The sequence below is a fragment of the Convolutriloba macropyga genome, chromosome 3 (assembly GCF_964194025.1).
Source record: "Convolutriloba macropyga chromosome 3, txConMacr16.3, whole genome shotgun sequence".
In the NCBI taxonomy this organism is placed as follows: domain Eukaryota; kingdom Metazoa; phylum Xenacoelomorpha; order Acoela; family Convolutidae; genus Convolutriloba; species Convolutriloba macropyga.
The window spans coordinates 64,889,243-64,961,331 of NC_134470.1; the positions used below are offsets into that span (position 1 = coordinate 64,889,243).

A 72,089-nucleotide genomic window follows, 5' to 3' on the forward strand; every position below is an offset into this window, starting at 1 on the left:
AGGACTATTTGTTTTCTACAGGCTTTTACGACTGACTCGAAGAGGTGTATGGAGATTCTGCCGGTTTTTGTTACTCGAAGAGGAGTATTGAGATTCTACAGGTTTTTACGACTCGAAGAGGACTATTGGTATTCTACAGGCTTTTACGGCTGACTCGAAGAGGAGTATGCAGATTCTACAGGTTTTTATTACTCGAAGATGAGTATTGAGATTCTACAGGTTTTTACGACTCGAAGAGGACTATTGGTTTTCTACAGGCTTTTGCGACTGACTCGAAGAGGAGTGTGGAGATTCTACAGGTTTTTATTACTCGAAGAGGAGTATTGAGATTATACAGGTTTTTATGACTCGAAGAGGACTATTGGTATTCTAAAGGCTTTTATGACTGACTCGAAGAGGAGTATGGAGATTCTACAGGTTTTTATAAATCAAAGATGAGTATTGAGATTCTGCAGGTTTTTATCGCTCGAAGAGGAGTATTGGTATTCTACAGGTTTTTACGATTCGAAGAGGACTATTGGTACTCTACAGGCTCTTACGACTGACTCCAAGAGGAGTATGGAGATTCTACAGGTTTTTACGACTCGAAGAGGACTATTGGCATTCTACAGGTTTTTACGACTGACTCGAAGAGGAGTATGGAGATTCTGCAGGTTTTTATTACTCGAAGAGGAGTATTGGTATTCTACAGGTTTTTACGACTCGAAGAGGACTATTGGTATTCTACAGGTTTTTACTACTCGAAGAGGAGTTTTGAGATTCTACAGGTTTTTATGACTCGAAGAGGACTATTGGTATTCTAAAAGCTTTTATGACTGACTCGAAGAGGAGTATGGAGATTCTACAGGTTTTTATAAATCGAAGATGAGTATTGAGATTCTGCAGGTTTTTATCGCTCGAAGAGGATTATTGGTATTCTACAGGTTTTTACGACCGACTCGAAGAGGAGTATGGAGATTCTACAGGTTTTTACGACTCGAAGAGGACTATTGGCATTCTACAGGTTTTTACGACTGACTCGAAGAGGAGTATGCAGATTCTGCAGGTTTTTGTTACTCGAAGAGGAGTATTGAGATTTTACAGGTTTTTACGACTCGAAGAGGACTATTGGTATTCTACAGGCTTTTACGACCGACTCGAAGAGGAGTATGGAGATTCTACAGGTTTTTACGACTCGAAGAGGACTATTGGCATTCTACAGGTTTTTACGACTGACTCGAAGAGGAGTATGCAGATTCTGCAGGTTTTTGTTACTCGAAGAGGAGTATTGAGATTTTACAGGTTTTTACAACTCGAAGAGGACTATTGGTATTCTACAGGCTTTTACGACCGACTCGAAGAGGAGTATGGAGATTCTACAGGTTTTTACGACTCGAAGAGGACTATTGGTATTCTACAGGTTTTTACTACTCGAAGAGGAGTTTTGAGATTCTACAGGTTTTTATGACTCGAAGATTACTATTGGTATTCTAAAGGCTTTTATGACTGACTCGAAGAGGAGTATGGAGATTCTACAGGTTTTTATAAATCGAAAATGAGTATTGAGATTCTGCAGGTTTTTATCGCTCGAAGAGGAGTATTGGTATTCTACAGGTTTTTACGATTCGAAGAGGACTATTGGTACTCTACAGGCTCTTACGACTGACTCGAAGAGGAGTATGGAGATTCTACAGGTTTTTACGACTCGAAGAGGACTATTGGTATTCTAAAAGCTTTTATGACTGACTCGAAGAGGAGTATGGAGATTCTACAGGTTTTTATAAATCGAAGATGAGTATTGAGATTCTGCAGGTTTTTATCGCTCGAAGAGGAGTATTGGTATTCTACAGGTTTTTACGATTCGAAGAGGACTATTGGTACTCTACAGGCTCTTACGACTGACTCGAAGAGGAGTATGGAGATTCTGCAGGTTTTTACGACTCGAAGAGGACTATTGGCATTCTACAGGTTTTTACGACTGACTCGAAGAGGAGTATGCAGATTCTGCAGGTTTTTGTTACTCGAAGAGGAGTATTGAGATTTTACAGGTTTTTACGACTCGAAGAGGACTATTGGTATTCTACAGGCTTTTACGACCGACTCGAAGAGGAGTATGGAGATTCTACAGGTTTTTACGACTCGAAGAGGACTATTGGCATTCTACAGGTTTTTACGACTGACTCGAAGAGGAGTATGCAGATTCTGCAGGTTTTTGTTACTCGAAGAGGAGTATTGAGATTTTACAGGTTTTTACGACTCGAAGAGGACTATTGGTATTCTACAGGCTTTTACGACCGACTCGAAGAGGAGTATGGAGATTCTACAGGTTTTTACGACTCGAAGAGGACTATTGGTATTCTACAGGTTTTTACTACTCGAAGAGGAGTTTTGAGATTCTACAGGTTTTTATGACTCGAAGAGGACTATTGGTATTCTAAAGGCTTTTATGACTGACTCGAAGAGGAGTATGGAGATTCTACAGGTTTTTATCAATCGAAAATGAGTATTGAGATTCTGCAGGTTTTTATGGCTCGAAGAGGAGTATTGGTATTCTACAGGTTTTTACGATTCGAAGAGGACTATTGGTACTCTACAGGCTCTTACGACTGACTCGAAGAGGAGTATGGAGATTCTACAGGTTATTACGACTCGAAGAGGACTATTGGCATTCTACAGGTTTTTACGACTGACTCGAAGAGGAGTATGCAGATTCTGCAGGTTTTTGTTACTCGAAGAGGAGTATTGAGATTTTACAGGTTTTTACGACTCGAAGAGGACTATTGGTATTCTACAGGCTTTTACGACCGACTCGAAGAGGAGTATGGAGATTCTACAGGTTTTTACGACTCGAAGAGGACTATTGGCATTCTACAGGTTTTTACGACTGACTCGAAGAGGAGTATGGAGATTCTACAGGTTTTTATTACTCGAAGATGAGTATTGGTATTCTACAGGTTTTTACGATTCGAAGAGGACTATTGGTACTCTACAGGCTCTTACGACTGACTCGAAGAGGAGTATGGAGATTCTACAGGTTTTTACGACTCGAAGAGGACTATTGGCATTCTACAGGTTTTTACGACTGACTCGAAGAGGAGTATGGAGATTCTACAGGTTTTTATTACTCGAAGATGAGTATTGAGATTCTACAGGTTTTTACGACTCGAAGAGGACTATTGGTATTCTACAGGCTTTTGCGACCGACTCGAAGAGGATTATGGAGATTCTACAGGTTTTTATTACTCGAAGAGGAGTATTGAGATTTTACAGGTTTTTATGAATCGAAGAGGACTATTGGTATTCTACAGGCTTTTACGACTGACTCGAAGAGGAGTATGGAGATTCTACAGGTTTTTATAAATCGAAGATGAGTATTGAGATTCTGCAGGTTTTTATCACTCGAAGAGGAGTATTGGTATTCTACAGGTTTTTACGATTCGAAGAGGACTATTGGTATTCTACAGGCTTTTACGACTGACTCGAAGAGGAGTATAGAGATTCTACAGGTTTTTACGACTCGAAGAGGACTATTGGTATTCTACAGGCTTTTACGACTGACTCGAAGAGGAGTATGGAGATTCTACTGCTTTTTATTACTCTAAGAGGAGTATTGGTATCCTACAGGTTTTTACGACTCGAAGAGGACGGACTATTGGTGTTCTACAGGTTTTTACGACTGACTCGAAGAGGAGTATTGAGATTCTACAGGTTTTTACGACTCGAAGAGGAGTATTGAGATTCTACAGGTTTTTATCACTCGAAGAGGAGTATTGGTATTCTACAGGTTTCTACGACTCGAAGAGGACTATTGGTGTTCTACAGGTTTTTACGACTGACTGGAAGATTATGGAGATTCTACACGTTTTTATTACTCGGAGAGGAGTTTTGGTATTCTACAGGTTTTTACTACTCCAAGAGGACTATTGGTATTCTGCAGGTTTATACGAATCGAAGAGGAGTATTGAGATTCTACAGGTTTTATTACTCGAAGAGGAGTATTGGTATTCTACAGGTTTTTACAACTCAAAGAGGAGTATTGAGATTCTACTGGTTTTTTATACTCGAAGAGGAGTCTTGTTATTCTACAGGTTTTTACGACTCAAAGACGAGTATTGATATTGTACTGGTTTTTCTTACTCGAAGAGTATTGGTATTCTACAGGTTTTTACGATTCGAAGAGGACTATTGGTATTCTACAGGCTTTTACGACTGACTTGAAGAGGAGTATGGAGATTCTACAGGGTTTACGACTCGAAGAGGAGTATTGGTATTCTACAGGCTTTTACGACTGACTCGAAGAGGAGTATGGAGATTCTACAGGTTTTTATTACTCGGAGAGGAGTTTTGGTATTCTACAGATTTTTACTACTCCAAGAGGACTATTGGTATTCTGCAGGTTTTTACGAATCGAAGAGGAGTATTGAGATTCTACAGGTTTTATTACTCGAAGAGGAGTATTGGTATTCTACAGGTTTTGACAACTCAAAGAGGAGTATTGAGATTCTACTGGTTTTTTATACTCGAAGAGGAGTCTTGTTATTCTACAGGTTTTTACGACTCAAAGACGAGTATTGATATTGTACTGGTTTTTCTTACTCGAAGAGTATTGGTATTCTACAGGTTTTTACGATTCGAAGAGGACTATTGGTATTCTACAGGCTTTTACGACTGACTTGAAGAGGAGTATGGAGATTCTACAGGGTTTACGACTCGAAGAGGAGTATTGGTATTCTACAGGCTTTTACGACTGACTCGAAGAGGAGTATGGAGATTCTACAGGTTTTTATTACTCGAAGAGGAGTATTGGTCATCTACAGGTTTTTACGACTCCAAGAGAACTAATGGTATTCTACAGGCTTTTACGACTGACTCGAAGAGGAGTATGGAGATTCTACAGGTTTTTATTACTCGAAGAGGAGTATTGAGATTTTACAGGTTTTTATGACTAGAAGAGGACTATTGGTATTCTACAGGCTTTTACGACTGACTCGAAGAGGAGTATGGAGATTCTACAGGTTTTTGTAAATCCAAGATGAGTATTGAGATTCTGCAGGTTTTTATCACTCGAAGAGGAGTATTGGTATTCTACAGGTTTTTACGATTCGAAGAGGACTATTGGTATTCTACAGGCTTTTACGACTGACTCGAAGAGGAGTATGGAGATTCTACAAGTTTTTACGACTCGAAGAGGACTATTGGTATTCTACAGGCTTCTACGACTGACTCGAAGAGGAGTATGGAGATTCTACTGCTTTTTATTACTCTAAGAGGAGTATTTGTATTCTACAGGTTTTTACGACTCGAAGAGGACGGACTATTGGTATTCTACAGGTTTTTGCAACTGACTCGAAGAGGAGTATTGAGATTCTACAGGTTTTTACGACTCGAAGAGGAGTATTGAGATTCTACAGGTTTTTATCACTCGAAGAGGAGTATTGGTATTCTACAGGTTTCTACGACTCGAAGAGGACTATTGGTATTCTACAGGTTTTTACGACTGACTGGAAGAGTATGGAGATTCTACACGTTTTTATTACTCGGAGAGGAGTATTGAGATTTTTTTCAGGTTTTTATGACTCAAAGAGGACTATTGGTTTTCTACAGGCTTTTACGACTAACTCGAAGAGGAGTATGGAGATTCTACAGGTTTTTATTACTCGAAGAGGAGTATTGAGATTTTACAGGTTTATATGACTCGATGAGGACTATTGGTATTCTACAGGCTTCTACGACTGACTCGAAGAGGAGTATGGAGATTCTACTGCTTTTTATTACTCTAAGAGGAGTATTTGTATTCTACAGGTTTTTACGACTCGAAGAGGACGGACTATTGGGTTCTACAGGTTTTTACGACAGACTCGAAGAGGAGTATTGAGATTCTACAGGTTTTTACGACTCGAAGAGGAGTATTGAGATTCTACAGGTTTTTATCACTCGAAGAGGAGTATTGGTATTCTACAGGTTTTTACGACTCCAAGAGGACTATTGGTATTCTGCAGGTTTTTACGACTTGAAGAGGAGTATTGAGATTCTACAGGTTTTATTACTCGAAGAGGAGTATTGGTATTCTACAGGTTTTTACAACTCAAAGAGGAGTATTGAGATTCTACTGGTTTTTTATGCTCGAAGAGGAGTCTTGGTATTCTACAGGTTTTTACGACTCAAAGACGAGTATTGATATTCTACTCTGTTTTTCTTACTCGAAGAGTATTGGTATTCTACATGTTTTTACGATTTGAAGAGGACTATTGGTATTCTACAGGCTTTTCCGACTGACTTGAAGAGGAGTATGGAGATTCTACAGGGTTTAAGACTCGAAGAGGACTATTGGTATTCTACAGGCTTTTACGGCTGACTCGAAAAGGAGTATGGAGATTCTACAGGTTTTTATTACTCGAAGAGGAGTATTGGTATTCTACAGGTTTTTACGACTCGAAGAGGACTATTGGTATTCTACAGGCTTTTACGACTGACTCGAAGAGGGGTATGGAGTTTCTACAGGTTTTCATTACTCGAAGAGGAGTATTGGTATTCTACAGGTTTTTACGACTTGAAGAGGACTATTGGTATTCTACAGGCTTGTACGACTGACTCGAAGAGGAGTATGGAGATTCTCCAGGTTTTTATAAATCGAAGATGAGTTTTGATATTCTGCAGGTTTTTATCACTCGAAGAGGAGTATTGATATTCTACAGGTTTTTAAGATTCGAAGAGGACTATTGGTATTCTACAGGCTTTTACGACTGACTTGAAGAGGAGTATGGAGATTCTACAGGGTTTACGACTCGAAGAGGACTATTGGTATTCTACAGGCTTTTACGACTGACTCGAAGAGGAGTATGGAGATTCTACAGGTTTTTATTACTCGAAGAGGATCATTGGTATTCTACAGGTTTTTACGACTCGAAGAGGACTATTGGTATTCTACAGGCTTTTACGACTGACTGGAAGAGGGGTATGGAGATTCTACAGGTTTTCATTACTCGAAGAGGAGTATTGGTATTCTACAGGTTTTTACGACTCGAAGAGAACTATTGGTGTTCTACAGGCTTTTACGACTGACTCGAAGAGGAGTATGGAGATTCTACCGGTTTTTATTACTCGAAGAGGAGTATTGGTCTTCTACAGGTTTTTACAACTTGAAGAGGACTATTGGTATTCTACAGGCTTTTACGACTGACTCGAAGAGGAGTATGGAGATTCTACAGGTTTTTATTACTCGAAGAGGAGTATTGGTCTTCTACAGGTTTTTACGACTTGAAGAGGACTATTGGTATTCTACAGGCTTTTACGACTGACTCGAAGAGGAGTATGGAGATACTACAGGTTTTTATTACTCGAAGAGGAGTATTGAGATTTTACAGGTTTTTATGACTCGATGAGGACTATTGGTATTCTACAGGCTTCTACGACTGACTCGAAGTGGAGTATGGAGATTCTACTGCTTTTTATTACTCTAAGAGGAGTATTTGTATTCTACAGGTTTATACGACTCGAAGAGGACGGACTATTGGGTTCTACAGGTTTTTACGACAGACTCGAAGAGGAGTATTGAGATTCTACCGGTTTTTACGACTCGAAGAGGAGTATTGAGATTCTACAGGTTTTTATCACTCGAAGAGGAGTATTGGTATTCTACAGGTTTTTACGACTCCAAGAGGACTATTGGTATTCTGCAGGTTTTTACGACTTGAAGAGGAGTATTGAGATTCTACAGGTTTTATTACTCGAAGAGGAGTATTGGTATTCTACAGGTTTTTACAACTCAAAGAGGAGTATTGAGATTCTACTGGTTTTTTATGCTCGAAGAGGAGTCTTGGTATTCTACAGGTTTTTACGACTCAAAGACGAGTATTGATATTCTACTCTGTTTTTCTTACTCGAAGAGTATTGGTATTTTACATGTTTTTACGATTCGAAGAGGACTATTGGTATTCTACAGGCTTTTCCGACTGACTTGAAGAGGAGTATGGAGATTCTACAGGGTTTACGACTCGAAGAGGACTATTGGTATTCTACAGGCTTTTACGGCTGACTCGAAAAGGAGTATGGAGATTCTACAGGTTTTTATTACTCGAAGAGGAGTATTGGTATTCTACAGGTTTTTACGACTCGAAGAGGACTATTGGTATTCTACAGGCTTTTACGACTGACTCGAAGAGGGGTATGGAGATTCTACAGGTTTTCATTACTCGAAGAGGAGTATTGGTATTCTACAGGTTTTTACGACTTGAAGAGGACTATTGGTATTCTACAGGCTTGTACGACTGACTCGAAGAGGAGTATGGAGATTCTCCAGGTTTTTATAAATCGAAGATGAGTTTTGATATTCTGCAGGTTTTTATCACTCGAAGAGGAGTATTGGTATTCTACAGGTTTTTAAGATTCGAAGAGGACTATTGGTATTCTACAGGCTTTTACGACTGACTTGAAGAGGAGTATGGAGATTCTACAGGGTTTACGACTCGAAGAGGACTATTGGTATTCTACAGGCTTTTACGACTGACTCGAAGAGGAGTATGGAGATTCTACAGGTTTTTATTACTCGAAGAGGATCATTGGTATTCTACAGGTTTTTACGACTCGAAGAGGACTATTGGTATTCTACAGGCTTTTACGACTGACTGGAAGAGGGGTATGGAGATTCTACAGGTTTTCATTACCCGAAGAGGGGTATTGGTATTCTTCAGGTTTTTACGACTCGAAGAGAACTATTGGTATTCTACAGGCTTTTACGACTGACTCGAAGAGGAGTATGGAGATTCTACAGGTTTTTATTACTCGAAGAGGAGTATTGGTCTTCTACAGGTTTTTACGACTTGAAGAGGACTATTGGTATTCTACAGGCTTTTACGACTGACTCGAAGAGGAGTATTGAGATTCTACAGGTTTCTATCACTCGAAGAGGAGTATTGGTATTCTACAGGTTTTTACGACTCCAAGAGGACTATTGGTATTCTGCAGGTTTTTACGACTTGAAGAGGAGTATTGAGATTCTACTGGTTTTTTATGCTCGAAGAGGAGTCTTGGTATTCTACAGGTTTTATTACTCGAAGAGGAGTATTGGTATTCTACAGGTTTTTACAACTCAAAGAGGAGTATTGAGATTCTACTGGTTTTTTATGCTCGAAGAGGAGTCTTGGTATTCTACAGGTTTTTACGACTCAAAGACGAGTATTGATATTCTACTCTGTTTTTCTTACTCGAAGAGTATTGGTATTCTACATGTTTTTACGATTCGAAGAGGACTATTGGTATTCTACAGGCTTTTCCGACTGACTTGAAGAGGAGTATGGAGATTCTACAGGGTTTACGACTCGAAGAGGACTATTGGTATTCTACAGGCTTTTACGGCTGACTCGAAAAGGAGTATGGAGATTCTACAGGTTTTTATTACTCGAAGAGGAGTATTGGTATTCTACAGGTTTTTACGACTTGAAGAGGACTATTGGTATTCTACAGGCTTGTACGACTGACTCGAAGAGGAGTATGGAGATTCTCCAGGTTTTTATAAATCGAAGATGAGTTTTGATATTCTGCAGGTTTTTATCACTCGAAGAGGAGTATTGGTATTCTACAGGTTTTTAAGATTCGAAGAGGACTATTGGTATTCTACAGGCTTTTACGACTGACTTGAAGAGGAGTATGGAGATTCTACAGGGTTTACGACTCGAAGAGGACTATTGGTATTCTACAGGCTTTTACGACTGACTCGAAGAGGAGTATGGAGATTCTACAGGTTTTTATTACTCGAAGAGGATCATTGGTATTCTACAGGTTTTTACGACTCGAAGAGGACTATTGGTATTCTACAGGCTTTTACGACTGACTGGAAGAGGGGTATGGAGATTCTACAGGTTTTCATTACTCGAAGAGGGGTATTGGTATTCTACAGGTTTTTACGACTCGAAGAGAACTATTGGTATTCTACAGGCTTTTACGACTGACTCGAAGAGGAGTATGGAGATTCTACAGGTTTTTATTACTCGAAGAGGAGTATTGGTCTTCTACAGGTTTTTACGACTTGAAGAGGACTATTGGTATTCTACAGGCTTTTACGACTCACTCGAAGAGGAGTATTGAGATTCTACAGGTTTCTATCACTCGAAGAGGAGTATTGGTATTCTACAGGTTTTTACGACTCCAAGAGGACTATTGGTATTCTGCAGGTTTTTACGACTTGAAGAGGAGTATTGAGATTCTACTGGTTTTTTATGCTCGAAGAGGAGTCTTGGTATTCTACAGGTTTTATTACTCGAAGAGGAGTATTGGTATTCTACAGGTTTTTACAACTCAAAGAGGAGTATTGAGATTCTACTGGTTTTTTATGCTCGAAGAGGAGTCTTGGTATTCTACAGGTTTTTACGACTCAAAGACGAGTATTGATATTCTACTCTGTTTTTCTTACTCGAAGAGTATTGGTATTCTACATGTTTTTACGATTCGAAGAGGACTATTGGTATTCTACAGGCTTTTCCGACTGACTTGAAGAGGAGTATGGAGATTCTACAGGGTTTACGACTCGAAGAGGACTATTGGTATTCTACAGGCTTTTACGGCTGACTCGAAAAGGAGTATGGAGATTCTACAGGTTTTTATTACTCGAAGAGGAGTATTGGTATTCTACAGGTTTTTACGACTCGAAGAGGACTATTGGTATTCTACAGGCTTTTACGACTGACTCGAAGAGGGGTATGGAGATTCTACAGGTTTTCATTACTCGAAGAGGAGTATTGGTATTCTACAGGTTTTTACGACTTGAAGAGGACTATTGGTATTCTACAGGCTTGTACGACTGACTCGAAGAGGAGTATGGAGATTCTCCAGGTTTTTATAAATCGAAGATGAGTTTTGATATTCTGCAGGTTTTTATCACTCGAAGAGGAGTATTGGTATTCTACAGGTTTTTAAGATTCGAAGAGGACTATTGGTATTCTACAGGCTTTTACGACTGACTTGAAGAGGAGTATGGAGATTCTAAAGGGTTTACGACTCGAAGAGGACTATTGGTATTCTACAGGCTTTTACGACTGACTGGAAGAGGGGTGTGGAGATTCTACAGGTTTTCATTACTCGAAGAGGAGTATTGGTATTCTACAGGTTTTTACGACTCGAAGAGAACTATTGGTATTCTACAGGCTTTTACGACTGACTCGAAGAGGAGTATGGAGATTCTACAGGTTTTTATTACTCGAAGAGGAGTATTAGTCTTCTACAGGTTTTTACGACTTGAAGAGGACTATTGGTATTCTACAGGCTTTTACGACTGACTCGAAGAGGAGTATTGAGATTCTACAGGTTTTTATCACTCGAAGAGGAGTATTGGTATTCTACAGGTTTTTACGACTCTAAGAGGACTATTGGTATTCTGCAGGTTTTTACGACTTGAAGAGGAGTATTGAGATTCTACAGGTTTTATTACTCGAAGAGGAGTATTGGTATTCTACAGGTTTTTACAACTCAAAGAGGAGTATTGAGATTCTACTGGTTTTTTATGCTCGAAGAGGAGTCTTGGTATTCTACAGGTTTTTACGACTCAAAGACGAGTATTGATATTCTACTCTGTTTTTCTTACTCGAAGAGCATTGGTATTCTACATGTTTTTACGATTCGAAGAGGACTATTGGTATTCTACAGGCTTTTCCGACTGACTTGAAGAGGAGTATGGAGATTCTACAGGGTTTACGACTCGAAGAGGACTATTGGTATTCTACAGGTTTTTACGGCTGACTCGAAAAGGAGTATGGATATTCTACAGGTTTTTATTACTCGAAGAGGAGTATTGGCATTCTACAGGTTTTTACGACTCGAAGAGGACTATTGGTATTCTACAGGCTTTTACGACTGACTTGAAGAGGAGTATGGAGTTTCTACAGGGTTTACGACTCGAAGAGGACTATTGGTATTCTACAGGCTTTTACGACTGACTCGAAGAGGAGTATGGAGATTCTACAGGTTTTTATTACTCGAAGAGGATCATTGGTATTCTACAGGTTTTTACGACTCGAAGAGGACTATTGGTATTCTACAGGCTTTTACGACTGACTTGAAGAGGAGTATGGAGTTTCTACAGGGTTTACGACTCGAAGAGGACTATTGGTATTCTACAGGCTTTTACGACTGACTCGAAGAGGAGTATGGAGATTCTACAGGTTTTTATTACTCGAAGAGGATCATTGGTATTCTACAGGTTTTTACGACTCGAAGAGGACTATTGGTATTCTACAGGCTTTTACGACTGACTGGAAGAAGGGTATGGAGATTCTACAGGTTTTCATTACTCGAAGAGGAGTATTGGTATTCTACAGGTTTTTACGACTCGAAGAGAACTATTGGTATTCCACAGGCTTTTACGACTGACTCGAAGAGGAGTATGGAGATTCTACCGGTTTTTATTACTCGAAGAGGAGTATTGGTCTTCTATAGGTTTTTACAACTTGAAGAGGACTATTGGTATTCTACAGGCTTTTACGACTGACTCGAAGAGGAGTATGGAGATTCTACAGGTTTTTATTACTCGAAGAGGAGTATTGGTCTTCTACAGGTTTTTACGACTTGAAGAGGACTATTGGTATTCTACAGGCTTTTACGACTGACTCGAAGAGGAGTATAGAGATTCTACAGGTTTTTATTACTCGAAGAGGAGTATTGGTCTTCTATAGGTTTTTAATACTTGAAGAGGACTATTGGTATTCTTCAGGCTTTTACGACTGACTCGAAGAGGAGTATGGAGATTCTACAGGTTTTTATTACTCGAAGAGGAGTATTGAGATTCTACAGGTTTTGGCGACTCGAAGAGGACTATTGAGATTCCACAGGTTTTTATCACTCGAAGAGGAGTTTTGGTTTTCTACAGGTTTTTAATACTGACTCGAAGAGGAGTATTGAGATTCTACAGGTTTTTATTACTCGAATAGGAGTATGGAGATTCTACAGGTTTTTATAAATCGAAGATGAGTTTTGATATTCTGCAGGTTTTTATCACTCGAAGAGGAGTATTGGTATTCTACAGGTTTTTAAGATTCGAAGAGGACTATTGGTATTCTACAGGCTTTTACGACTGACTCGAAGAGGAATATGGAGATTCTACTGGTTTTTATTACTTGAAGAGGAGTACTGGTATTCTACAGGTTTTTACGACTCGAAGAGGACTATTGGTATTCTACAGGCTTTTACGACTGACTCGAAGAGGGGTATGGAGATTCTACAGGTTTTCATTACTCGAAGAGGAGTATTGGTATTCTACAGGTTTTTACGACTCGAAGAGGACTATTGGTATTCTACAGGCTTTTACGACTGACTCGAAGAGGAGTATGGAGATTCTACAGATTTTTATTACTCGAAGAGGAGTATTGGTCTTCTAGAGGTTTTTACGACTTGAAGAGGACTATTGGTATTCTACAGGCTTTTACGACTGACTCGAAGAGGAGTATGGAGATTCTACAGGTTTTTATTACTCGAAGAGGAGTATTGGTCTTCTACAGGTTTTTACGACTTGAAGAGGACTATTGGTATTCTACAGGCTTTTACGACTGACTCGAAGAGGAGTATGGAGATTCTACAGGTTTTTATTACTCGAAGAGGAGTATTGGTCTTCTACAGGTTTTTACGACTTGAAGAGGACTATTGGTATTCTACAGGCTTTTACGACTGACTCGAAGAGGAGTATGGAGATTCTACAGATTTTTATTACTCGATGAGGAGTATTGAGATTCTACAGGTTTTGGCGACTCGAAGAGGAGTATTGAGATTCTACAGGTTTCTATTACTCGAATAGGAGTATTGGTATTCTACAGGTTTTTACAACTCAAAGAGGAGTATTGAGATTCTACTGGTTTTTCTTACTCGAAGAGGAGTATTGGTTTTCTACAGGTTTTTACGATTCGAAGAGGACTATTGGTTTTCTACAGGCTTTTACGAGTGAATCGAAGAGGAGTATAGAGATTCTACAGGGTTTACGACTCGAAGAGGACTATTGGTATTCTACAGGCTTTTACGACTCGAAGAGTATTGAGATTGTACAGGTTTTTACCACTCGAATATAGAAACAACATAGAAATTAGGAGCTGCTGTTACTATTAAAGGTGACAAGGTCATTTCGAGAATTTTGATCCTTTATAAAACCCTATTTATCTAACATACCCTCACACCTACCGCCAACCCCCTACACTTACCTAAAACACACACACACACACAAACACACACCTCACTCAAAAATGACTTACTAACCCTGACACAACTCTGAAATTGGCTTTCTTTACTTTAATTCAAAGAGATAAGGTCAAGTGAGTGTTTGTCCTTCTAATTGAAGTTTATTTGAGCTCAGTTATTAGAGGCAGAAATATTTTTGACAGATTCCTAATTTAAAAACATCTCAGCATTTGATTTTAAAAAAGTTTTTTTTAAGACTGCAGATCTACGAAGCTATTCGGCTATTTTATTATTTTATGGCAATCTGAAAGCTGTGTTAATGAATGTTAATTGCTCTCAAACTGTTTGTAGCCATTATATGGGCCCTGTTGGTCTTTGTCTTTTTGAGCCATTTTTGTTTTTGCTTTTCATGCTTGACCCCTTGCTCTATTTCAGAACGTCAGGCAGCTTAGCAATTTTACGTCTAAAAATAAATCGGATTTCAACCGAATTGTTTTTGATTTTCTTTTAAGTCTTATTGGTGGCCTATAATAAACTCTAATGACATCCTTAGCCAAAACGACAAGCTACAGCTGATTAGCCTGTAGCCTGTCTGCAGAGAGCAGTTCTTCCGAGTCGGATGATGGTTTCCTTTTATCGGTTGCTGGGTTTCATTTTTCTCTGATTGCAATGGTCAACCAATTAAATTTTGTTTTGATTCAGTAGTTTATTTGGTTGTTTTTGTCCCGATCTTTTTTAAAGACCCCTAAATTTTCGCCTGTTTTTCACCTAAATCATTTTTCGATTTAATTAATTGATAAAGCAAATAGAGAGTGATTTCAAAGCAATCTGCTAAAATGACTGCTATATTTGTTTTCAATCTTCCTATATTTTCTTGTCTTCGGTGTGGGGAAAATTGTTTTGAACTGCATCTTCTATCTGTAATCCGTCAATAATTAGTAAGAATGCTGGTTGGCGCGAAAGGGGATTTTGTTGTTTGAAATGCCCTTTTGATCAAAACACCCTTTTGATTAAAACATCCTTTTAATTAAAATACCGTTTTGATTAAAATACCCTTATTAAAATGCCCTTTTGATTAAATTATTTTTTGGATTAAAATACCCGTTTGATGAAAATAAACTGATTAAGATACCTTTTTGATTAAAATACCCTTTCGATTAAAATACCCTTTTGATTAAAATACCCTTTCGATTAAAATACCCTTTTGATTAAAATACCCTTTTGATTAAAATACCCTTTTGATTAAAATACCCTTTTGATTAAAATACCCTTTTGATTAAAATACCCTTTTGATTAAAATACCCTTTTGATTAAAATACCCTTTTGGTTAAAATACCCTTTTTATTAAAATACCCTTTTGATTAAAATACCCTTTTGATTAAAATACCCTTTTGATTAAATTACCCTTTTGATTAAAATACCCTTTTGACTAAAATACCCTTTTGATTAAGATACCCTTTTGATTAAAATACCCTTTTGATTAAAATACCCTTTTGATTAAAATACCCTTTTGATTAAAATACCCTTTTTATTAAAATACCCTTTTGATTAAAATACCCTTTTGATTAAAATACCCTTTTGATTAAAATACCCTTTTGATTGAAATACCCTTTTGATTAAAATACCCTTTTGATTAAAATACCGTTTTGATTAAAATACCCCTTTTGATTAAAATACCGTCTGATGAAAATAAACTTTTAATTAAAATATCCTTTTTAGTAAAATGCCAGCCTATAAGTAGTATTTTTAAGGCGCTCTTACGACTCGTAGAAGAGTCATGGTGATCTATTTTCTTAATGGAATCATGGTGCTTTGTTTTATTAAAGGAGTCATTGTGACTTCTATTTTAGAAGATGTGTTTCTGAAGAAGTCAATGCTGCTTCAAAAAAGTATTTGGGTCTATCTGCTCAGCAAACTCAAGCACAGAGGGATTTTAGAGGGGTTCTTGTTCAAGCATCATTCTAAGAACGAGAAAAGTAGGCGAGAAAATTTGCGCTAAGCGAGCGATTTTTAATGATCAAATGAGGCTTTTGCCACGCGGTTTTCTCGTTTTAACTCTAGTTTTTTTGGCTAAAGGTGTTTGTCTCAATTTTCGATTCTAGTAATAGTACGTTTGGAATAATTTTTGAAAATATTAGACTTTCCCATGCATTTTTTTAAAATTTCGGTCGCGGCTTTTTCGGTCGCTGACTTAACTCACTTGGTTTCAACTGAATTAATTTTGAGTTCTTTTGCACCCTAATTTTTGAAATGTAGTAAAGTTTCAATGACAAAAGATCAAAATCAAAAGAAACGGGATAAATCTATAAAGCCCGGTTATTCAGTCAATGTGCATTAGGTTATCAAAGTTCATTAGAGCGATTGCTAGCTTATAATGTTATTTTTAAGCTTAATAGCCTTCAAGTTGGCGGCTGAATGAAGTATACTTTTATAATCTTTCTGAAACTGCGCACCATATTGGAACACTTTTTGACACTTGGAAAATTTTTTCTTTTTATTTTTCTGTTTCAATCCAAATGTGCGTCAACGACGGCAATTTGCCGGCTATATTATACTTTAGAATTGACAATTGATTTCTTAATCTATCGTTTGGAATCTTATCTGATGATTTTTTGTGTACAGCTTACTTCCTCGACAATTTCTTGTACAGGCTGAACTGGCTTGCTAATGTCGATGCTGCAGTTACGTTCTTGTACAACTCTTGTAAGTTGCTCTTTTTTGTGAATGAAGTTGAGCGGCATTTGAAATTGGAACTTTTATGATGGAAACTTCAAAATACTGATATTTCTGACTTTCAGAGTACATCTGACCCTCAAGGTTGAATTAAGGTTTTGATTTTGAATTAAGGTTTGAATTAGATTTGAGTTTCTTTCTCCCCGTTCCTAATCTGTAATCTAATGGTATTAGAACTTGATTATTCTCAAACAAGTAAAACAAGAATTCCGAGGTGTGAATTTTGAATGTTGAAATAGATGTGTTAATTGATATAAGTTGTATACGATAGGGTTTTGAAGCGGTAAGCTTAAGCTTTTAATTGCTCTTGAAGTTTGAAGCAATTCTTGTAAACGTGTATCTTTTGAATGCAAAGTTCTTGCATGACTGTTTTTGTTCTAGAACATTCTTTCGCTCTCAAGAGTAGTGGATAAAACAAGGGATTCAACCACCAGTAAAATTTGTCCCTTTCTCCTAACGCTAATCGCGCATGTCGAATCGGGCCAAATTTTACTGTTTGTTGAATCCCTTGTTTTATCCACTACTATATATTAGCTCTAAATTCAATAAAAAAATCAAATAATATCAAAAATAAAAACAAAAAATCAAAGCAAAATTTACATTTCACTCTTTAAGAGTGATTCACTCTTATTCGGAGTGATCCCCAGTAGAAAAGATCGCTCTTTTTCCCTCTTAAAGAGTGATTCCCTCTTTTTTGATATTTTTTCTACTTTTTATTTCAAATTATCTATACTTTTCAATGAATTTATATTTTCTTTTATTTTTTCTATATTTATTCCATTATTAATAAGAAATGATACAAATTATAGTATTTACATGAACAACTATCAGTGAAACTGCTCAACGGAGTTGTTTTGCAAATTCGCAGATCCTCTGTTTGGTTAATAACTAAAGGACTTACAGCTCTAGGACTTTGCCAACTAGGATTAATTGTTTTATCCACGAAGCGGTTACACCGATCAGTTATATTTCTACTAAATCCTCTAGTCAATTCTATATCTGGATGTTGTTTCTTTACATGAGCCCGTATCCCATCATATCTCACAACAGAAGTACAATATGGACAATTAACTTTAGCTGAAGTACAACTTCTACATGTATACTTACCCTCATCAAAATTATTTAGTGGTTTTATATAATTACACTTATTACAACATCTAGTTAATACTTCTGAGCTGGGGTTAAGGTTAGGGTTAGGGATAAGGTTAGGGTTAGGGTTGGGGATAAGGTTAGGGTTAGGGTTGGGGTTAGGATCTGAGTTAGAGTTATAGTCATAGATAGAACCAGAACCAGAACTAGAGCTAGAACTGGGGTTAGAACCAGAACCAGAACTAGAACTAGAACTAGGGTTAGAACTAGAGTTAGAATTAGGGTTAGAACTAGAACTAGGGTTAGAACTAGAATTAGAATTAGAATTAGAACTAGGGTTAGAACTAGAATTAGAACTAGAACTAGATCCATTTTTTAAAGAACAACCCCATGGGGAAAAATCATTAGCACAAATACCACTTAATATTATATTACCATACATACATTTATCAGTTTTATCTTTATGAAATGATTCATAATGATATTTTAAAACAGCAATGTTTCCACATTTATAGTTACACTCTGAACATTGTAAAAGCATTTTTAATAGATAAAATTATCAGTGAACGAGCTTTCCTCGTGGTTCTCCAACGAACTTTGTTCGTGGTTTACCAAACTGCTCAACGGAATTGTTTTGCAAATTCGCAGATAATATTAGCTATGCTGTAGAATCGGTGTAGAAACTTTGTGGATCAGTGAAACTGCTTCGCAGATAATATTTAGCCATGATTTCAATTAAATCTTTAGTATTATCTTTAGATGTGATACACTCTGTTAAATATTTATTTCCTAAAGTATTGAGTGTATTAGTTTTACATCTCTTGTCTAAAATCAAATCAAGGTCCAATTTTTTTATCTTTAACAAAATTTATAATCTCTTCTCTAAATTCTTCATTATTTATATATAGTTTGTTTAAAAACCTTCCTCCCTTTCTATTCAAAATTCCCATCTCTTCATTGACGAATTCACAGTTACATTGATCAGTGAACAAACTTTGTTCGTGGTTTACCAAACTGCTTCCCTGATCAGTATACGAACTTCGTTCGTTGTTTACCAAACTGCTTCGTGTTTCACCTTCCAACTCTTCTTCATATCCAACATTAACTAATGTATTTACTCTACTCAACATTGTGCTTGCTCCCATTGCTATAGTTCCAGCATTTCTTGATATTGAATTGGGATAAAAACAATTAAATATAAATAAACCTGCGCCTATAATTCCACCAATATTTGATAAAATTTTCATACCCTTTCCCATAATCATTTCTTTAGTTAGAACATCATTCTGAATTTTAATATTATTTAAAGTAAGAAGTTTATTAAAATAAAACTGAAAATTATCATGATTAATAACATTTCTATCTGTTGCATTAATCATTAGTGGTTTCATATATGCTATAAGTTTATTTATATCTTCTCTTTCTTAATCATCTTTTAAACTAAGAGCTTTTAAATCAAGGAAACCAACTCTTGAATCATATATCATTGTTCTATTACTACTAATAATAATAAAAGTATTTTCCTTTTTATTATATTTAATTATACCATAACGAAGTTCATCTGACATTCCATCTGTATAATTATAATAGTTACTATTTAATTAACTAATTACTTTATTGAAGTCATGTTCAGATTTATATATCTCATTAAAGTTTTTAAATAGGTCAGGTCCATTATAAGTTGTTAAATAAAAAGTATCACAACTCATTCTTGCCGTATTAATTCTTTGAGCTGGTTTATGACACATTACAATCATTTGAATATTATAATGTCTACCTTCAGTAAAATAATAACCTATATCCTTATTTAACCTATCACCCATATCATCAAGTACTATTACACAATTTTGAAATTTATGCATATTATTTTTTGTGATCATATTTATATCACATTTATTAAACCCAGTATAAAACTTATTAGACTCAGGATCTATCCAGTCTCTGTCATCTTTACACACTATAACTATAATTTTAGCTTGATCTTGAACTTGATCTTGATCTTGATCTTGATCTTGATTTCGGACTGAGTATAATTTTAAATATTGTCTAATAAAATATGTTCTGCTTGTACCAGTTCCACCATAAACAATAGTATGTAATGGTGACTTTTCATATTCAAATCTAACTAGAGTCCTATTCATAAATCCACCAAAGCTTTCTTCTAGTTTTGTATATTTACTTGGTCTTGAATCATATATTATATAACAAATTCCAATAATAATAATAAAAATAAAAACTGCACTACCTGTTTTCATTTTTATATAATAAATATAGATTTGATTTAGATTTAGATTTAGACTTAGATTTAATAAATTTATTATATAAAAATGCTCATCCTAACTTTTGAGGAATTCAATAATAAATTTAATATTGATAATAATGCTATGAGTGATATCAGAATAAAAGATATAGGTAAAGATATAAGTCTAACACCAATTGAAATTGTAATGAGAGATCAAACTCCAGATAGTATCAGGGATCCTAACTTCAACATTATTGTAAATCTACATCCAACTGAAGGTACACATTGGGTTTTAGTTATAACAAGAGAAGGTGGTCCAACATATTACTTTGATTGTTTTGGTGTAGAAACTCCATCTTTATTTTTGGAAGAATATGTTGATCTGGGCTCTAATGAGAAAATACAATGATGAATCTTATTGTGGGGCTTATTGTTTATATATGATTTATCTTATTGATAGAGGATTTAGAATTAAAAGTGCTTTGAATATTCTAGTTAATCAATGTAAATATCCAGGAATATATGATGAGTGTTCTTGTTTAAGTTGTAATGTTAATGATAATGTTAATGATAATGTTATTGATTATGATAAATTTATTGATAGTGTTAAAGAAAATGTTAATGATAAAGATAATGATCTACGAAGTAGCTTTGCTAATAATGTTGATGTTAATGATAATGATAATGATAATGTTGATGATAATGATAATGTTAATGATAATGATAATGATAGTGTTAACGATAACGATAATGATAAAGATAATTTTTTATATCTATTTGGTGAAAAACATCAAAGGGCTAAACCTAACAACAAAAAATGTCTTAGTAACAATATCCCTGTAAACATAAATGATGATCTATATTCATAGCTAAATGATGATGATATAATTACTGAAGCCGCATTCCCAGATAACTTTAGATGTATAATATCTGGTCCTAGTGAATGTGGTAAGACATTCTTATTAAAAAAGTTAATTCTAGCTTGTATATACTTTGATAAGCTATACATCATTGGACCTACTGGTGATCAGTACCATGGTATAGAAAGAATAAACCTAAAAGCAGATGTTGAATTTATTAAAGATATAAAAGATTTACCATCTCCTGATAAACTACCCAAAGACTTAAAGAAACTAATGATAATCGATGATGTTAGAGCCAAAGAACCAGTTATTAATAAATACTTTTGTAGAGGTAGACATAATAACTGTAATATGTTATATCTTAATCAAAACCTGTTCTCTCTGGATAGGCAGAGTGTTAGAGAGAACTTTAATTTATTTATTTTATTTGAACAGAGAGGTAAAGTCCAAGCATCAATATATCAAGATTTCTTTAATAATGTTGAACATAGTTATAATGATTTTGCCAATATATGTAAAAAGGTATGGAAAGAGCCTTATAATTATTTTGTCATTAATATAAATAAAAATAAAAATATTAATGGTAAACTAAGAATTAATTGGGATCGGAGAGTTTTGTAGTTTAGTTTAAGTATCAGTGTAAGTATAAATAAAAGTATGGGTATAATTCTCAGTCTAAACCCAAGTCTAAGTACAAGTACAAGTCTAAATCAAATGTAAAGTAAAACTTAATACATCGCCATTAAAGTCTATAGGTCTTCCATGCTCATCCTTAATTTGAAATTCAATATATTCTATTCTATCTTTAGTTACATTTTGATATAAGATATTAGTTGGTATAATATTTATCAATTAACCTGGTGGTTCAGTTAGATTAAAAGTATATAGTATGTCTGTATCTTTACCATTATCTTTAGCTCCAGATATCACATTACAATGAATGTTAATAGTACTAAAACCCATAATATCAATAATTTTCTGAGATTTATATCTACCTTTTTTATAAATTATTTTTCTAAATCCTAGTAATGAGGCTAGTGAGTTTTCTATATCAAAGCTGAGTGCTCCTTGTTTTTTTATACTAAAGTTAAACTTTTCTGCTGGTTTTATCATTCTAAAGTTAAGTGTATACTCTTCTTTAGTTTTAGTTAAAGCTTCATGTATGTTTTGTAGTTCATATAATATCAAGTTGTCTGTCATTTTTTATCTAATAAAAATGGATTTTAATTTGGATACAACTTATAGTTATAATAATGATATACACAAAAGTAAGATTATAAAATATAAACCTAATAATCTGGCAACAATGAATACGGTTAATACTAACATTAATATCATACTGAATAGAGAAGAGAATCACTTAAATTTACGTGATTCATATCTAGAGATAGAGTTTGTTGTATCAGATGATGCTGGTGGTGTATTTGCTAATGATGCTAATATTAGATTAGTTAATTATGGTATGATGGCATTGTTTAGCTCAATTAAGCTTGAAACTAGTGGTGGAAGGACTATTGAATATATAGATCATTGTCATCCTAATCTATTGATGTATAAGTTATTAACTAGTACTGGTGATGAATATGAGAGTGGTTTTGTTAGAAATCAGGGCAATAGAGATAGTCAACTTAAAGGTGACCATATTGCTGCACAACGAGGACATATGTATATGATGGTTAAGATGAGTGATCTATTTGGTTTCGTAAATGATTTAGAAAAGATCATATATGGTTTAGGATTTAAACTAATTTTAAAAAAGAATAATAATGATAGAGCTCTATATAGAATTAATGCTAATCCTGGTGCAGTTGCTAATGATGGTAATATAGAAATTAGAGATATATCATGGTGTGTGCCTAGTGTTGATCCTAGTAATGATAATAGAATTATTGTGCAGAAAGGATTAAATAAGAAGAATAATGTAGAATTTAGTTATTATGAAAGAAAGACATTTTATAAGAATGTACCCAATGCTATAAACTTCTTGTTTGATCTAGGTATGGAAAGTGGTATGGAAAGACCGCAATATATAATAGTTGGTTTTGAAAATAATAATGTTAATGAACAAACTCATGATGCAAGTACATTTGATGTAATGAATGTTACTGAATGTTATTGTAAGATTGGTAGTGAGTTTTATCCCGAGGATAGAATGAAAATTAATTATGGAACCAATAATTATAATGAGGCTTTTAAAGAGATTGTTAGCTTTAATAAAGATTATAATGGGCTACCACATAATATAAAACCATATATAAATCATAGAACATTCAAAAGTAATTATAGAATATATGTATTCGATACTAGATATCAAAGGGATCATATAGGTCCACAACCAATACAACTTAATTTTAAATTTAGTGCTGCAGTTGCAGATGTTATATGTCATGCATTAGTATTAACTAGAAAGGTTATTAGTGTTAATAGTGATGGTAATAAGATGGTAGATATAATATCATAGATATAATTTAAGTTATAGATATAATTTAAGTCATAGATATAACTCTAGCGATAATTATAATTTTAGATATAACTCTAGCGATAATTATAATTTTAGATATAACTCTAGCGATAATTTATAATTATAGTATAATATAGTTTTTGTTATAATTATATACGTATACTTATACATAACCATATACTTATACTTATAGCTAGTCACCTCTAATTGTTAGTCTTGTTACTCTTTTTACTCTTGTTAATACCTAATTATTTCTTATTAATATTAACAAAACCTTTAGCATAAATAATGTCTAATTTCTTTTTATTCTCAAGAGCCAAGCCTTTAGCTTCAAGCTTAACCTTGGGCTTGGGCTTAACCTTAGGCTTGGGTTTAGGCTTGGGTTTAGGCTTAATAACAACAAAGGGATTATACTTTTTAACTTCCATTATTTTTTATATATAGAAATCAGTCTTTTAAATAAGTTCAAAACTAATTCATATTGTGTTGGAGGTAGACATTATAGTTATACTGTTAATATAAGAGGAGCTATTACTTTAAAAGGTACTAAAATGTTAAAAGGTAATTGTGTTTTATGTAGAAGGAATAAATCAATGACAGTATCTGATGCAACAATAGAAACAGAAGGACTTAAAGATTTCTTTAAAAGTGTTGGTAGGGCTACAGTTAACTTTGGAAAGAAAGTAGCTAATAATCCAGTAAGAGCATTAGAAATAGCAAGTAAAATAGGAAGTGCAGCTGCATCTAGAAACCCTAAAGCAGCTCTAGCGGCCACACCTGATTTAATTAAATTTGCAACTACTGGTGAAGGTATAATAGTAGTACAAAAAGGAAGAGTGTTATACTTAGGTACAAAGAAAAGATAATTATTTGATTATGATTATGATTATGATTATATCCATGATTATAACCATGATTATATTATATTTATGATTATGATTATATTATATTTATGATTATCGATAAACATTAATACTAATATTATTATTACTAAAAACATTGTTATTACTAAGCACTAATATCTTTAATCTAAAAAAAAACTCAGCTTCTTTTTCTTGTTCTTCTTATAATCCTCATATAACTTAACAAATTCATTATACTCGTCATTATCTATTTTATTATCATTCATTGATTTAGTATATAGTTTATTAAACTTATCGCCAAACTGTTTACTTAAAATATACATTTGTGAATACTTTATAATTTTGTTTCTAATTTTAGTATTAATTGTTTTTGATAATGAACCACAAACAGTTGCTGTAGCAAAAGCTGTTGGTATAGAATAAGCTAATCCTATACCTGTTAATGAAACTGATGTTGTTGTTGCAGTTGTTGCTATTGATGATAATACTATTTCTGTTATCTCAGCTATGTTAATATAATTCTTATATCTGCTTAGCTTCTTTTTATAGTTATTAGTTTCAGTTTCATAATAATTTCTAATATCTTTTATAATGTTAATATTGTTGTTAAATTTTGTTATTATCTTGGATTTTTTCGTTTATCAATCTTTCTGATACTGATGACAAATCTGGATATAGTATTCTCTCACTCGGTGTTGTTGGATTGCTCCTTGCTTTGCTTATTTTCATTAGTAAAATAACCCCTAATATCCTTAGTGATATCTTCTTGTTTAAAATTATAATACTTCTCTAGTCTTTCTTGTTCTCTATTGTCTACTAACCCACTTTCTAATAACATAGCTATTATATATTTTATAACTATCCTCATCATTAATATATGATTATCTCTTAAACGTCTCCATCTATCAACACATGAATCACCCAATTGAATATTAGTAATTGACTGATTAAACTTATTATTATCAAACTCTACTTTTAGTTCATTATATTTAGAAATGGTATCAGCTGAAACTTTGTTACAAATATGAACAATTTTAGTTTCAAATTCAGATAACTTACTAGCTATTGTAGATATATTAGATGAGTTAAGAGAAACTAATTCAACTGTATCACCATCAATCCATACTGTATCTCCATTGATTGTAGATGATGGTAAACCAATACTGTTTACATTTAGTCGGTCAATTGTAATTTCTTCAAATTTACCTTATCTTAGTTCAGTTATGTTTTTACTTAAGATGTCAATCTTATTATTAGACGATAATAAATTATTGTCACAATACTCTTTATTAACAACATCTATCGGAGGATAAACATATGTAATTTTATAGGTATCCTTCATATCAATATTATCATTATCTTCTAGGAAAAACCCACGAGCCTTACTTAGTGTTAAGTTGTTTCCATTCCCCCATTGATGTTTCGCTTGGTTAAATCTATTTCTTGTCATCTTTGTATTTGTTTACATATAATTAGAACAATAATTAGTCTTGTAATTAGACTTATAATTAGTCTTACAATTAGACTTAGACTTAGACTTAGGACCATGCGTCAATCTGCGAATGAGCTCTGCTCGTGGTAAGCCAAGCAGTTTCCATGATAGCTTACTCATCTGCGAACGAGCTCTGCTCGTGGCTAGCCAAGCAGGTTCCATGATGGACGTAGTCATGGTTTCACCTATATACGAACTTGTGAGCTTGCTCATTTACCATAATTAAAAACAAAATTATCTAGTTGGCTTTGGTTAATAATATTCATAGATAATTGTTGCTTAGATATATCTAGCATTTCATCATATAACCCATCATGACCAGCTTTTGTTTCTAGTATTAATAATTCTAGTCTTTCTACTAAATTATTTGGGTTGCTATTTAATCCCCTGCCAAATATATCATCTTTTACGTCTATTATACGTTTTATTGCTCTATATCTAGCACTTTTCCTATCCCCCTTTCCTAAATCATATCCAATATCCTTTAAAAACCTTTTAATTTTGTTTTCATCTTCCTCAACATTATCATATGTTATATTTGATTTAGTGAGAAAATCAGTAAATCCTTCTGAAAACTCATATACATTATCCCTAACTAAAAATGCACCCTGCTCTAGAGTTATATCAACACCATTCATTTTATATCTCCTACTAGGTAAATCTATGAGTTCTAATTTTAATTGAAGATTAGTTTGAGCCCCCATGTCATGAAGAAGTTTGGCTGTTTTTGTATCTACAAAAACTGGTGCCATATCTTGAGTTTCCTCCATGGCTTCATGGGACTTCGTCCATGCTTCACCATGGGCCAAATTTGGCTTCATTAATGCCCCATTTCTATTTTGCTCTATCATCTTAGTTTGTTTATCTAACTCTTGATTTTGCCAATCTATTGCTCTTAATGTTTGTTCACTTAATGCTAGATTCCGTTCATTTTGTGCTTGCATTGCTTCATTGTTTGTATTTAGTGTTTTAGTTAAAGGATCAAATAACTCTTCTATTTCTCCATAATATTCTTGTTGTTTTAATTTATCTTCTAATCTATTCTTTCTGTTTTGTTTTTCTAGATTGTTTAATTTTATAAGTGTTTATAGTTTAGTCATTTTTATTAAAAAAAATATCACAAACATTATATAATCGAATAGAGGCTTCAATAAACTTTCTATCATCATTAATTGTTAATTCATTCTTTAATAAACTTTTTATAATTAGTCATAGCTTTACTTCAATCTGGGAACCAGCTTCATGGATCTGGAAACCAGCTTCGTTGATATTATATTTCTTTGCATGTTCTTTAAATCTTTCTTTAGTGTGACCAAATCTATATCTATTGAGATATAAGCACATCCTACAAGTGTAATGTTTGAATCTATAGTGAGAGATATGTTTATTTACTTTACACTAATGACATGTTAGATATTGGTCTGGATCATTATAATGCTTACTCATATGATTATGTCTTTCTCTATATGTTATAATTTCATCACATACAAAACATGATAAAGGTTTACTTTGACATTTATCACAACTCTAACACCAAGCCTTATTTTTACATTTATCACATTTGGTACTAATCATTTTATAGTATTGAAAAGCTATATAAATAATAATATTTCAAAATTTGGCATATAAAAATGAATGTGCAAGAAAACAACGGGAACATTCTAACTGGAAGAGGTCAAGTCCAATCTCATGGACAAGCTCAATCTCATGGACAAGCTCCATCTAATGCTTCTAGTATGGCGGTCCAAATGTTAAAAAATAAAAATAAACCAAGAGAAGAAATCAAACCAGTAGACCAGGAAAGACAAAAGATAGAATTAGAAAAATCTTTAGAATCAATCAGAAGGTTTAATCAAATAAATGAAGAAATAAGAGAGTCACATGATAAACAGGTTACTAAATTAAAACAAAGAGAAGAAGATATGCGTGAGTCATTGCCAAGGCAGAAGCAAAATATTATCCAGATTTAGATCCACGAAGTGGTTATGATAAGGATAAGGATACAGATAAAGATGTAGATTCTGATAGAGATGTAGATTCTGATAAAGATAAGGACTCAGATTTAGACTCAGATTTAGACTCAGATTTAGACTCAGATTTAGACTTAGATTCATCTGATGATTTTGTCTATGTCCAAAAGCCTGAAACAAATAGAATTAGATGTGAAGAATGTGATGAAGAGATAACTCGAAAGAATTATAACAGACATATTCAATCACTTAAACATAAAAAGATTGAGCGAATGTATAATAGAAATAAAATTATTGGGAGTGCTTATGAGGATGGAATAAAAGTTACTAATGAGGATATAGAACAAAAATTGGATGAGCAGTATGCACGAAGTGGTTACACCAATATAGAAGAAAGAATAAAGTTTTGTGATAGTTGTGATATGTATCCTGATAATAATACTGCTTATAATAAACATGTAACAACATTAAAACATAGGAATAATGTAAGATTGTTTACTGGGGAAATAGTAAGGAATGGAAGTAAGTTTGATTGTGTGATATGTAAGACAAGTCTGAGTCAATATAGTGTTGACCAACATTTAAAAACAAAGATGCATCTAGATAATGTAGAGGGAAAGGATAAGGATAAGGATATAGATAAGATTATAAGTGGAGGATATTGCAGTATATGTAATACAAGATATAATAATAAAAATGAACACAATGAATCAGATGAACATAAAGAAAATCTTAAACAGAAAAAACTTGTTAATAAGAAGTGGAGAGATAGGATTGAATCATAACATGAAGCATAATCAAATAATAATAACTAGTAGTAATTATGAAGATCCTAAATTCTTGAATATACTGGAGTCATTGCATAACATACATCCCCATATTAAGTTTAATACCTCTGATGTAGTTAAGTATACAAAACCTACAGATGATAAGATAGAAGAAAACGAATTCACCTTTGGGTTAATGACTAGGCAATATAATGGCCCATATGACTTAGATTTATTGAATGGGGAACTTGAGACAAGAATGCAGGAACAAGAAATGAATCAATCTGGATGGAGTATGCAACGATTTGTTAAAAGGACAATGTATATACATAGGTTTTATCCAAGTGGTAGATGTGATACTGAGTTACCATTCAAGTCTAGATATATATATCTAATATACATAATACTGACAATAATTGTTTGCTATGGTGTCTAATTGCTTATCTACATCCTGCATCACGTGATCCAAATAGAGTTAGTAAATATAATAAACCTGAATATATTAATGAGATAAAATTACCAAATGGGGTTATACCTCCATATGATTATTATCACTTAAAGAAAATACAAGAACTAAATAAAGATAAAGTATTATTTAATGTATTCAATCTAAATAAAAATAAAACTGTTAATCCGGTATTAATTAATTATAATGATCCTAAAGGATGTAATATATTATACTGGGATAATCATTAATTCCTATGTAAAGATGTATCATTCCTATTAAGAACATCATCTAATCATAATAAATGCTATCCATGTCTAAAATGTTGTGTATCATTTAGAACAGAAGATGCATTAAATAAACATTTGGATTTATGTAATACACAGAAACATATAGGTAGAAGAACATTCCATAAAGATGATTACTTAAAGTTTGATAAGTTCCATTATAAAAACAGAGTACCATTTGCTATGTATTATGATTTTGAATGTATAATAAAAGATGGTAAACACATTCCTATTGCTTGTGGTTTATATATAAAAAGTGACTATCCTGATATATTAGAAGATAAGTATGAATGTAACTGTGGTGATAAATTAGTTGATTGGTTTGTAGATAGAGTAGATTATTATAATAAATTATTTAAAAATATATTTGAAATCAATATTCCATTGAAAGAAGAGACTATTACTCCACTTACTACTACTACCTCATGTTATTATTGTAACGAGAACTTAGGTGAAGACCCGGAAACCGGCTTTAAAGATATCGTTAGAGATCCTAATCATCTAAATGGTAAATTCAGAGGTTATGCTTACAACAATTGTAACCTCCAAGCTAAGAATCCGCGAAGCGGTGGCAATGCCAATACATTTGTACCAATGTATGCATTCAATTCTTCTAATTATGATAATCATCTATTTATAACTAAACTAGCAAAGAAAGTTAGACTAAAAGTATTAACTAAAACTGATGAGAATTATTTTAGTATTGATATGGATTATGCCAAAGCATTAGATATGTTTAGGTTCTTCCATCCACTTAGCTTAGATGCTATAAAAAAAACATTGAGTAATGAAGAATGTAAAACATTAATTAAATGTGGCTTAGAAAGACGTAAAGGTATATTCCCATATGAACGGTTTGATAGTATAGATAAATTACATGAAACAACGTTACCACCTAAGGAAGCATTCTATTCTAAGTTGAAACAAAGTGGTATTACAGATAAAGAATATAAGCAAACAATTGATTGTTGGAAAGATACTAAATGTGAGACAATAAAGGATTATATGATGTTATATCTTAAAACAGATGTATTATTATCAGTTGATGTATTTGAGAAATTTAGAGCTATGTGTTTAGAATATTATGAAATAGATTCATGTTACACATATTCTACTCCTGGGTTAACCTGGTTGTGTGGGTTGAAATATACTAATGTTAGACTTAAGTATTATAGAGAAAATACAGTTAATATTTATGATACAATACAACATGGTATTAGAGGTGGGTTAGCTTCAGTATTAGGTGATTGTCATGTAAAATGTATGAATAATTAGATAGATCCTGAGTATGGTGGTGAAGAGAATTATTTAAAGTATTTAGGCTTCAACTCATTGTATGCTTCTGCTATGGTTCAAGCTTTACCTACTGGTGAGATTAAAGTGTGTGATCCAGGAACTGGCTTAGCAGATACAGTATATACTAGCTCTAGCTCTAATACTGGATATATCTATACCATTGATATAAAGTATAATGATGAGTTGAAACAGAAAACAAAGAAATATCCATTCTTTCCTGAAAAGACTAGGGCAAACATTGGACAGTTTACAGATTATCAAAATGTAAATAAAAAGAAAGGATATAAACCTAATGAGAAGTTAATGCTAAAATTAACAGATAAGGTAGATTATGTAATAGATGGAGAGATGTTAGATTGGTATTTAGATCATGGTTTGAAATTGGAAGATATTACAATTAAGCAAAAGTTAGAATATAGTAAGAGTGAGCGGTTAAAGCCTTATTTTGAGTTTAATATTCAGAAAAGAAAAGAAGCTAAAGCTAAGTGTGATAAATTTGGGGATGTATTCTTTAAGTTAAGGAATAATGCCTTCTATGGAAAAACAATAGAGAATGTATATAATATGTAGAATTAGTTAATGATGTAGATAGATATATTAATTTAGTAGAAAATATTGGTTTCAAACATTCTGTAGAGTTTGATGATGATTTAGTAGCCGTACATAAAACGAGAGGTAATGTTAAATTAGATATGTTTAATTATATTGGATTTGTTATATTAGAAAAAGCTAAACTATTCATGTATAAAGCTATATATGATTACTTTGAGAAAGAGTTAGGTTGTAGTTATCATTACACAGATACAGATAGTATTTTTATAAACATAAATATTCCATTAGATAGTACTATAGAAAAGGAAATGGATAAGATAAAAGATATTTTACATAATAATGAGTTAAGTAAGATGAAGGATGAATTACCTAATGATACTATTATAGAAACATGTTTCCTTAAAGCTAAAGCATATTGTTATAGGTTACACCACAACTCTGTTGATGAGCATAGCTCCTTCGGAGATAATACTGTTAAAAGAGAAGAACAGAAAAAGTTAAAAGGTATAACTAAAGCTACTATTAAAAACAGATTAATTTGGAAGATTATACTAATGCTATATATGAAGGTAAAACTAAATATGTAACTAATTATACTATTGATAGTAATAAACATCATTTAGAAACTAAAGAACAATATAAAATAGCTATAGATCCATTTGATGATAAGAGCATTAGAAACAGTAATGGTGAATTTAGGTTTTACCAGTGAATTTTTAATGAAGTTTTAGCAAAAATAGTAAATTTAGTCAAAAAATGATATATATTTTATTTATGTAGAAAAATGGAAAAATAGTTAAAAAATAAAGAAAATATATAGTTTTCATAAATATGTGTATATGGGGTTGGCTCTATGATGCGGACGTCACCATATACACATTACTCTCAAGTGATTCTTTTTCACGCTTGACCTCTGAATTTTTGCGTGATTTCAATGGCTCTCATTCCGAATTAAAGTTTGTTGCTATCATAAATCCGATGGTAAGTCATAAATCCGATCATTAACTATCCAAGCCTGTATAGCTTGAGGTCAAAGTGTCAGACTACCACTCAGGAGGTCGCGGGTGGGAACCCATCTGTCGTTTTTTGCAGCCATAAAAATTTCTAGGCTTTACCTCCTCTAAATTAGTTTTCCCCCGCCTGTCGTTCGAGAGCAATTCATCCGACGTTAGTCGGTTTATGTTGCTGACAACTGCTGTTTCGATCGAAAATCTTCGTCAACAATGTGCTATCTGAGAATTGAAAACGAGAAAAAAAACAATAAAGGGCCGTGTACACCATCCGGCATCGATGGATGTAGGTCGAAAAATAGGGCATTCTGAATAAATCGTTTTTTAATTTTTGTTTGACGGAGACAAGTATAGCTGACCTTTTCTTTCAGGTAGTTTTTGTTCGTTAGCAGAACGGGATTGTAAAAAATGACGGAGAGAAAAGTGTTGAACAAATACTATCCCCCTGACTATGATTACCGGAAAATCCCTCGACTGAAAAGGGACAGAAGTGCCCAGTGGGTGCAGCGAGTCATGGCTCCATTCAACATGCGCTGTAATACCTGTGGACATTATATATACAGGTACGTTTCAGATACATACAGCACGATCCTCTGGTTCATCAATTAAGAATATTAACGTAACCATTTTCACAATTTGGCATCTTAGGCTATTATACAAACGTTCCGTTTTTGGATGATGTAATGACGAATAATAAGACCACATCAAGTTAATTTTTGTAGGTTATGGGCTCTTATCCAAATCAGCCTACTCTCAGTCTAAAAATATTTCCTCGCCAATTTTGTTGTTCTGTCTCAAGGGAAAGAGATCTGCATGCCTGAGAATCGGCTAGCAATACGTGCCTAAGAAACGACAGAAGACTTATAGGTTGTTGAAGACTTATCGCAAATTAAAGTCACTGTACAGCTGAAAAGAAATGCTAAATGACTTGATAGAAGATTATGGTGCAATATTTTGGTGATAAATTTGTGTGTGAATATTTGTATTTTATTTATTTTAGGGGAACCAAGTTCAACGCTAGGCGTGAGACAGCTCAGGGAGAGACTTACTTGGGTCTTAAGATCTTCAGATTCTACATCAGGTGTCCAATGTGCTGTGCAGACATCTCCTTCAAAACGGACATCGAGAATCTAGACTATGCAATTGAGACTGGAGCCACGAGGTGCGTTGCTATTCGTTTGCATGTTTTAACTTCTTGAAAACAATTAAATTCAAAGTCATGCAAGCAATTAACTATCAGCTGAAATCATTCAATGGCTTCATTTATACCTTCATACAGAATCATTGAGACCTGTCCTTATCCCCCTTATCCAGAATGTCATAGGATTACAAAAAGAAAAATATACAGGCAAAAATCAAAAAGTCGTTTCAATTTTGCGAGGAAAAGGAGGATCGATGCCTATAAGATAAAAATGTATTCACTAAAAATATTGAATATAACCAATTGCGCTTTACTTCAATGCATTTAATGTGATATGCGACTTGTCACTAATGTTCCATTGAAGTGATGATCGGAGAAGACAGCAAAAGGAACCTCGAAAACTAGTCGGTTTATGTTGCTGACAACTGCTGTTTCGATCGAAAATCTTCGTCAACAATGTGCTATCTGAGAATTGAAAACGAGAAAAAAAACAATAAAGGGCCGTGTACACCATCCGGCATCGATGGATGTAGGTCGAAAAATAGGGCATTCTGAATAAATCGTTTTTTAATTTTTGTTTGACGGAGACAAGTATAGCTGACCTTTTCTTTCAGGTAGTTTTTGTTCGTTAGCAGAACGGGATTGTAAAAAATGACGGAGAGAAAAGTGTTGAACAAATACTATCCCCCTACAAATACTATGTTTTAACTTCTTGAAAACAATTAAATTCAAAGTCATGCAAGCAATTAACTATCAGCTGAAATCATTCAATGGCTTCATTTATACCTTCATACAGAATCATTGAGACCTGTCCTTATCCCCCTTATCCAGAATGTCATAGGATTACAAAAAGAAAAATATACAGGCAAAAATCAAAAAGTCGTTTCAATTTTGCGAGGAAAAGGAGGATCGATGCCTATAAGATAAAAATGTATTCACTAAAAATATTGAATATAACCAATTGCGCTTTACTTCAATGCATTTAATGTGATATGCGACTTGTCACTAATGTTCCATTGAAGTGATGATCGGAGAAGACAGCAAAAGGAACCTCGAAAACTGGAAAGTCACAGAAAATATATAAAAAATTTGTAAAAACTCGTAGTATCAACGCCAGAAAACCATAAATTAAATAATAAAACAGCAATTAAGACTACATTATAATTCACTTTAAAGAGAATGTACCCTCTTTCTTCAATGAGACTAAGCTACAAAGTTTGAGAAATAAGATTGAAAGTGGCAAATCTCAAAAAACCATTATTTTTTCCTTACCTTTTTAAAAAAAAATATAGGACATAGAAACGGTAGGCTATCAACTGAAAACGGTAAATAGTTTAACTTGTAACTGCTTTTAAATCCCATGGTTGATGTCATTAAGCAGACTGAGTCAAAACATTACACATTAAAACTGAATACAAAGCAGAAATCAAAATTTAACAAATAATTTTTTGCAAAGGTTATTGAAGCCAAAAAAAGCAAAATTATTTTCGCGGAAATTTTTGTATTTTCCTATGCACGTAAATTCAACCAATAGTTGAGTTTTGATTTGAAATAACTTCGGTCTGTAACTAATATAAAATACAAATAAGTAAAAAGCATTTCATAAAAATATACATAGCCCGAGTTCAATACCAACAATTTTTAAACTATAAAATTCCACAATTGGACCAAAACTGCTCTTGCTCTTGCGGCTTCTCCCTCAAAACAAAAATGTACCAAATATTAACGAAATAGCTATTTTGACCAAAAAGTCGTTTTACCATAAATTAGGAAATTTGGATTTAGGTCGACTTATTTTGCCAAAAGCATGCTATCAAGTGCTAGCTTGTTATTTTGTTAATTAGCGCCCCAGATACCAACATTTGATATTCGAATGATTAAACTCAGCCACAATACTACAAAAAGAACGTCAAATGGTGTCAAATCTCAAGAACTCATTTAAAATTTACGAAAACAAATAGTCTGAGTCATAAAAACCACGAGCTTCACTCATAAAACAAAATTTTGTTTAATTGGGACTTATCGGAACATGAAAGGACCTTTTAATAATTGAGCCTTTTTATGAAAATAAAATTCTTAGGATAAAAAAAATGCAAAAGAAATTATATCGAAAATGAAATTTCCAAAAATATCCGAATCCTTTTTCATCGCACAACTCAACGGTTAGACAAACACTTGCCTTACTATCGCTGCGCGGTTGTTAAAAACAAGAAATTTTTTGAAATATTAAGTATTAATTTTTTTGTCAAATGAAAATTCTTTTATTTCAAAAATAAACTATGCATTTTTATGATTATCGGTTTAAATTAGCGAGACTTCAAAAAAAGTTCAATTCCAGAAATTTTTCAGAAGAACCGGAGGGACAATTAGCCCATATATGAGCGAATGAAGATTATATCGGCAGGTTTTATGTCTACTACTGTTCAAACTGGACGTGTGCCGAACAGGCGTATTTGATAAGATTTTTGATGAAAAGGAGAAATGCTGAATTTTCAAAAACTTAGCTACAAGTTTTGTCAAAAATTTTTGTTAAAACGTATCACCAATTCTCCATTCTCAATTCACCAATTGTTTTTTGACCTTTAAACGTAAAACCATTGAGAATTCCGTTGACAATTGTATCTTATTTTTAGCAAGAATTGATCAAAGTTCAAGCAAAAATTACGGTAAATCTGAACAAACCAACGGATTTTAGGCTAATGTTCACAAATCTTTAAACCTGCATAACTCCTCTGAAAAATCTTAATACAAAAAATCCTTCTGAATTTGAAATTGTGCGCTTGACAAGCTTTCTAATGATTCCACACAATCCTGTACGATATATCGATGGGCGATAATTTACTGAACAAAAAATATCAGAACAAGTCGTGCATTAAAATCCAAAGAGCTAATTCATAAACCTGAAAATTCCCCAATTGACTAACAGAAGAGTTTAAAAAACAAAAGCCAAACAAAAATTTACATATGTTGAGAATTATCAAAACGAATTTGAACTGTAAATACTCTGGTTGTTAAGGTAAGGAGAACCGATCATTAATATGCAATTAATTGGGAAAAAAACACAATTCCAAATTACCAAAGCTTTTAATACAGCAGAAAAAAAAGAATGCAAAAAATAAACCACGAAAAAAAGTCAAGTACTGGCAAATATACAACTTTGCACATTTAAAGAACCTCCGGTATCATCTTAAAAATGAGACCGAAAAGAATTCGATTTCCAATTAGTTGTATTGGATACTAATTACGGCTCAGAATGCAAAGTTAACGTTTTTAAAAGTTATCAAAAAAGCGAAACACGATTAACAGATGAGTAAAGACAATAAGATTTGGTTCACAGTGCTCATTAATTGAGTTCAATGAATGCCAAAATTGTTTGTTAAAAATTTAAAGGCGCTTCTAGAACATTTGCTGATGCTTTCATGCTTTTCGCAAAAACCCCGTCTATCATTGTGAAGGCACGAGGGTTCACTTGTGAGATCAATTGCCTGTAGCGAAAAGATTGCGATATCGATTTCCAGTTTATTTCGTTCAATTGAACGTTGAAGTCGCCCCATAAAAATTGAAGGTTATAACAATCTTAGTATTGCAGCAAAAGTTCTCTTAACTGCCTCTGTATCTGTCTTGTTTCGAGGACGGTGGTGAATAAAGATTATCCGTAAATCACCTAAAAATGAAAAAGAAACCAATTATTGTCGCTGTATTGCTCTCAAATATAGGCGGGGCTTAATTGGGGCGAGACTATAGCTGGCGTACGTCAAATGGTAATGACGACCTTAAATTTTGGAGGGATTTTGATTAGATATTTAATAAACTGCAATAAGTCGAGGTAAATTAGAGGCTCAATTTCTAAATAGGAGCTGGAGTTCACGCTAAAATGAAAAATCATTGATGTCGAAAGTCAGTCTAATATACAACTTATCAAAATTTCGGATGTTAAGGAATCAAAAAGATTAAGCTTTTTGACAAGATGAGTTCTATCATAATCAAAAACAATCACATTTTCAGTTGCGGTGCCACAAGAATCTTTGTACAAAATCTGAAATAATTTATATCCCTTGCTCACTCGGGCACCTAGAAAGTCCAGTGTCAAGTCTACCTAGGTCCCTGTAAAGACTAGGTTTTGAGTGACTCCAGAAATCAGTGGCAAGTCCACCACAAGCCGTTTTACCCGGATACTTCTGAATACTGACTACCTATGCTTGGACACGCGGAAACTAAAGTCGTTCAACTTCCAGATTACTCAACTGGCCAAAGTTGTTTTTGACTCTGAAAATTTACCAACTTTAAAGCTAGGTGTTAAGCCCTCAAATACTTGTTTAGGATACTTTGCTTGAATTCGATTTTTTGCCTTACACCCAATTGACTTGTACTCAATGTACAGCCAAAAACTACAATCTCAGACAGCACGAAACGCAGTTCATGTAGATCACCGACAGCACCATTCGCCAAACCATCTTGTTTATCCACACTGTTAGTACTTATATAATTCAAGTGGACAGATACAAGACAAGAAGCAAGCCCACAAGTGAAATTTTCAGTCATCTGTTGTAAAGTGATAAAAAGTGCCACAGATTTCTTTACTTTCAGACAGATCGCCTTTAGCATTGTCAAGGGCCACTTAAACCTTCGTGTTGCAACAATACCTGATGGTTGGGTTTTTGAACGTTATTCAATGTTCTGCAGGCCCATAGCGTTCTCTTTGGAATATCCTTATCTACCAATTAATTCAGAGGCCTGATATCATCGTGGGTGAGTTCTGCAAATCATAGGTGATTAAAAAATTCTCACCACAATTTCTTTCAGACGCACATTTTCTGTGTGCTCAAAGAGAAACTGGACCACCGTGATCCTATTAATCTAATGTAGGGATCACAGTTTACCGGTTCAAAAGTTTTTCCATAACAAACAGGCTTTAACTGCATCAAGTCTACCATAACAGGGCAGTCACTCCTCCAAAAAAACTTGTTAACTCCGCTCATTTGTCGCAGTCGCTCGTCAATACACACTAGCATATTACAACCCACAAACAATATTTCGTCAATAATTACTACTCTGAATGCAAAAAGTTGACATTGGTACGAACTTATCTATCAAACGTCTGGCAATCAAGAAGGTCCAGGAAACGCTGACCGCGATACAGTTGATTTGCAGAGGTTTAGTTCCGTTCTGAAAAGTCTGATCAGCCCCTGGAAATTGGCGCTAAATTAAAATTAATAGAAATTGCTTTGGACTTAAGACAGGAACCAATATTTTAATCGGAGGTTTATGTAGCAATCTTGTAGAAAGAACAAATTTCGCTAAAAAACTGACTGACTAGGAAAACTGTCAAACATTTTAACGCTGATCTACAGAATAATCGAAAGGATTTGGAAAAGTTAAACTCCACCTGGTGAGGACACTTTTTCCAGTTCCAGCACAGCGAGGTACAAAAAGAGAACTGGTAGCCATTGTATCATCCTCCTCCAATAGCCGTTCAATCTCTCGGCAAAACTTCCAGAAACTTTTTTTGTTTTTCGTTAAGATCAGACTCTCTTGAAATATTTTTTGTCTGCTTCAAAATTCCTTCAAAGAAAAATTCGTCTTCAAGCTCGGCCTTGTGTCAGTGAACTATCAACGAAAACGACGCTTCTCGATGAGTAAAGACTGGTTGTTTCAACAGGAAATTGCTTGAGCTGAAAGTTCATTTGCTTGTACAGACTTTCAACCAAGAGATCTCAAATGCCCGGCAACTCAAATGCCCGGCAAATAGATTTTCACGCTGTGTACAGATCGGTATTAGTTTCTCTCATGTGTTCGCTCAAACATCTTGCTGCCCCATGCACTGATGTTACAAACTGCAAGTCCATTTTCCCTCACGAGAGAAAAAGATTAAATGGATTTTAGGCATTGATACGTACAGCATTCGGCACGCGGTTAAGAAAAATCTGGCTGTGCTCACGGACAGTTGTAGAGCCCGCAAATTTTCTGAAATGTCAAGATCACAAATATAAAGAAATTCATCAAAGGTTTTCTCACACTGCGATCCTGGTTTCAATTTCAGGGTTTTTACTATTCGTTGATAGTTAATTCGAGCTTTTTCCAAATCCGATCGATTTTTCTCCTATGGAAGTGGTCTGATGATCTTTGTTGTTGGCATTGGTGGCTGAGGAAAATTGAATCAACATGTTCTTCTTCGTTTTAAACAATTAGCTCCATGTCTATGCAACTGGAGTTTTTGTGAAAGAATGTCGTACGCAAGGTTTGAAAAGTTTGGCAAATTAAAGCTTGTACTGCAGCGCTCATCAATAAATGAAACAACAATATCCTCCACATCTCTGTCAAAAACTATTGACTCATTAACAAATAGAGCATGTGCGTTTGAGCTGATCCCCGAAACTGTGACTCATCAGACCAATTTAATCTCTCAGAAATCACGGGGAAGCAGTTGAAGCAGATCATGGGGGATGTTCTTCAACAAGTCTTCTTCTTATAAGCTCGTTTTTAGTGGCAGTGGGAAAACTTAGAAGTTCTTTATCTGTCGGCGCTTCAAGGTTTGGATAATTTGATTGAAAAAGAATTCATCAAATCCGGCCAATGGGCGTCAGGCATGCTGAGCGTCAAGAAAAGTTGGACTGACTAATTTTCTAACCCATGTCATATAATTCTTTTCCATTCGCTTGTAATAAGAAGTCCACAATATTTACTGAGCTAAAAACGAGTAGCCTTTGTCAGACTGCAGAGTAGAATCAAGATTTTTTTTACCACCACTGCCGTGCAGTTGTGCAAAATCTTTCGAAGTGCAACAGTAGCTCCTTTTCCAATCTGAGAGAACTGCATACTTTTGATTTAGTAAAACCTGTCAGAGCGATGTCGACGAAATCTTTATTGCAATTGTTTTTGCAAACCGTACTGTAGGAAACATCCTTATAAATGTTTTGATCGAGCTCGTCCACCAAACATAGTTGGATACGCAAACTCTAGAGGACACCACGCTCCACGTAGATATCACTGCTCACGAGGAGCTTCGTAGCAGAGTGAAAATCAGCCGGTCTGTTGTAGGTTTTCATTTAGGGCTATTTATCAACAATTCGTCGTTTCAAATTCACACAAATAGGCTCAGAAACCCGCCAATTGTGGTGTATAAAGTTTGTTTCATTCACTGAATTTAAAACATTGACAATACCTACACGACATGACAACTGGCCACCGTTCGGTCGCACTAGAAGTGATGAAAGCTACGCGAAGAGCAACCAACCAGATATTCCTCTAAGAAAGTGAGATCAGTTGTTCCATCAGCTTACAGTCATACTTGAATCCCTTTTGATTACAATCAGTTAGGTTAGAAATTTTCTAGAGGTAAAAGTTACATGTTTAGCAAACAAAAGTTTTCAACACCTCAAAGTAAACGAACATTGTGTGCAGTAGAGAATCTCTGTGCGGCGCCTTGACTGCCTGCAGGTTTCCGTCTTTATTTGCTGCCTCTTCTAAACGTTTTTTATTTCAACAAGATTTTTTTCCTCTGCTGGATCTTTTTGATTCGTTTTTGTTGCCTAAAATGGTTGATCAAAATGTTCGCCTCTAATCATAATGTATAAATTAGATTTTTTTGTAAAATCTGAAGAAAATTGAAGTCATTCGATAGCCGAGGAAAGGAAAACATCGCAAAAGAACATGTTGCAAGATGCATTATTTTTAAGATCTCTTATTAATTTTAAGAGCTTTCCACAGAATCGTAACCTTCGAGATTGATGATTGCTATTGTACCACTGCAACGTTTTAAATGACCAGACTAATTGCTGAATCGCGATTTTGTGTATGTGTCCTGCAAGCAGATAAGAGAAAGAAGAATTTAGGCAGCGACCATCACTCGGAACAATATTGTATCATAATTCTTGCCTATGGTTGGTATCAGTTGATGGAGCTCAAGGAGGTCCAAATGCAGGCAATGAATGGGAAACCAAATTGAAGAACCAACAGACTTCGACTCGAATAGATGAGACAATGGCTGAAAGTGCGCATCAGTGTCCATCGGTCTTGATGTCGATCAGCTATCACTAAAGACGAGCTACTTGTCATCATGTTATCATTCTCCTTGCCATCAGCCAACACATGGCCAATATTTGACCTCGTATTCCCATTCTCCATGATGCAAATAGGTTGTGGAAATTGAATTAAACATTTAAACTGAAGTAGAAAACCTTCTCCTAAAACCTTTCAACATCGAAATCGGGGAGATCTTCGTTGAATGTATAAGGTAATGGAGTACAAGTATAGTAGTTGTCTTTTTGTTAGACATTAAACCAATAGACAGCGGGTTCTCTTTTAGCACTCTAATATGTGATTCCAAATTAGAAGTTGGGAAAATGCCTTTGATAAATAAACGACAAATAATTTTTTTTCAATCATTAATTAGAGAGCTATGGTTCCATGATTGAAGCGATTAGCGTGCTGGCCACAATTGAGGCTGGGGAAAACCAACAAAAGAACGAGCGAAAGGGCGAGTTTTGGAACCAACGCTTTTAACTCTATTGATATCTGCTACGTCAGCTATATTCCAAAAATGTGGTTTTCAATCGAAGAGAAAAGGTTGAACGAGTTGTCATTTATCAAAGATTTGTTTAAAAACCAAAACGCCTTGCTAATTACACTTTTTTTCAACATTCCTAAAGCACAAAGTATTTGCGTCACACGTTTTTGTCCAAAATTGAGTAATTGCTGGAGTAAAACCCTTTTAAATTGTGGATGCGTTTTAACAGAAACAGAATCGAGTTAATTTTCTAATAGAGTTCAAACATAAGCTTAGCAAAGCAGCGACAGCTACAAATGCAACAGATGAAACCTTTGGCTACAACGCAGTGTTTTCTAAATGAGCACGAATAAAGTGTTACCTTCAATGTAAATGCTCAGTGTTTAGTGTTACTTCGATAAAAATTTACAGCGTATACCTTATTACTTTTCTAAAACTTACTAAATCGCAAGAGCACCATAGTTGCACATGAACTTGAAAACCCTCCTTTTTGATCGAGTGAAAAATTTGAAGGGTTCAGTCAAAACCAATTGAAGGCATTGAATGGGCCAAACTTAGTGCAATTTTAGATAGCACAGAAGACCCGATGATTTTCTTTTGTTTAGACAACAAAATCGGAGCACCATCAGAAAAAATCCAGGTAGATAAGGGAGTGTTTGAGCAAAGACAAATTCAGAAATGAATTTACTTAATTTTTGAGATTTTGGTAGCAATTGAAACGATATTAAGATGAGGTTTCCGATAGTCTTTCGCACATTGCTACTTGAATTTGGGTTGTCCTTCAAATTAGAGTTTCAATATCAAATGCGTTTGAAAGCAGGAACAACTCGATGTCTTGGTGCCCTGAGATAAGATCAAGTGGGTGTTTGTAGGGAACTGACGCAATGGCAGCTTGAAACTTTACTTTATTTCTCCCTCTCTAGAACTGTAGAATCCTCTTGCTCTTTCTGCACGGCGTACACTCGATTCAGTCTTTGATGCAGAAAGTTCTCCTGGACTAAGCAAGGCCCTGCATCTGACATTGGTACAATGCACACATGTTTTCTTCTGAGCGTTCTCTATTTTCACTGCTCCCATGGACTTGTTACCTCTGCAGATCTCAAACGAAGATGGTACGCCTCTAACAATTTAAAAATTAAACGTTAGCTTTGAAAGGTTCGGAAACCCTTGACAGTTTGCTGTACACAAGTTTCGTAACAAAAAGCAGTTTCAAAACCAGTTAGGATGTCGTGGTAAAAAGATAGCAAGAAATTTCAAAAACTCAACTGTTTGCATGAACTACAGTGATTCTAAATGGCCGTACACCATCTGACGATATTTTCTTATCAAGAGAACATTTTTTTAAAAAAATTGTCCAAATGAATGTGATGTTAAAAAGATAACAAACTGATTGTTAAAGACTTTACTTTTGTAGGACTCAGGCTTTCCTTTGATGCTGTAGATCTTAATCAAGTGCATTGATTCAGCTGGATTCCACTTCATAATTTGTCGCTGATGACACTCAAGAGCCATTATAGATCTCCTGAGTGTCTTCAGCGAAAAATTAGGCTTTGCTTTATACCAGAGATCCGACGGCGAGTGGCCGAGAGAGATAGAAATTTTACCAATATCTTGAAAGAAGAAAGGATGCTTAGAATGTGACTGCTCCCTACTGACATTCGAGATCCTCACTATTAGTTAGCATTCTCAACACTAACTTCTAGACATCTGAGTTCGGCAGTCGAATCTCTGGGGTCAGCAATTGAATTTCCAGCTGGGCTGCTTGTCCTCAACTTCATAGTCTCTTCTGATCAATGACATGTTTCGTGTATTGTCGCCTTGTACTTTTTGAGGTCGATACCTCCGATGTACATACAGGCAATGATTTGAATCGATTGGATGATTTTGGGTAATTCGCTCTGACATGCTTCTCAAAACGATGTAAGGAGTATAAGAAAAGAATAAAATTAGAAAATTTTCATAATGGAGAATAAAATGCAGATGTGAATATCCACCAAAAGATTTACAAAATTCCCCTTATCGACAAAGTATTGGCGTCACACGTTTTTGTCAAAAATCTAGTAATTGCTAAACCCTTTAAATGGTGGATGCGTTTAAACAGAAGCAGAAGTGAGTTACGTTTCTAAAAGAGATCTTATATAAGCATAGCAAAGCGGTGACAGCTACAAATGCAACAGACAAACCATTTGTCTAAAACACAATATTTTCTAAATTAGCTTTAATAAAATGTTACTTTCTTCATTGTTAAATGCTCAATGTTCAATGTTACTTCCGTAAACATTTACAGCGTCTACCTGATTACTCTGAGTCATGCTAAATCGCAAGAGCACCGGAGTTGCACGTGAACTTGAAAACCCTCAGATCAAGTGCCAAAATGTAAAGGGTTCAGTCAAAATCATTTAAAGGCATTACATGGGCCACAATTAGTGCATTTTTGATTAGCACCGAAGACCTGGTAAACTTATTTTGTTTAGACAACAAAAATCGGAGCACCATCAGAAAAAATCCAGGTAGATAATAGTGTGTTTGAGCAGAGACAAATTCAGAAATCATCTTACTTAATTGTTGAGATTTTGGTAGCAATTGAAACAATATTAAGATGAGTGTTCCGATAGTCTTTCGCATTTTGCTACTTGAATTTGGGTTATCCTTCAAATTAGAGTTTCAATATCAAATGCGTTTGAAAGCAGGAACAGCTCGATGTCTTGGCGCCCTGAGATAAGATCAAGTGGGTGTTTGTAGGGAACTGATGCAATCGCAGCTTGAAACTTTACTTTATTTCTCCCTCTCTAGAACTGTAGAATCCTCTCGCTCTTTCTGCACGGCGTAAAATCGACTCGGTTTTTGATGCTGAAAGTTCTCCTGGACTAAGCAAGGCCTTGCATCTGAAATTGGTACAATGCACACATGTTTTCACTGCTTCCATGGACTCGTTACCACTGCAGATCTCAAACGAAGATGGTACGCCTCTAACAATTTAAAAATTAAACGTTAGCTTTGAAAGGTTCGGAAACCCTTGACAGTTTGCTGTACACAAGTTTCGTAACAAAAAGCAGTTTGAAAACCAGTTAGGATGTCGTGGTAAAAAGATAGCAAGAAATTTCAAAAACTCAACTGTTTGCATGAACTACAGTGATTCTAAATGGCCGTACACCATCTGACGATATTTTCTTATCAAGAGAACATTTTTTTTAAAAAAATTGTCCAAATGAATGTGATGTTAAAAAGATAACAAACTGATTGTTAAAGACTTTACTTTTGTAGGACTCAGGCTTTCCTTTGATGCTGTAGATCTTAATCAAGTGCATTGATTCAGCTGGATTCCACTTCATAATTTGTCGCTGATGACACTCAAGAGCCATTATAGATCTCCTGAGTGTCTTCAGCGAAAAATTAGGCTTTGCTTTATACCAGAGATCCGACGGCGAGTGGCCGAGAGAGATAGAAATTTTACCAATATCTTGAAAGAAGAAAGGATGCTTAGAATGTGACTGCTCCCTACTGACATTCGAGATCCTCACTATTAGTTAGCATTCTCAACACTAACTTCTAGACATCTGAGTTCGGCAGTCGAATCTCTGGGGTCAGCAATTGAATTTCCAGCTGGGCTGCTTGTCCTCAACTTCATAGTCTCTTCTGATCAATGACATGTTTCGTGTATTGTCGCCTTGTACTTTTTGAGGTCGATACCTCCGATGTACATACAGGCAATGATTTGAATCGATTGGATGATTTTGGGTAATTCGCTCTGACATGATTCTCAAAACGATGTAAGGAGTATAAGAAAAGAATAAAATTAGAAAATTTTCATAATGGAGAATAAAATGCAGATGTGAATATCCACCAAAAGATTTACAAAATTCCCCTTATCGACAAAGTATTGGCGTCACACGTTTTTGTCAAAAATCTAGTAATTGCTAAACCCTTTAAATGGTGGATGCGTTTAAACAGAAGCAGAAGTGAGTTACGTTTCTAAAAGAGATCTTATATAAGCATAGCAAAGCGTTGACAGCTACAAATGCAACAGACAAACCATTTGTCTAAAACACAATATTTTCTAAATTAGCTTTAATAAAATGTTACTTTCTTCATTGTTAAATGCTCAATGTTCAATGTTACTTCCGTAAACATTTACAGCGTCTACCTGATTACTCTGAGTCATGCTAAATCGCAAGAGCACCGGAGTTGCACGTGAACTTGAAAACCCTCAGATCAAGTGCCAAAATGTAAAGGGTTCAGTCAAAATCATTTAAAGGCATTACATGGGCCACAATTAGTGCATTTTTGATTAGCACCGAAGACCTGGTAAACTTATTTTGTTTAGACAACAAAAATCGGAGCACCATCAGAAAAAATCCAGGTAGATAATAGTGTGTTTGAGCAGAGACAAATTCAGAAATCATCTTACTTAATTGTTGAGATTTTGGTAGCAATTGAAACAATATTAAGATGAGTGTTCCGATAGTCTTTCGCATTTTGCTACTTGAATTTGGGTTATCCTTCAAATTAGAGTTTCAATATCAAATGCGTTTGAAAGCAGGAACAGCTCGATGTCTTGGCGCCCTGAGATAAGATCAAGTGGGTGTTTGTAGGGAACTGATGCAATCGCAGCTTGAAACTTTACTTTATTTCTCCCTCTCTAGAACTGTAGAATCCTCTCGCTCTTTCTGCACGGCGTAAAATCGACTCGGTTTTTGATGCTGAAAGTTCTCCTGGACTAAGCAAGGCCTTGCATCTGAAATTGGTACAATGCACACATGTTTTCACTGCTTCCATGGACTCGTTACCACTGCAGATCTCAAACAAAGATAGTATGTCTCAAACAATTTAAAAAATAAACGTCAGCTTCAAAGGTTCGGAAAACCTTGACAGTTTGCCGTACACAATTTTTGAAACAAAAAGCAGTTTTAAAAACCGGCACTTTGGATGTCGTGGTAAAAACGATAGCAAGAAATTTTTAAAAAAGCTCAATTTTCATGAACTACAAAAATTTTAAATGGCCGTACCTCATCTGACGATGTTTTTTCTCATGAACAGAACCGTTTTAAAAAAGTAACCAATAGAATAACATCTAATTATTATAAAGACCGTACTTTTGTAGGACTGAAGCTTTCCTTTGGTGCTGTAGATCTTATTCACTTGTATTGATTCGGCTGGGTTCCACTTCTTAACCACCATTTCTACCTCGTCCTTGAAGCGATACTGCGCAATCTTGGAGCCATCATAGATCTCTTGAGTGTTTTCAGCGACAAATCGAGCTTTGCTTTAAACCAAAGATCCAACGGCGAGTAGCCGAGAGATAGAAATTGTACCAATATCTTGAAAAAAAATGCTTAGAATGTGACTGCTCCCTACTGACGTGCTTCGTGCACTGTCACCTTGTACTTTTTGAGGTCGATACCTCCGATTTACATACAGGCATTGAGTTGAATCGATTGGGTGATTTTCGAGTGGATCGCTCTGACATGATTCTAAAACCATGCAATTCGTATCAGAAATGAAAGTTAGAAATTGTGCATCGAGAATTACACACAGCTGTGAATATCCACCAGAAAATTCAAAAGTCTGAATTGAAATCCAAACGAAGTTCGATCTTTATAAAATACAATATCACCCACGCAAAAACATAAATGCAGGAGCAAGCTCTAATGAATGCAATACAATGCCATAAAATCCCTCTCGTAAGTTTTTTGTCTTATACACAGCTGTGCTTAAAAATCTTCAAGGTATGGTTCCAAGGCTACACACAAAAAAGCATTATATGGAGCATTAGACAGAAGGAACCGAAAGTTCTGGTTTTTCGTTAGAAGACTCTTTGCTCCACTAATAGTATACGAATTGTTTAGACAGACAATTGACTGGGTAACGGGGCCGTGATTATTCAACTAGAATTTCAAGTAAATGTAGAGCACAAGAATTAATAACACCAAGATTTGAACATAGCCCATAGTTTACTAGAAAATAGCCACGAAACTACTGCGTTCTGAGGTAACGTTGAAATTCAGGTAACGTTCATTTTCTATCCCTATTTGCAGCCCCAAAGTTAAAAATATGCTGATATCTATATATCAAAACAGACGCATGGGTATCTATTTTTAAAGGAATCAGTTGATTTTCATTCACAGCCTATATTCTCAAATCAAATCTCAAATGGCATAAAATGACTTACTTGAGCAAAGTAAATCACCCAAGAAAGCATAGCTTTTTCTTCCAGGTGCCAGATTAAGTGTTCGTTAAAAAACAAGATAAAATTACACAAAAACTTCTGCTGTCGCCTCGCCGCTATTAACGAGAACAGAATAAATGCTGAGACAATGAATTCATTACAAAAAAAGTTATCTCAAGTAGTCAAGAAGAAGATGCCTAATATATCAATGCGGGAAATAATTCCAATTCGAGAAAATAGTTATATACCATTTCGCTCGACTGAGCTATATATTATAGGAAAGCAATTATTTAACGGCACTGCCAAGATTTTGTATAACGAAAGTCACTGCAACACGAAAGAGCAACTACGTCGATTGCATAAGTTGAATGAATCTACTGTATCCGTCTCAACAACCACGTCCAATGCCCCTTTAGACAAATCGTAGGCTTCAGTTTGTTGGTTTGTAGGAATAGATCAGGTAGCAGCTTATAAGGAGCATATTTAAAAGATACCTGGTTATAAACAGTCACTGTCAGAGGCCTGCGGCACCTTTTGCCATTTTGCTTTCAAACAGATCCGTAAACCAAACTCCCAGAAGACAAACTTTTAAGTGTTCAACATTGTTTACTTGTCCGAAATCTCAAACTCCGCAACTTTGGAACCAGCTCCCTTCACAATCGGTTGACCGGCTCATACAGAGAGCTTGAAGTGACTACCTTTTTTGGAGATTTTAAACTTTTTAAGGTGAACGCCTCATAGATGACACCAGATGTTAAGTTGTCCAAGTTGTGGTGAAACATGAGAAAATCAAATGTACTGGCAATTTTAACGTTCAACGGAATCATTACTGACCCGGAAAAGAACAAAAAGTAAAAGCAACAGAATAATAAACATATATCGGGGTCAGATCTAAACAAAAGGTACTACTTCTAATTCATCTAAACCGTTGGAGAAGCAACTACAGCCATTTTTAAGGTCAAGCGATTTTGCATATACCACATTTCGCCGGGTTGAGACCAAAGAGCAAGACCGAAAGGTACAAATTTTAAAGTCAATTAAAGCTTTTGAGAAGCAGTTATAAAAGCCAATTTTCAGAAGGTTTGGCAGCCTCCATGCCTCACCGAGGTCCGATTTGGCCAAATGGTAAGAGTTCTAAGTCGTCTAAATCTATTGAGAAACGAATAAAAGCCATTGTTTAAAGTTTTTGCAGCCCACGCGCTCAACAGGATCAGATCTGGAAAAAAAGTGCAAGTTGTCAGTCATCTAAAGCTATTAAGCAGTTAAAAACCAAAATTTTTAGCCCCACCTCTCCTCGGGGTCACATCTGACAAAAAGTACAATTCTTTAGTCACCTAAAGCTATTGAGAAGCAAATAGAAGCCAATTTTTGAAAAATTTTGAAGTACCCACGCTTCACCGGGGTGAGATCTGACCAAAAAGTACAAGTTCTAATTCATCTAAAGCTATTGATAGGCAAAGAAAAGCTGGTTCTTAAAAAATTTTGGAGCCTCCACGCTTAACCGTGTTCTGACCTGACCAACAAGTACAATTTGTCATTCGTCTAAAACCACGAAAAGCTAACGTTCTCAAATCATTAGACCTCCGTAACTCCTCGGAGAAAGCTAAATTCAAAAAAATATTTCAATTTGTAATTTTACGCTTGACAAGCTTTCTCATGATACCACTCACAATTTTGTACGGTGAATATGTCGATCGGCGAAAATGGACTGATCAAAATAACGGTCGAGTGTAAAGTTCTCTCCCGCCACTAAAGTTGGTCGGAACTATAAGGGCACTAAAATGACTTAGGGTATCAGAAATTTGGATGACTTCATGGTAAATTTTAAACAATGGGCAGCGCTGAACTTTTGTTGTCTCGTAATTTTCTGATAAGCTACACGTACCTTCGTAAGCGCTACACGTACCTACACGTACCTTCGTCAAGTGGTATAACAATTTTAATTCAGGTTCCAATAAACAGTTCATTATATTACTTAAAGCAAATCTCATCGATAATTATGACCGCTCGCTACCCAACGGCTGAAATTTGTGTTGAATTTAGGAACTTTGAGGCTGCCAAGTTGATAGCTGCTGAAGACAAGCGTAAACAGGAAGAAATAGCCCAGGAAGAGGCTAACAACCCAATGGCAGTGCTGGAGAACAGAACCAAGGACTCAAGAAGGGAAATGGAAATTATGGAGAACTTAGAAGAATTGAAGGAGAGAGCAGACAGCAACGCCCAGACTGATTTGAATGATCTCATTGGAGACAGTCTCGCCAAACAGCAACAGCTGCTTGCCCAGATACTTCTGAAACAAGAGGTATTGGTTAACTGTTTGCATTTACTGATTACTTGGACGACAAAACTTTTGAGACGATTTCTTAGCATTTCCATCTGTTTGTTAGCTAGAAACCGTTACTTTGACAGATCTGGTAGGAAGTTTTCAGGTTTGGATATATCATCGATTGGGAACCTTAAAAGTGAAATTTTATGAAAAAAATTTAAAGAATTTTATTTTTGGATTCCGCTATAACGACACCTCCGATATGGCACCTCGTTTTTTTTTTGCTATGGCCGCCTCATTAAATCACAGTATTATTGCATTCGCATTTTAGGAAGAAGACGAAGCGTTTATCAACTCTTTGTATGAAAAGACAAGCGATGGGACCAGAATCAAACGAATCACAGCCTCGTCAATCCACGACACAGAAGACGCGTCTTCTGATTTCAATATTGACGACTGTGATTCCCTTCCAAATCTGCTAACTGGACCTTGTGCCAGTGGTAGCTCAAGTTGCAGTAAATCAACTGACATTCTATCATCTGAAGATCTTGAAGGTCCAAGACCAAAAATTCCAAAAACTGAATCGTCGTCGGGCAAACTGAACAAGCCGAAAAGTGCTCTGAGTGGTTTAGTGAAAGTTAAGGCAAAACCTAAAAAGACCAAGTTAGAAGATTCGTCTTCGACTAACGCTTCTGTGGAAGAAAGCTGTCCAAAACTGGTTGACACAAATCAGAGCGGATCTCAGTCGAATAATTGTCAAGAAACTTTTAACAGCAGCGGAGCTGAATGTTTAGAAAATTCAGATTCGCGTAATGAGATTGCAACATTGAGTTCATCATCATCCAGCGGTATAAAACCAACTTCGAGTGAAGTCGCAGCGGATTCCAGAAGCAATGATGAGGTTGAGCTAATCAAAGAGAAAGAAACTGGTCAAACGGATGTTAAAATTTTACCATCATCTAGTTCAGTAGAAACGACGGGTTTGCTTTCCTTGGGAAATTACAGCGACTCTTCCAACAGTGACGATAACGACGGAGGTTGAATCGATTTGTAGAATTTTTTTGCATTGTTTTGCTATGAATAACTAGTACAGTTTTGCTATTGAATTTCAGTACACTCAGTTTTTGATTCGCTCCCAGTGCAACTAGTTAAGGTATGGCATGTGATTATTAATAGACGCCCTCATCTTCTCAGCCGGCTATTATAGCGCTCCTATTTTTTACAATTTAAAGAATTTGAATTGTATTGGGGCGCTGTGTTTTTTTTAAGATGTGTTCACACATTTTTCAATGACTTTGATCTTTCAAAACGGGATAAACAGGTAAAGCCCAGCGGGCAATAAGTTTGATTATTTTTAAGATGTGTTCACACATTTTTCAATGACTTTGATCTTTCAAAACGGGATAAACAGGTAAAGCCCAGCGGGCAATAAGTTTCATTAGAGGCCCAAAGTGAGCTTCAGTAGTCCTTCAAGTGCTTAGAGTGGTGCAGCTGCTGGGATGGCCTTAATTAAAGGTTAAAAGGTCATTTTTAGGAGTTTTTGGGCTCAAAATGATGCAATTTTTCATGTTTTTTGTGATTAATAGCCGCACAGCGATAGCTGGGGCTATTATTGGCCTTCTCTTGGTTTTTTTTATTTCGTCGTCATGATTTTTGTTACGACCATATGACGTCACAGCCACTTTTGTTCATTCGTCCATGCAATTTCAACTGAATTGCATGTGTGACGTCATTTTTCGCTCTTAGTGGAGCGAGTTTTTTTGTTCATGCGCGTGATTAAATTTTTGGTCACACTTGACTTACCTCACTCTCAAAAATGACTTCCTCACTTTGAAATTGACTTTTTTTACTTTAATTCAAAGAGATAAGGTCAAATGGGTGTGTCACTCCAAATGAAGGTTATTAGAAAGCAGTCAATAGAGGCAGCAAAAATTTATACAGATTTTTAATCAAAATTTAACATATCAGCCTTCAATAAAAAGACGAATTTTTTGGTCGGTCTTTTTTACTGTTTTTTTTTGAGACTGCAGATCTTACGAGTCTCTTGCGGCTATTTTCTGGCAATCTGCCAGCTATGTTTTTTTTGTTTTAGTCTTACGTTGAAGTTTTTGAAAAATGATGAAAGCCTTTTGCGAGACAAAATAACTTGTTATGATCATTTTATGAGCTATATGTTTTGGTACTACCTATACAAACATGCAAAATGATACTAATTTTTGCCATTTTTTTTCAGTTTTTTGAAAGTTTTTGTCATTTTTTGAGTTTTTCCATCTTCAGGGGCCAGGAATTGTCTTTTGTGGTTTGACAATAGAGCACTGCATGGTTTGTAGTAATAATGGAATTGTTTTCAACTTTTTAATGTCTCGAAATTTGGCATTTTTTAATATAAAATTTGCAATTTTTTCAAGGTTTCCCAACGTTTTTGTCAATTTTTGATATTTGTCCATTCTCAAGTGCCAGAAAACCTAATCCACGGTTTGATAAAAAGTTACTGCATGGTTGTTGGCTGCAATGGATTTGTTATCAACATTTTAGTTTTTCGAATTTTAGAATTTTTAAATTTTTTTCAAGTTTTTGCAAAACATTTGTCTGATATTCATTTGTCTGATGCAAAACATTTCTTTCCTCAGTAGCCAGCTAACCTCATCCAGGGTGTGATAATATGTTATTAGATAGCTGCTAGGGGGCAACTGAACGGTTTTCAACATTTTAAATGAACGAATTTCTTTTTGATATTTGAGATTTTTTCTAAAATTATTGCCTATCGATCTTTGAGCCAATGAATTTTTTTAATGCTTGGAATTGGGTTAATGGATAGCCTCTAGAGACACAGAAATGATTCTGAAGATATTTTGTGATTCTGAAGAAAGGTTTTCAGCAAAATTTTATTAAATTTTGCAATTGATTTCATTTTTTATATTTTTCGGTCATTTTTGAGTTAATCGATATTCAAGGGCCAATGAATTTTTTCAGGTCATGCAGATATACTGGACCGATTTCAAAAACAAAAAATGGTCTTCAACATTTTTTTTGGTAAACATGTGTTTTTAAAGGGATGAAATTTTGCCTAAGGTAAAAAAAGCTTCAAGAGTTTTAGTAATGAGTATATTTTTGTTTAGTTTGTTTGATTATTTTAGTTTCTCAATTTTTTGAGATGATTTTGTTTTTTTTTGGCTGGCTTTGTTCAATTTATCTGCTGGTCAGGTAAAGAACTTTTATTTTTTTCTTTCAATTCTTTAAATTTTATTTCAGGACTTGTCCTGCTATGTTTTTTTTACTTTACCCATTTTGCCGCTTTTTTGACATTTTGCGTGAAATCTTTTTGACTTCTCTAGGCTAGTTTGAGTCTTCTGTCATTCTGCTCAAAGTCCTTTTAAACAGCAGCTGCTCAGAAAAGCAATCCAAAATGAAGAGAGTCAGTATTAAAAAATCAAAGTCAGAAATAGAAACGGGATGAACCCGTAAAGCCCATTTTTAGATGCCCGGAACTTGAACTTTGTTCTCATAAGTTTTAGTTACTATCTATAATGCTTATTGGTATTGATACTAGACCCTGTAGCCTCTCACTGAGAGACAGGAGTATATTCAATTACGAAATGACATCAAAATAAATCGCACTTAAAAATATTTTTATACAGAAATCAATTTTTGTTGATATTTTCTTTTCTTTCAACCCCAATAGAGTTATGGGAATCAACGGCGGCTATTTTCCGGCAATCTGTCGGGTTTGTTTTAGCTTTTTCTTTTTCTAAATTAGATAGTCTCTTCCGAAGAATTTTTCGGTTTTAATATCTGGCAGGATCTGTGACATTTTGGACTTTCGTGAATAGCACTTCTCAGAGACTGGCCTTATCAGTGATTAGGTCAGATGACATGAAACTTAAATTTTAAGAATTGAAACAGATTTTCTAGAACCAGTCATTCAAATGGCCATATACCAGATGGACTCGTGAATTTAAATTGAGTTCTGTAGCTATGAAGATGCTCACATGAAAGAAAAAAAGCAAAGCAGACTATCCTCACAGGCAGTCGAATTTTTCCGACTTCAAAAAGACAGTCTATCAACTAAAAATAGCATTGCGGCAATCATGTTTGAAAAAAAATCTATTAAAAATTATATAATTTAAAAAGCCGTAAACTATAATATTTCAAATTTTTCACAATGTGTGACGTAACCGAAACCTGGAATGTAAATTTAAATGGTGAAAGTTTTGGACGCAGAAATTGCCCTAAATAGTTGGTGTATTCGATGAAAACGTCTTAAGCTCAGGAAAGTGATTCAAAACGAGAAAACTTTTCAGTCATGGCAGCATAAATTTTGCTATGATTATGTTCGCGAGATCCCAATCCGAGAACATTGTATTTGCTGAATAAAGTTAGCCTGAAGCATTAGATGATATGCATTAGTTACTACTCAATTGTTCAATTCTTTGAAGTTATTTTTTAAATTGATCGTACTTTATGGTTAGTTTCTTTTAATGCTCTTGTTATTTTTCATCTGTTTATTCTAAAGTGAATAATTTCTCGACCTAAAACCGGCCTACTTTGTTCCAAATTCAGACGCTTACCTGCCAAAATCTTCAAAATTGGAAAAGATTTTGAGTAAATTTGAATGCTTCCTAGTCACGTCATTTAAAAAAAATCTGTGCTCTGTTCTCTTAACTTGTAAGGACTGTCATACCATTATCATTCGTTACCACAAACTAAACAAGGGTTTTTTCGCCAATGCGGAAAAGAGAATGATAAAGGGGACACAGTGAAAGTAAACACTGAACGAGGAAACGCTGAAGCAATTATTGTAATTTTGTGACTTTTTATGCAAAATCTTCGCTTGGCCGTGTTTTTCAACATTCTTTAATTTCACTTCTTTAATTTCTTGATTAATAGCCGCCGTCAACCTCTCAAACGTCTATTATTTAGGCGCTCTCCTTTTTACAATTCAAAGAATTTGAATTGTATTGGGGCGCTTTTAAAGATGTTTTCACACATTTTTCAATGACTTTGATCTTTCAAAACAGGATAACAGGTAAAGACCAGCAGGCATTAAGTTTCATTAGAGTCCCAAAGTGGGCTTCAGTAGTCCTTCAAGTGCTTAGATTGGTGCAGCTGCTGGGATGGCCTGCATTTAAGGTTAAACGGTCATTTTTAGGAGTTCTTGGGCAATGGTGCAATTTTCATGTTTTTTAATTTTTAATTTTTTGTGCTTGATTAGTCATAGGTTGAAGTTTTGAAAGTTGATGAAGGTCTTTTTTGCGAGACAAAATTACTTGTTATGACCATTTTATAAGCTTAATGTTTTGGTACTACAAAAAAATTGTACTAATACTTTCCATGTTTTTTTTTTAATGTTTGTCAGTTTTTGAGTTTTTCCAGCCCCCATGGGCCAGGGAATCACCTGTAAGGTTTTATAATAGGGCACTGCATTTTTACTAGAAACAATACAATGGTTTTCAACATTTTGCTCGAATTTTAATGTCTGGATCGAGGTCTGGCCAAAAATTACTGCATGGTTGTTAGTGTCAATGGAATTGTTTTAACAATTTAACATTTCGAATTTTAGAAAGTTTTCTGAAAACATTTCTTTTCAGTTTTTCTTGCCACAGTAGCCAGGTAACCTCCTCCAGAGTTTGCTAATGTTAATGTGTTGTTACATAGTTGCTAGGTGGCAATGGAATGGGTTTCAACATTTGAATGGAACGAATTTCTATTTCTTCAAATTTGAATTTTTTTAATAGCCCCGAAGCGATAGCGGCTATTATTGGGGACATCGCGTTTTTTTTTTCAATTCGTCGTCTCCATCGATGATTCTTACGACCTGACTGCTTGGAATTGACTTTTTGGAAGTGACCTCTTGGAATTGACTTCAGTGACTTCTATTGCTTTGCAGTAAAAATTTGTGTGTCTGACGTCATTTCTGCTCTTCGGTCAATTGCGTGACTTACCTCACTCACAAAAATGGCTTCTGAACTCACTTATGGGACTTTAAATTTTATGAACATAAAATAGTGTGCATCTAAGTAGTACCAAACTTATATGCCCTACTTCTTGAGTATTAGTCTTGAGCTTTTGATTTCGAATATCAATATTGAAAAAGCTCTCTTAGCGCTTTTTAAGTATAGAATGTAAATATCCAAAAATTGACAGTCCGAATCTAACCCAAAAACTGTAGTTGTCTATTAATGGACTGGTAGTCGATCTGTCTATCTTATTTCTTCAGTTGTTTCAATTCATGGAAGGCCACAAGCGTCTATCGCGGCTATTTTCCGGCAAGCTGCCGGCTATGTTTTTAAATTATTGCCTATCGATGTTTATGAGCCAATGAATTTTTTAAGACTTGGATTTGGGGTACTGGGTAGCCTCTAGAGACACAGAACAGATTCTGAGGGTATTAATATCACAATTTTTAGCAACATTTAAATAAAATTTGTAATTGTTTTTTTCTTTTAATTTTTCTGTAATTTTCTCAGTTCATCGATCAAGGGCTAATGATTTTTTCAGTACTTGCAGATATGATCGTGGACTGATTTCTGAGAAAAAACGTTTTGAAAAATGTTTTGATTTAATTATATTTAAAGGGCTCAAATTTTGCTTTCGGGGGTATAAGCGTCAAGAGTTTTAGCAATGTGTATATTTTTGTTTAGTTTGTTTGATTGTTTTGTTTTCTCAACTTTCTGAGATCACTTTGTTTGTGTTTTGGCTGGCATTGTTCTATAGATCTGCTGGTAATGTAGAGTACTTCTAAATTTTGTATTCAATTTTTTGGATTGTGTTTCAGGACTTTTCCGGCTATGTTTTTTTAATTCGCTTTACCTTCTGATCACAGTTTTTCGTTTTACATGTCTCGTTTGACTTCTGACTTAATTCAGTCATTGTTTCAACTGAATGGATTTCAAATTCTTTCATGTATTGAATTACGCAATGTAGTGAATACGGTCAAAGTCAAAAGATAAATCGAAAGAGACGGGATAAACCGATAAAGCCCGGTCATTAAGTCATTGAGAATTAGGTTATCAAAGTTCATTAGAGTATTTGCTAGCTGATATCGATATTACGTTTATTATCTTTCAGTTTAGAAGCTGACTTAAGTTAAGTTTCAGAATCTAACTGAAACCGCCAGCAAAATTAGAACACTTTTTGACACTGAAAAAAAAAACAGAAAAAAAAATTAGTCATTTTGTCTTTTTCTGTTTCAAATCCGATATGCATCAATGTGCATATTAAAAGTGATTGCAAGCTAGGAGATTATAAGGGCATAATACCTGAGTGGTATGGGCTTGAGTCCAGGGCGCAGGAGTTTTGAGTGTTCGTATCAATCCCTAGTCTGATTTTTTTTTGGAATCAAAGAAAAGTTTTTCTTTGCTACAGCCCCTTCTACTTTAAATTACCCCGCGGGTCGTTCAATGTTATTTTGTCCGACATAATTCAAGTTGTGTTCTATGGGTTTAAGTCTCGTCTAAACTGAATAACGAGAGGTTAATTTTGATCTGTTGCAAATGAAAACAAGAGGTATTTAGCCGCTCCTAAAAACAAATAGTAAAAAAAAATTGAACGCTAAATATTTAAAAAGGTATAATTATGAGGTCTCAAAAGCTGCTCCTGATTTATTTGTGGTTTTTTCATCAACGAAAACTGGATAGAACTGTAAGAAAATAAATTTACTTTCTTTAATTTAATGAATGTTTACCTGAGTACTTTTCATTTATAACACTTTTTGAAATTAGTTCTAAAGAAGTGGGAGAGAGAGTGTTTTTCTGGCAGCGTTCGTTTCAAATAATTTAATATAAGTAATCCAGATTACGAAAAGCATTAGGATATGAAAGTTGACAAGAAAAACAGTTTCATATTGTTTCAAGCAATTTTTTTATTTTTAGCGGTCGCAGCTAACAAACCATATAACAGGCGTGCTGCATTGCAGATAATATCGACAGTATTGACTGCCTTTCAGGTTTGAATAGACAAAGAAGCAGGAAGGTATTAGAAAACTTTAACTGTTTTTGCGCTTAGAAGCGTCGTGTACGTAATAAATTTTTCATAGAGAGCAAATACTCAATGTGTAAATGCAGTAAGAAAAATATTTAAATAGTTTGAATACTTTTAATGTAAATACTTTGAATTTTAAAATTAGTTCATCTAATTAATCTTTCTATCTTTTCAAAGCTTAAGCATCACCTGCCATAGATTTCAATGCATTTTTAATAGCTGCAAAGCGATCGCTTAAGCTATTATTGGCCTTCTCTTGGTTTTTTCGTCAAGACCATATGACGTCACAATTACTTTACATCTGCTTTTGGATCATTCGTTCATACAATTACTTTTCTGGTAGCAATTAGTCGAAATATTTAGTGTATTTGTGATGAGAACTCTATATGAATTAAAAGTAGAACACAATGTTAATTAAGATTGTCATCCTTTTTGGATTCTGAGCTACCATTGAAGCCATTTCTTAATTATGGTATTGCTCATCCTAATTATGCTACCGATTCTTTTTTCGTTCAAGCATTTTTTGTCGACGTCCTTTTTAACGCTTGCACCAGAGTTTAATTAAGCTTAGCATGCTTGATTGCAGGTCGATTATGACTCCCTTTTCAGCTACAAAAATTTGCAAGTTGGCAGAAAATTGCCGCGGCCTACTCAAAGTTATATAGTTTTCCAGAAAAATATTTTTGAACTGATAAAAGGGAAGTTTTGTCTAACAATTTCTTTATTCAGGGAATCGAGAACTTGGTGAGTTTGTAGAAAGATTTCTGTAAAAATTGCAAGCGTATTCAGAGAATAATATAGGTTTTTTTCAGAAAAGACTCAAATGATAGCCAAGATACTTGATAATTTATCTCATTTACCTATTGTTCTATCTTAGTAATTGCTATGCCGGTGGTGTGGCTAGGTCAAAGAGCTATTCGAAGACTGAACTATCTTTACAATTACTTTTCTAATAAAGGTTTTCCTATGCAATTTATGCTAAAAGCTATTCCGAGCTCAAGTTCGGTAACAACGTTCTGTTGTCTGCACCAAGATTTTGGTACAAGTTTATTGAAGCAACTGAGCTGCAGCGACTAAAGATAAAAATAAACGCCAGATATCAGAGACACGCTATAAATAAGTTTGCAAATGTTTTTCAAGCAATCAAAATTCAGCATCCATATTGTTTTTTTAAAGAAAACGTTCTCAAATTGAGATATCAGTTTAGACAGCTCACAGTTACTAGTTGTGTGCTGAAATTTGCAATAATGCTTAACGAAGTGCTTCTGAGCTACGAACTATCGGCAATTAAATAAAAACACTCTGGCCGCACGATATTGTTTATACGTGTCTAAGCAAAATTTCTTTTATCTCAATTTCAAAAGGTGTCAATGATTTCGCGCGGAATCGGTTTAAAATTTCATTGCTTTTAGGTGAACTTATCGTAATATTTAAAGATGGGAATGAATAGTGTTGTGCTGTATAACATAATGTTATTCAGACATAACGTTCAATTACGATTCTATTTATTAGTCTTTTTAAGGAAGGAATATATTCGAATAGCCATGTGAGCTTGTAACAATATTCTAATTCACAATATCTGGCTGCTTCTGTCAAAGGTTAGTTGAAAAGAGTTTTAAAGTAATGCCTAAAGTTATTCAGCGGTCGTACATGAAATATCCGACAAAATTTGCTTGAAAAGGCACTAACATTAATAATAAAAATTTGTTATTTGATATTTCAGAAACCTGAGTGTCAAAATTAAGACAAAAGTAGTTACTAATATGCGCTTACTTTTACGCTCCCTGCTAGCTCTAGAAGCACGTGAACCTTTAGTTGGGTTAGTCATATTAATTGCTTCTATAAGTTCATACCATAGTTGTGGAACAGACATTAATCCTAACTAATGCAGATCGAGTTAATTTTTGGACTGGGGTGGGGGGGACTGTTCAGTTACTTTTTGGACTGTTCAGTTACTTTTCTGAACAATGTGGAATGCATTCATATCTAATTCTCTGACACACACATTGTTCCAGCGGTCGAGAATCAACAGCCATTCACAAAATCTTACTTTTAAATGAATCTGGTGTTGTGCAGCTGGCAGAGCTCTTAGGTTTCTTTTATCCCGTCACTTACAAGCTTGTCTGATTGGTTCCTAATGTAGACTGGTTCATTCGTCTAATTGGCTTCAAATATCACCGGTGCAGAATACCTGCTGATATTGGCCGTTATATTGTCACTGTCTAAAAATTTTATTTTGAGCTTTCCGTTATTATTCATGCATGTTATCAGTTTATAGCACCTCTCCAAGAAAAAGAGATTGTATAGATGGTACCGTACATGTAATAGCTTATTTTTGCTGTCTGGTACAGGCTACTTTATTGGAGAAGAATTGATCCTCTAAATCTCGACTATATAAAAGCTGTACCAGGTCTCTGGATATTTGTTTGATTTAGCGTCTGTGCTCTTCGTGATTTTTGTCAATATTTGCGCTCATTTGCGAGTTTTTTTCAAAGCTGCTTATCAAAATAAATCACATGAAATTAATATATTTTATGAGCGCGGTTACTGCATAGATTGACAGTTCTGTTTCTTGTTTCATACGTTCTTTGTTTTAAACATTATTAATGCTTCAGAATTCTCTGCTGGCAGGATTTTAATTTTATGGTTGCTTCAAAGCGCAGCTTTTGCTCACGCATAATAAAATGGTCAAATTATGACGAAATTTGTGTACGGCATTCAATGAATACTATTCACGAGGTCGCTTCTGAGAGTATGAAAAAACGTTCTCAGAGCAAATGTTTGTATTGAAGTGAGATTTTAATTATTCATGTGAACTTTTGGAGCGCGATTAATCTTAGATGGTTTTGAGTATGCTAATTTGTGGCAAGAATCAGCTTACGCTGAACAGGAGCTACTATTAATAATTCGAATTGATATACAGTACATTTTGATAACTTTTTGTTATTGGTTCTGCGATTGAACGTTCTAATTTTTCTAGCATTGTCTCAATTGGTCATCTATATTACCCTCTAAAAGTTTTTTTTCGTTTGAATATCGTAATAAATAAAAGCAGAAGTTATGTTGCGATAATTAATTGAAATTATTGGAGAAGTTTAGTTGGTCGTTTATCAATACAATCATGTCCATTGTTCATTGCACTGACTTTTACGCTGTGCAGTTACATCGAGTGGAAGAAATTACCGAACCTGAATGTCCTTCATTGGGTGAAAAGCAAATAGATTCTAGAAATGATACAAATTTTCAGAAAAGTTGGTCCGATGACGCGAATGAAGGAAGCGAACACGGCGGAGCTGAGTTGACTACCGCTCTGTCGTTGCCAAAGAAACAAAAATGCCAGCAGATCGCATATCAAAAGGACAATTATATCATAGACAACAACACCAACAATAACGACGAATGTTTTAACAGTTGTTCAACATCGTCAACAGCAACATTTCTGTCCTGGTTGTCGATTAAGTCCTGTGATAGTGGTGGTCCGAATAACAGCAGTGGCGCTCTGAAGATGTTGCTTAAGTGGAACTCGGCAAGCGGGCACCCTCGCAGTGTGTTCTTGGTAAAAAGTTCCTACGATAAAGATGAAACACAACTCAGAGAGTCTTTTGTGCCTTTAGCCAACTATATCCTCAGTGTAAGTGCTCTATTCTCTGAGTTATTAAATCTGTTTCCTTACCTCTTTGCAACCCCCCCCCCCCCCTGTGAACAAAGATTTTGTGCGTGAACCACTTGTTGTGCTTCTTTTTTATAGCTGCGAAGCTGTAAGCTGAGCGGAGCTGTATTGTGGTGAGTAGTGGATAAAACAAGGGATTCAACCACCAGTAAAATTTGTCCCTTTCTCCTAACGCTAATCGCGCATGTCGAATCGGTCCAAATTTTACTGTTTGTTGAATCCCTTGTTTTATCCACTACTATATATTAGCTCTAAATTCACTTCTTTTATATTTTAAATTTATCATTTCTTGTCTCACTTAGTGCAAACCACTAGTACAGAGTTAAGCTGGTAATTAATCATTATCAGACGGATAGGTTGGGTTCTATCCCCACTGACTCCAGTGGACGTCCCCAGATACTAGTATAAAACTAATGAGTGAAACTGCTTCGCAGATGAGACCGTGTAAAAAGCACGCAAACAAACTTGCAAAAAAACTTGAACAAAAAAGAAAACGTGAACAAAAATTGAAAGAAATATTAAAATAATAAAAATTTTCATATATCCCCTAATCAATATTTAATCAATCTAAAACTAAAACTTTCTGTCTCACTTGATGTAGTGGTTAAATCATCGAGTCTAGTTAAGTTGCTTTAGCAAACGGAAGGTTTGGGGTTCCTTCCTCACTGACTCCAGTGAACGTCCCCCGACTCTAATGAATTACTATGAAACTAAGTGAGATAAAAAAAACCAAATTCACAGTTCTTAAAAAGGATAATCCCTGCTGTGAGACTGTATATGGGACACACTGTGATGGGTATACAGTCAAAGACACTGAGATCGGTGGAAACACAGTGATTAGTGTTTTTCTATGTCTTCTTGAATATTATACTTATAAACATGCTCTCTGAATTGATTTCTAGCGTGACCATATCTATATCTATGAAGATAAATACATAGTCTACATTTCCTATTTCTAAATCTATATAATGATATATGTTTGTAAACATTACACATACTACACGTTAGATATTGATCAGGATCAGAATAGTGATATCCCAAATGTTCTATATAATCTTTCACTTTAACCATATTTTTACAAACATAACAAGAATATTCTAATTCTTTGCAATTATTACAACATTCTTTCCAAGGTTTATTTATACACTTATCGCATTTCATTTTCATTTTTCGAAAAATTATTTTTTGATTATTTCCCTAAAAAAATACATCATGTCTCAATCAACTAATACTAGTGTCATAAACTTCTGCGATGTCTGTAATCTATCCTTTGAATCAAAGAAGGCTTTATACAGGCATCAATCATACAATCTCAAACAGAAGGAACTATTGGAGAAAATGTTTGAGTCTGAAGAAGAGGAAATCTCGGAGAGGGTGTATAATTTGGATGAAGATGATTATATTATTAAAATTATGGCTAAAACTAAAACAGAAACTAAATCAAACTGAAACTGAAAACAATATCTATTCTAAGATTAGGTTTATATGTAAAGAATGTCATGAAGAATTTAGAAGTAAAGTAGCTCTAACTACTCATTCATATAGTCACAATCGCATGTATCTAGAAAGCACAGAAGACTTCGATATAAACTCAAGTCAGAACATGAGAGAATTTTATATTACTGATAAAGGTGGGAATTACATTGAAGATATAGATGAAGCAACTAATTACTCTTTAGAAGAAATTAAAAACTGTTACCAGTTTCGTAAAGTTAAGAGTTTTAAATATAAGATCGCGGCTGAATGTGATTATAAGAAGAGAACCAAAGAAGAAGTTAAAACTACTAAAATATTTTTCATTACTGATTATATTAATAATAATGCAATATATGAATATGGTGACTTCAATCGGTGGCTAGATTTCGAAAAGGAAATATATGAAGGTTATGGTTATGATTTTGAGTTTCTTGGAATAAGAAGTATTCAGTTAAACATTGAACCAACTAAAGCATCTATTGGTAGTTATATAGATTTACCTCCAGATCTCAAAAACTCTAAATCGATATTAAATATACGTAGTTATAAATACAATTGCTTACAACTAACCATAACTGCCTGGCTACATCCCGCCTCACAGCATGCAACTCGAGAAAGTAAATATGTAGATAAACTAATTGAACCAAGACAACATGAAGATGATTTTGCTTATATAATAAGAATAGAGAAATTGGATAATATTAATATTCGGGTATACACACCTTGTGGCAATGGTAAAATAGAATTTTTTAAACAAGTGGATGATTTTAATAAAGATAGAAAAGATATAAGAATACTAGTTTGGAGTAATGGTCAAATAGAACACTGCGACCTAATAAAAAATATAGAAACCCTGTTAGAACGACCAAATAAAAATAACATAAAATATTATTGCGATAGGTGTACCTATTGGTTTAACTCACAAATTAAATATGATAAACACGAATGCAACAACTCATTCAAACCAGAGATTGTTTGTCCTAAGAAAAAACATATTACTTTTATAAATGAACACAAACGTCAGAATATAAAAAATATTATAACTGCCGATATAGAATGTTGCATTGTTGAAGTCTCAACTAATGATTTAAAGTATGTAATAGCTGAACATATTCCAATAGCTGTGGGTTACACCTGGCAAGGTAACTTCAAACACTACTTTGGTCTAGGCTGCATCAAAAGATTTGCTAGAGATCTGTTAGAAATAGAAACTGAGAATAATTTCAAACATAATGAAAAGATGATATTCACAGAAGAAGATAAATTATATCATAAAACTAGTAACACTTGTCATATCTGCAGCAAAACATGTATTAATAAAGTAAGAGATCATTGTCATGAAACTGGTAAATATAGAGGACCAGCATGTAAAATATGTAATCTAAGATACAAACAACAAAACTTCATTTCAGTAATATTCCATAATGGCTCTGGCTATGACTTCAACCTACTATAGAGTGAACTCTTCAAACCGAATAATGATAAAAGAAAAGTAGATAACATACCACTAGCTGCTGGTAAATCTAAGATGTTTAGCATTGGTTGTCTTAAATTCTTAGATAGTTATAACTTCTTAGCTATGCCCCTAGATCAAATGGCAAAGATATATGGATGTAAAACTAAAACATTATATCCATATGAATACTTTGGTTTAGACTCCTTGGGAACCACGACAAAGTCGTACAGTAATCTTATAGGTAATCTAAAAATAGAAGACTTCAAATCCTCTCTACATAATAAATTACCAACACAAGAAGACTGTTTTCATTATTAAAGTTATCTACTTCTTGTGTTGGTAAAACTGGAAAAGATCTAACTATAGAGTATTTACAGAATGATGTGGAAATATTAGACTATTGCATGAATGAATATGTTAAATTAAGTATTAAAGAATTCAAGCTCAATCCACTACATTACGTTAGTCTCCCGGGTTATAGTTTTGATTGTTGGTTAATGTCAAGTGGTGTAACATTAGATACATTGCAAGATAAACAAATGCTAGATGATTTTGTTGGAGCAAAGAGAGGTGATATATGTGGAATAATGGGAGATAGATATATAGATAACAGTGATGGTAGGACCATATGGTACATAGACGCAAACAACCTATATGGTTATGCAATGATGCAAAAGTTACCTTATAAGGATTTTGAGTTTATTACTACTACTACTCTAGATGTTATATTGAATACTCCAGATGATAGTGATCATGGTTACTATATAGTTTGTGATATTGATTATACTAATGAATGTAAAGAGAGAACAGAACAGTTAGCACTAATGCCTAATAAGAGAAAGATAAATGATAATGAATTGGGATACCGACAAAGAGAGAAAAGTAAAGCAAGATCCGAGAAATTAATCTTAGACCAAAACAACAAAAAAGAATATATGGTTCATTATAGGATGTTAAAGTTCTATGTTAAGATGGGAGTAAAAGTAACAAAAATACATAGATTAATTAAATTTAAACAAGACTACATATGTAGAGATTATATACAAAACAATACAAATAAAAGAGCAACAGCTAAAACTGAAGCAGAAAAGGATGTAAGGAAATTAATGAATAACTCATTATATGGAAGAATGTGCATGAATCCTCTACACTTCTTTCAAAGCAAGTTCTTGCATGATGAAGAAAAGATAATGAAAAGTGTAAGTAAACCAGCATTTAAGAATATAACTAGATATAGAGATTATAGCCAAATAGAATATATAAAGAAAAAAATAATATGATTCTCCAGTATATGTAGGTGTTACTATCTTAGAATTAAGTAAATTATACATGTATGATGTATTCTATAATATTCTACAACCATCCCGCAAAGATCTAACACTTCACTATATGGATACGGACAGTTTCGTATTAAGTTATAGTGAAGGTAAAGTTAGTGATTAGCATATAGACTTAAGTAATCTAGACATACCTATAAAAACTAATAATAAAGTCCCCGGCAAGTTTAAGCACGAGCTGGGAAGTAGGATTATTGAGGAATTTATAGCATTGTCCCCCAAAACATATAGCTTCAAAAATTATCCTAAAAACACTAAAGAAAAAGGAATAAAGAAGCATAATAATGCTAGGCACATAGATTATTATGGTGCATTAATGAATAATACACAGAGAACAGTAGATGAATGTAGAATACAAACAGTTGGTGATAACATGACAACAACAAAAACAAGTAAGATTAGTCTAAACACATTTGATGATAAAAGATTTTATGTAAATAATATTAAAAGCTATCCTCATGATGAGAATCTATATCTATTCAAAAGAGATTTAATAAAAATGATACACCAAGCATCAGTGAAACTGCTTTGCAGATCATTAGATGGAGACAAAGACCTACTGGTTAATAATATTCTAGAATTAACCATTATTGATGATAGAAAGTTAATTGAAGTTGCTATTATATTATATAACGAGATTTGCTAATTTTTATAACAAATAATTATAGACCTAATTCATTCATTACATCCATATGGTTGGTAGTTAGTATATTATAAATCATTTTCTGAGCCATATTTTTGTCCATAATGTCTCCCATGATTGTATTCTTATATAGTGTAGATCCAGCTATTATATATTTTTTATATTCTAGAAATTTTTTTTTATCTTCTTAGCCCCATCTACATATTTAGAATAAGTTGAAATTATTAAATCATCATGATTTGGTTCCTTAATATGATCAATAAACTCATCTATAGTATTACAACGTCTTTAACAAGCTAAACATCTTTTTAGATTAAGAGAGAAGCTGTTTTCATTATCCATTTTTTACTCTTATTATAATTTTTCAATACATATAAAATGACTAAACTAGATAAACTTATAGAATTAAACAATCTAGAAAAACAAAACAGAAGAAATAGATTAGAAGATAAATTAAAACAACAAGAATATTATGGTGAAATAGATGAGTTATTTGATCCTCTAACCAAAACTATCAGTGAAAACAATGAACGGAATCTAGCATTAAGTGAACAAACATTAAGGGCAATAGATTGGCAAAATCAAGAGTTAGATAAACAAACTAAGATGATTGGTGAAACTGCTTCGCAGATCGAGCAACCTGGTTCCCAGTTTAATGAAACTGCTTCCAAGATGGGTGAAACTGCTTCGCAGATTGGTGAAACGTTAAAGGGGACCATAAAGCATACTCAAGATATAGCACCAGTTTATGTTGATACAAAAACAGCCAAACTTCTTCATGACATGGGGGCTCAAACTAATCCTCAATTAAAATTAGAACTCGTAGAATTACCTAGTAGGAGATATAAAATGAATGGCGTTGATATAACTCTAGAGCAGGGTGCATTTTTAGTTAGGGATAATGTATATGAGTTTTCAGAAGGATTTACTGATTTTCTTAATAAAACAAATGTAACATATGATGATAAGGTTGAGGAAGATGAAAACAAAATTAAAAGGTTTTAAAGGATATTAGATATGATTTAGCAAAAGGGGATAAGAAGAGCGCTAGATATAGAACAATAAAACGTATAATGGAGGTAAGAGATGATATATTTGGCAGGGGATTAAATGGGAACCCAAATATTTTAGTAGAAAGACTAGAATTATTAATACTAGAAACAAAAGCTGGTCATGATGGATTATATGATGAAATGCTAGATATATATAAGCAATTATTATCTATGAATATTATTAATCAAGACCAACTAGATAATTCTGTTTTTAACTATGGTAAATAGGTGAAACCATGACTATGTCCATAAATAAAACGTTAGAAAAAAAACAACAACTAGCTAAAGATGTATTCAGTCCTCAAATAACAAAGTTTAAAAGACAAAGAATAATACCACTATATAAAGATGAAACATGGTCAGCTGATTTAATTGATAAGTCATCTCTAAGTAAATACAATAATAATTATAAGTTTATATTAACAGTTATAGATATATTCACAAAATATGCATGGGCTATTCCATTAAAGAATAAATCTGGTTTATCTATAACTAATGGTTTTAAAACAATCCTATCAGAAGGACGAAAACCCAGAAAAGTTATGGGTAGATAGAGGTAGTGAGTTTTACAATAAAACATTTAAATCTTTACTTAAAGAATATGGAACCGGCAAAGCCGCTTCAGGGATAGAGCTATATTCTACTTATAGTGATTTAAAGGCTGTATTCATAGAGAGATTCAATAGAACATTATTACACATAATAAATAAACCTATGTTCATCAATGGCGATGGTAATTGGGTAAATATATTAAATGATGCTGTTGTAACATATAACAATAACATTCACTCAACAATTAATATGACACCAGTTGATGCTTCTAATAATCCTGATAGAGTTAAATACTATATCAGTGAAACTGCTTCGCAGATTAATTCTACCAAAGCAACACCAAAATTTAAAGTTGGTGATTATGTTAGAAATGCAGATAAACGTAATATCTTCTCTAAAGGTTACACTTCTAATTGGAATAGAGAATTGTTTAAAGTGAATGAAGTTCTAAAAACACATCCACCAACATATAAAATAGAAGATATTAATGGAGAGATAATAGAAGGCAAATATTATGAACAGGAACTATTGAAATCCGAGTTTGATTTTGAATCTAATAATAAGGTTTTGGAAACATTAAATATAGACCTGCGGTCCTAAGTCTAATTATAATTCTAAGTCTAAGTCTAATTGTAAGACTAATTATAAGTCTAATTACAAGACTAATTATTATTCTAATTATATGTAAACAAATACAAAGTTGACAAGAAATAGATTCAATCAAGCTAAACATAAATCAACATCAACATCAACAAACAACTTAACACTAAGTAAGGCTCGTGGGTTATTCCTAGAAGATAATGATGATATTGATATGAAGGATACCTATAAAATTACAAATGTTCATCCTCCTAGAGATGAAAAAGATGTTGTTAATAAAGAGTATTGTGACAATAACTTATTATCCTCTTCTAATAAAATAGACATTTTAAGTAGAAACATAACTGAACTAAGAAAGGGTGACTTTTGATAAAGTAACAACTAAAACCTTACAACTAAATGAAACACAAGTTAATGAAGAAGTAATTAATGAGTTTATTGAATTAACAAATGAAGTCAGAAATACTGTTAAGTTTTGTAATAAAGTTGCTGCAGATACTATCTCTAAATATAATCAATTAAAGCAAGAATTTGATAATAATAAGTTTAATCAGAATATAACTAACATACAGTTAGATGAATTGTTTACTAACGGTCTGAGAGAAATGAAAGAATACAATAAATCTCTTAGAGGTGTTATAGTACAATATATAATTGCTATACTTTTACAAAGTAAGTTACTTGATAATAAAGAGAAAGACAGACTTGAGATGCATTATAGTTTTAACCAAGATATAATGAAAGAAATAGAAAGAATTTTTACTAATGAAAATAAGCAAAGCAATGACCAATCCAACAGCACCGAGTGAGAGATTACTATATCCAGATTTGTCATCAGTATCAGAAAGATTGATAAACGAAAAGATTCAAGCTAATAATAAATTTAACAACAATATTAACATTATAAAAGATATTAGAAATTATTATGAAACTGAAACTAATAAGTATAATAAGAAGTTAAGTATATATAAGAATTATATTAACGTAGCTGAGATAACAGAAATAGTATTATCATCTATAGCAACAACTGCAACAACAACATCAGTTGCATTAGCAGGTATAGGATTAGCTTATTCTATACCAACAGCTTTTGCTACAGCAACTGTTTGTGGTTCATTATCAAAAACAATTAATACTAAAATAAGAAATAAAATTATAAAGTATTCACAAATGTATATTTTAAGTAAACAGTTTAGTGATAAGTTTAATAAACTATATGCTAAATCAATGAATGATAATAAAATAGATAATGATGAGTATAATGAATTTGTTGAGTTATATGAGGATTATAAGAAGAATAAGAAAAACAAGCTGAGTATTTTTTTAGATTAAAGATAGTAGTGCTTAGTAATAACAATGTTTTTAGTAATAATAATATTAGTATTAATTTTTATCCGCGAAGCGGTTACACCGATCGATAAATATATAATAATAATCTTAGTTATAATCATAATCATAAACATAATATAATGATAATATAATCATAATCATAAACATAATATAATCATAATTATAATCAAATAATTATCTTTTCTTTGTACCTAAGTATAACCCTCTTCCTTTTTGTACTACTTTTATACCTTCACCAGTAGTTGCAAATTTAATTAAATCAGGTGTGGCTGATAAAGCAGCTCTAGGGTTTCTAGATGCAGCTGCACTTCCTATTTTACTTGCTATTTCTAATGCTCTTACTGAATTATTAGCTACTTTCTTTCCAAAGTTAACTGTAGCCCTACCAACACTTTTAAAGAAATCTTCAAGTCCTTCTGCTTCTATTGTTGCATCAGATACTGTCATTGATTTATTCCTTCTACATAAAACACAATTACCTTTTAACATCTTAGTTCCTTTTGAAGTAATAGCTCCTCTTGTATTAACAGTACCACTATAATGTCTACCTCCAACACAATATGAATTAGTTTTGAACTTATTTAAAAGACTCATTTCTATATATAAAAAATAATGGAAGTTAAAAAGTATAATCCCTTTGTTGTTATTAAGCCTAAGCCTACGGGTTCCACCCGCGAGCGAAGCTCGAAGACTGAGCCTAAGCCTAAGGTTAAGCCCAAGCCCAAGGTTAAGCTTGAAGCTAGAGGCTTGGCTCTAGAGAATAAAAAGAAATTAGACATTATTTATGCTAAAGGTTTTGTTAATACTAATAAGAAATAGTTAGGTATTAACAAGAGTAACAATTAGAGCTGACTAGCTATAAATATAAGTATAAGTATATGGTTATGTATAAGTATAAGTATATAATTATAACAATAACTATATTATACTATAATTATAAATTATCGCTAGTTATATCTAAAATTATAATTATCGCTAGAGTTATATCTAAAATTATAATTATCGCTAGAGTTATATCTATGACTTAAATTATATCAATGACTTAAATTATATCTATGACTTAAATTATATCTATGACTTAAATTACATCTATGATATTATGTCTACCATCTTATTACCATCACTATTCACACTAATAACCTTTCTAGTTAATACTAATGCATGACATATAACATCTGCAACTACAGCACTAAATTTAAAATTAAGTTGTATTGGTTGTGGGCCTATATGATCCCTTTGATATCTAGTATCAAATACATATATTCTATAACTACTCTTAAATGTTCTATGATTTATATATGGTTTTATATTATGTGGTAGCCCATTATAATCTTTATTAAAGCTAACAATCTCTTTAAAAGGCTCATTATAATTATTAGTACCATAATAAACATTCATTCTATCCTCGGGATAAAACTCACTACCAATCTTACAATAACATTCAGTAACATTCATTACATCAAATGTACTTGCATCATGAGTTTGTTCATTAACATTATTATTTTGAAAACGAACTATTATATATTGCGGTCTTTCCATACCACTTTCCATACCAAGATCAAACAAGAAGTTAGTAGCATTGGGTACATTCTTATAAAATGTCTTTCTTTCATAATAACTAAAGTCTACAATATTCTTTTTACTTAAACCCTTTTGCACAATAATTCTATTATCATTACTAGGATCAATACTAG

The 72,089-nt window shown here is 33.9% G+C and overlaps 2 protein-coding genes across 2 annotated transcripts in view; both read left to right on the top strand.

The window, feature by feature from the left end:
• Positions 1-32,536: 32,536 nt before the first annotated feature.
• Positions 32,537-51,400, top strand: LOC142337205 (uncharacterized). Its single transcript, XM_075386338.1, has 4 exons — positions 32,537-32,763; positions 33,201-33,362; positions 50,057-50,315; positions 50,611-51,400. Exons 1-4 carry the CDS (start codon positions 32,609-32,611, stop codon positions 51,319-51,321), a joined length of 1,287 nt encoding a protein of 428 aa, XP_075242453.1. The 5' UTR covers positions 32,537-32,608; the 3' UTR covers positions 51,322-51,400.
• A 9,739-nt stretch (positions 51,401-61,139) lies between these two features.
• The window catches only part of LOC142336361 (NAD kinase-like), a 48,228-nt gene continuing 37,278 nt past the window's right edge, over positions 61,140-72,089 (top strand). The window contains exon 1 of the mRNA XM_075385136.1: positions 61,140-61,890. Within this exon, the coding sequence (XP_075241251.1) occupies positions 61,381-61,890 (510 nt within the window). The 5' untranslated portion in view covers positions 61,140-61,380. The remainder of the gene's footprint in view (positions 61,891-72,089) is intronic.

What these genes read in the sequence shown, in the direction of transcription:
- LOC142337205 (XM_075386338.1), top strand. Translation starts at nt 32,609, where the DNA reads ATGACGGAGAGAAAAGTGTTGAACAAATACTATCCCCCTGACTATGAT. An exon ending in TGTGGACATTATATATACAG is followed by an intron (nt 32,764 to 33,200) that starts GTACGTTTCAGA and finishes TATTTATTTTAG; the next exon opens with GGGAACCAAGTTCAACGCTA. An exon ending in AGATACTTCTGAAACAAGAG is followed by an intron (nt 50,316 to 50,610) that starts GTATTGGTTAAC and finishes TTCGCATTTTAG; the next exon opens with GAAGAAGACGAAGCGTTTAT.